Source organism: Prosopis cineraria, unplaced genomic scaffold (assembly GCF_029017545.1).
Source record: "Prosopis cineraria cultivar Desert tree isolate PC_DT_omini unplaced genomic scaffold, ASM2901754v1 PC6, whole genome shotgun sequence".
NCBI lineage: Eukaryota > Viridiplantae > Streptophyta > Magnoliopsida > Fabales > Fabaceae > Prosopis > Prosopis cineraria.
The window spans coordinates 12,945,119-13,017,207 of record NW_026555337.1 but is presented as its reverse complement, the minus strand read 5'-3'; the positions used below and the strand labels follow the sequence as shown (position 1 = coordinate 13,017,207).

The 72,089-nt window shown below is 31.4% G+C and overlaps 5 protein-coding genes across 8 annotated transcripts; 3 read left to right on the top strand and 2 right to left on the bottom strand.

The window, feature by feature from the left end:
* Window positions 1-29,028: 29,028 nt before the first annotated feature.
* Window positions 29,029-34,109, bottom strand: LOC129312363 (TOM1-like protein 1). Its single transcript, XM_054954932.1, has 4 exons — window positions 33,972-34,109; window positions 33,207-33,795; window positions 32,521-32,766; window positions 29,029-29,745 (listed from the first exon to the last, which is right to left on the bottom strand). Exons 2-4 carry the CDS (start codon window positions 33,723-33,725, stop codon window positions 29,314-29,316), a joined length of 1,197 nt encoding a protein of 398 aa, XP_054810907.1. The 5' UTR covers window positions 33,726-33,795; window positions 33,972-34,109; the 3' UTR covers window positions 29,029-29,313.
* A 7,320-nt stretch (window positions 34,110-41,429) lies between these two features.
* Window positions 41,430-44,886, top strand: LOC129312578 (uncharacterized). Its single transcript, XM_054955238.1, has 7 exons — window positions 41,430-41,945; window positions 42,038-42,096; window positions 42,208-42,267; window positions 42,346-42,415; window positions 43,319-43,388; window positions 44,362-44,388; window positions 44,501-44,886. The coding sequence occupies exons 1-7, from the start codon at window positions 41,736-41,738 to the stop codon at window positions 44,548-44,550; spliced, it is 546 nt and encodes a 181-aa protein (XP_054811213.1). The 5' UTR covers window positions 41,430-41,735; the 3' UTR covers window positions 44,551-44,886.
* A 1,282-nt stretch (window positions 44,887-46,168) lies between these two features.
* Window positions 46,169-47,663, top strand: LOC129313170 (FHA domain-containing protein At4g14490-like). Its single transcript, XM_054956122.1, has one exon. The coding sequence runs from the start codon at window positions 46,208-46,210 to the stop codon at window positions 47,474-47,476; it is 1,269 nt and encodes a 422-aa protein (XP_054812097.1). The 5' UTR covers window positions 46,169-46,207; the 3' UTR covers window positions 47,477-47,663.
* Window positions 47,664-47,880: 217 nt separating this feature from the next.
* LOC129313169 (putative pentatricopeptide repeat-containing protein At5g59900) lies at window positions 47,881-54,994 on the bottom strand. 3 transcript variants are annotated; one of them, XM_054956120.1, is made up of 3 exons: window positions 51,224-54,994; window positions 50,261-50,479; window positions 47,881-48,175 (listed from the first exon to the last, which is right to left on the bottom strand). In XM_054956120.1, exon 1 carries the CDS (start codon window positions 54,053-54,055, stop codon window positions 51,380-51,382), a length of 2,676 nt encoding a protein of 891 aa, XP_054812095.1. In that variant the 5' UTR covers window positions 54,056-54,994; the 3' UTR covers window positions 47,881-48,175; window positions 50,261-50,479; window positions 51,224-51,379. The 3 variants fall into 3 exon arrangements, with proteins under 3 accessions (XP_054812095.1, XP_054812096.1, XP_054812094.1); XM_054956121.1 differs by having other exon boundaries at window positions 47,881-48,136; XM_054956119.1 differs by having other exon boundaries at window positions 47,881-50,479.
* A 5,185-nt stretch (window positions 54,995-60,179) lies between these two features.
* On the top strand, window positions 60,180-64,129 carry LOC129313703 (protein MOS2). Of its 2 annotated transcripts, XM_054957019.1 has the most exons (4): window positions 60,180-60,324; window positions 60,403-62,002; window positions 62,313-62,375; window positions 63,700-64,129. In XM_054957019.1, exon 2 carries the CDS (start codon window positions 60,411-60,413, stop codon window positions 61,872-61,874), a length of 1,464 nt encoding a protein of 487 aa, XP_054812994.1. In that variant the 5' UTR covers window positions 60,180-60,324; window positions 60,403-60,410; the 3' UTR covers window positions 61,875-62,002; window positions 62,313-62,375; window positions 63,700-64,129. The 2 variants fall into 2 exon arrangements, with proteins under 2 accessions (XP_054812994.1, XP_054812991.1); XM_054957016.1 differs by lacking the exon at window positions 62,313-62,375.
* The last annotated feature ends 7,960 nt before the right edge of the window (window positions 64,130-72,089 follow it).

The following is a 72,089-nucleotide window of genomic DNA, read 5'->3' as shown; positions in this document are numbered from 1 at the left end:
TTAAAAAATAAGGAGGGAGGAAATCCAAAAAAAAAATGTTTAAAAAAGAAAACCCTAACCTAAATAAAAAAGAAAATTGATATTTTATCACTAAAGAGTCAATTCAAAGTGAAGCACAATTAAATATTCTTGATATTAAAGATAATAATGATAGTGATAATCATGATAATGCTGCTAATGTTATGGTAAGATATTTAGAGAAGCATTGTTTAGTTTGTTTAGTTTTGTTTGGTTTGGTTATATTTTTTTTTAATTGTTCATAAGTATCTTCTTATTGAATGCAATTTTATTCGAGAAATGATCAAGCATTAAATATAGGCATATCTCCAACAAGAATTTAAATCTTGGTTTGCCACACTGTGAGAGATTAGCCCCTTTCATTGAACCTAATTGGAAGTAAAAATGGGCCAAACCCCTATTAGGGGCTTACGGCCTGGTCTGCTGAATCTATTTTTACAAGACTTAGGTTATAAGTCTAACAGGTCGGTTTATTTACATATATATTATTATATAATATATATATATATATATATATCAGTTTCACCATTTAATTTTCAATCAATATATTCTTTTTTATTTCTAGTTATGTTTTCACTCAAATTAAACTCATATATTAATTTAATGTTATTACTTTATTATTATATTATACAATTAGTAAGTCATCTTAATAATTATAGATTAGAATTGATAAATTATGTTATATAAATATAGACTTTAATAGTTTTAAAACAAATCTAAGATGTTTAAAATTAATATGTAAGTCTATTTAAAAAGCTTACTTTTACGTAGGCTATTAACACTACTACAAAATGCTCCTTTACTTGATGGTTATTTTAAAAATTATTTGACAGTTTTTAACCGTCAAGTAATGAGGCGCCATATATTTATTTGATGGTTAAAAACCGTCAAATATTTTAGAGATTACTTGACGGTTATTTCAAAATAACCATCAAATAATCACTTAACATTTGCATATACTGCAGCAATATACTTGACGGTTATTTTAAATAACCGCCAAGTATTTAGTAATATTTGACGGTTATTTTGTAACAAGCGTCAAATATACTTTCGCAAATTCTGTGTGCCAAATACTTGATGGTTATTTCATAATAATCGTCAAGTATTCGTACATACTTGACGGTTATTTTGAAGTAACCGTCAAGTAAACTTATACTTGACATTTCTTTCTAAATAACCGTCAAGTATTTATGATGTGTTTTTTAAAAGCTGGGGGCTGCTTAAACAAATACAAAGCAATCAAATATGTATACCAGCCAGCCAACAATAAAAAATAATTGAATCATTATTTATATTGAAATTACAATCTAAATATCTTTAATTTATCTTATATCTACCTATACTCTAAACCCGATGCCATAAAAAAATCTATAACTTTACCTACTTTACAAGTTTAAATTTCAAAATTAATTGGCCTCAGACATAAAATTGACCAAAAAAATAAATGTGTACACCAAAACTAATTAGGCCTAACTACTGCTGCTATCCACATGTTAAACACAGCCTGAGCTACTTCTTCAAGGGTTTCCTCTATATGTGCAGCTGCATACTGAATACAGTAGGCATCCTCGAAGTACTGTATGCAAAGAGTTACAACAAATTCAAGTTAATAGCTATCTAACAAAAGTTGTTAAAATTTATAATTTAAGTATCATTATATTTAATATATATCTTGTTAGGTAATGTGGTAGGGGCATGAGTGATAATGTCCTTCAAGAATCTCATCAAGCAATAGCCACAGTCATTGCTCTGATCTGGCTGGAGTGGACACTGTGCAAAAAAAATTACATATCAATAAAATAATAGTTAAAAGGCCACGGTTTGTTAATTAAAAACTCAGTCCATTAGGTTTACTTTAACTATGACCCATGTCTCATAAGAGTCCAATACCCTTAAGCTAGGGGACAAGGTCTTGTTGGTCGCAGTTCGATACAAGACCACAGCTCTAAGAAGGAAATAAAGAATAAATGTTAAAAATTCAATATATATGGATATTAAAATAACAATTAATAAAAATTCAACTTACTTATTAAAAAGTTCTACCATATCTGGCCTATTGCTTGGTTCTCCATTAAGAGGATCAAGATACCAAATTTTTGAAGCAACAGGGTTAACCATAATAAGCATCCAGTGCCCCCTAATAAGAAATAACAAGTGTTATCAAATAAGTAAATATAAAAAATATTTACTTGTACCAAAAGTAGCTAGAAAGTGGCTTACCCTTGACAGTAAGGAGCAAGAAATAAAGTATCATTGCTTGCTCCCCTATCCTTAAATTGATTTGAAAGCTGCTTTGCTTGATCTTCAAGAGCTTCCTTTGTAATTCCATTATAGGCAGAGACATTGTGGGGATTAATCAGCTTAAATCTCGACTCAAGGCCGCCAGGAATCACAAATGAGGTATAAAGGTGGCTTAAGTAAAAAAATAACCAGGTTAATACACACACGTGCACACACACATACATATAATTTAAGTAATTAACTGAGCATTATCGAAGAAATACCTCATGTAGAAGCTTATCAGACTAGTACTGGCCATTTCGTGCTTGAGAATTTCATTCAAAATTTCATCCCGAACAACTTCAAACAAGCCCGGTCTTCCATATAGCCCATCATCAAAACTAATGATATCCCCAATCGCAACTTGACGAGCCATCCTCGTAGCCATCACATATGTCTCAAGAGAGGCACGGTATTTGTATTTTACAGTTGGCACCGGTGCTGCTGGATATTGCAAAACTGTGGCTGACTCTTTGGTATGGCCTGACTTACCTTTTAGCTTGCTTTTCCCTTTCAGCTGCACAACAAAAAAGTTAGATATTTATAATTATATTATAAAATTATAAATAACTATTTAAACCGTACCTTTTTCTTTAGAGGCAATGGGTCCTTTGCCAGCTTTGGTGTTACCACTATTACAAGGTGGCTAGGCCATGCAACGAAGCTCCCTATTGCTTCCCCTACCGTCTGTGCCTCATCAGTAGGAACAGGCAATGGATAGTTGGGGTCGATGGTAACAAGTAGAGAAACTCTAACACAGTTGGGCGAGGGGGGATGATTATGGATTATGTCCCCGAGAATGTTGTACACACGCCCTGTTGCAACCACTTTACGGTCAGGAGTGTCTGCTAAACAATTGCAATCGTTCTCGCCTTAATTAAACAAACAATGACAATCAGTTTCTAAAATAAAAATAATTAGACAAATTCATAAGGTAAAACATATTACCTCAGGTAGTTTTTCTGAGGGGACTGTGCAGCCATCTTTCTGACTAGGGCTAATCTCATCCAAAGTCCTCCCAAGGACTTGCCCTTTCAACAACATGTCAATTAATGCTGCCTGAGCTAGTAGTTGCTGCTTCATAACGGCTTGCTCTTCTCTCAGCTCTTGGACCTCAAACGAAGAAGCTGATGTTCGCTTTTTTATCTTGCCAAAATATTGCTTCTTTGTGACTCCGAAAGCCAACACCCCTGACACGACCAGGGTGGTCAGCAGTTCCCAACGCCCTAGCCAAGATATGCTCATCCTCAGGAAGGTTGCCCTGTGAGACTTCCTGAGAGATGGAATCCTGTGTAGAGTAAATATGTTTAGTTTGGATATTCATAATTAATTATTAAGTAGTAGATAAATATAATACTTACAATCTTTTCAGTAACCTCCTTCACGTGGGGGTTGTCAATAATTCTTTCTTTATTAGTGCGTGCCAATGCCAAGAGCTTATGGCGGGATATGGTAACCTCTGATCCCTCCTCCTCTAATTGTTTCTGCTCAATGCCTGCATACCCCAACCTCCTTGCTCTATAAGGATATTCGTTCTTCGCTACTCTCTCCTTATTTTTTGTACTTAATTCCTTGACGAGTTAATAACAAAAATTTTTGTTAGTACATACACATATAATCAATAAATAACACTAAACTTGAAATTTAAGAAACATTAATACCTTGAATTCCTTCTCACGCCGTGAGGCAACAAAAGCATCCCAATCCTCTTATTTTACCAAAGGCTGTAATAAGGGAGGAACTTGAGCTACAAATTCAACATCAGGATCTTTCAAATATTTCTGTGTGATAAAATATCTGAAAGACCGTAGTGCCCTCCCAGCTTTTTGTAGGACAAAATCTTGCCTACTCTCATCAATGTCAAATCCTGACTACAAAATAAAATAAACAACATATCAGATACATTAATTTTAAAAATAGTTTATACCAAAATATACTTAGTAAAATGTAACTTACTGCTACAGTATCCCAAATAAGAGCCTTCGTGGCCTCATCTACTTTGTGCCATGATTTTATTGTGATAGGCACAGTAGTCTTTACCACCACCTCAATATAACTTATGAATTTTGAGGATTTAATTGCTTGCCCTTTCTTGTTCCATTGCACATCAATTTTTTTTCCTGCAGCTCTTGTTTTTGTCACCTCTTCCATTATCGTTAGGCCTTGTTGAATGTTATTGTACTCCTGCTCTAGCTTTTTCTGTGTACTCGGAACCTCAGTCGAATTTGTAGCTAGAATTGATGGAGGGGTATCAACAGATTCGCTATCAGAAGCCATTTATCTGTAAAGGAAGACAATTAAATCAAACATTAAATAACTTAAACAAAATTCACATAATTAATTCAAACATTAATCAACTTAAATAAAAAGAACACAATTAATCAACTTAAACAAAATGCACACAATTAATTCAAACATTAATTAACTTAAATAAAAAGAACACAATTAATCAACTTAAACAAAAAGTTTTATCATTCAAGTTCTCATATAACTTAATTATACTCAATCAAGTTACCCAACAATAATTGATATAAAAATTTTATCCCAACAATCTATTTTGTCCTATAAATTCAATATAACTCAATCATATCTAATCAAGTTATCCAACAACAAAATTAATCACCATCATCACAACAAGGGAAGCAAATTTTCAACAAATTCATAAATTAACCAACAGTAAATTAATTTTCATATAATCTTAAATTTAATTTCAGAACTAACAAAGAACTGAAAATAAAAGCCTATATACATTCAATCACAAATCGTAGTTCTAATGAACAAAAAATTTATATTCCAATTGCTAATTCCAATCAACTCTCTAATTACAATCAATTGACAACAATATCACAAGGAAGAAGGATAGGCCAACTTACTTAAGAGAAGTAGAGCACGAGGACGAAGAAGAAGAGCAGGGGAAGGAGGAAAGAAGACAACTCGCATTTTGCACTGTTGAGAAGCAAGTAGGGGAATTTGAAGTTAGATTTATCCTAAACACTAAACCTAAAAATGAATTAAACAGATGAAGAAGAAATTAAATTCACATATGGAAGATGGAGAATGAACCCAAAACGCTTGAAATGAAGACTTGGATGAACGAACAACCTACAAACCCCAAAAAATGGAACCCACGAGCAAAACCCAAGAAGAATCGAGTCTAAATTTGTGTTTTTGGGCAGTTTTAGTGACGGAAAATGATTTTCGAGCACTCTGGGTGTATTTTCAAAAACGTTCGAGTTGCAGAAATGTGAAAATGAAAAGTTCTGGAGCGTAAATTTAAAAGGCAATACTTGACGGTTATTTCATAATAACCGTCAAGTATTCATTATTTGACGCTTGTTATTAAATAACCGTCAAATAAAACTCAGACATACTTGACGGTTATCAATAAACAAGCGTCAAATAATTAATTTTTTTTATTTTTCCTTTTAAACCATATATTTGACACTTTTTTATAAATAACCGTCAAAAAGACAATACTTGACGATTATTTCATAATAACCGTCAAGTATATATTACTTGACGCTTGTTATTAAACAACCGTCAAATAAAATGCAGACATACTTGACGGTTATTAGTAAACAAGCGTCAAGTAATTAACTTTTTTTATTTTTCCTTTTGAACCATATATTTGACGCTTTTTTACAAATAACCATCAAGTCCTCCGAAATATACTTGACGGTTATTGTAAAACAAGCGTCAAATATATTTATAAAAAAAATCAAATTTAGAATGCATATATATTTGACGGTTATGCTAATATAACCGTCAAATATATACTAAATACTTGATGGTTGTTTTGAAACAACCGTCAAGTATTTAGTGCCTTTTTTATTTGTCATTTTTCACTTATAACCGTCAAATATAAGCCGTCATATTTAACTTATTCTGTTGTAGTGTAAATAGATTTTCAAGTTCGGCCACATTTTAAATAGGCTTATACTTGAGTTATGAAAAAATGTTTTATATGAGTTTTAGGCTAGGCTTAAGCCTAGTTGACTAAAACTTAACTCAGTCTAACTTGTTTCTGCCCTTAGACTTAACTCTCATTGGTGTTTGTTAGATTTTAAAACTTTAAACAATGATTAGGTATTTTAATGGATTAACATTTAATTATTTATGAGTTAATTTGCTTTCTTTTTATATATTTATCTTAAAGAATTTTTTTGAAAACAATTAAAAGGGCTTGAAGCCCTGAGAGCTGGTTTTGAGCTTGCAAATGATATAGTTTTCGGGTGAGTGAGTATTTTAGGATCAAGTCGGATCGTTTTCTCACCTCTGACAAGAACAAAGAAGGACACTTAATGAAGGCATTAATTGATATCTTTCAATTAATAATTTATTAGAATAATTGGTACTGAACATAATATAATTGCGTGAGCAATCAATGATCCTTATAGTTAACTCTATCCGGTTGGATAAAGTTTTTTTCCTCCGGTTACAGAGAATAATAAGATTTTTGTTGTTGTTAACTACAAGCTCATACATTTAGACCAGATAGAATATAATTTTTTTTCATAATTTTTATTTTTTAAATGTAGCAATCTTTTTATTTAATACTCTATTTGTAAAAGTATATGAACAAGAGAATTTAATAAAAAGAATAATATTAAAAATATCGATAATAAAATTTTATTTTGGGATACCGATTCTTCTCAGGAGTGTTATAAATTGGGATTAAAAGAATATAATATGAGATGCTCTTTTCAAGTGGCCAAAATGCCCTCAAACATTCATCCAATTTCCAGATCATGCCCAATCAGATCTTCTCTTGTCCATCCTCGCCCAGATGATCCGCTGAAAAGCTAGAAGGCCACCGTGCTTCTTCTTCATTGCCGGCGCCGGAGTTGGCATGTCACTTGAATCTCTTTGACCAGCAGAAGAGAACATGAGCATTCATGGGAGCCAAACCCAGTCAAAGACATTGTTGCATCTAGTGAACGCTTCATCTCCATCGGATTCAATACTAAACCCGCATGGCCTTTCTTGCATTCTTATTTAGATGTTCCCAAGGCTTAGACGGAGTTTGGCGCAGCCGCAGATAATGGCGGCGGCGGCGGCCCTATTAGCAACAGAATCAACGGCAAGTATAAGATGCTCTTTTTTTTTTTTAAATTCTATTTCTTATTTCCCTTTCATGAAATATTCGTTTATTTTGTGATAAAGATGAAAAATAAAGACTCAAAATCTTGAAAATGCCCCTGTTATGAAAGTATGCAAATTAAAGATATAATTAAAGCACTATTTTTTCCCCTTAAATAAGAACAAAAATTTCAAATTAAACCACTCAAATTCAATTCCAATCTATCTTTTTATTAAAAAGACCAATGAACTCCACTTGCGAATGCAAGGAATAATCAACTAATCTAAGTGTGTGTGTATATATATACTCCTTCCGTTTAAAAATATAAAATATTTTTAACTGAATCTCACCCTCTAATAAAGTAGTTACTTACTTTCTAACTAATCATATCTTTTTATATTTATTCTTATTAAATATCCTACAATAAATCTAAAGTCATTATCAATAGAAGCATTTTTGAAAAAAAAAGTAATAATTATACTTCAAAAGATTAAAAATGTCTTATATTTTTTAATATTCAACTCCTTAAAAAATATCTTATATTTTTGAGCGGAGGGAATAACAACTAACCATATCATCATCATAATGTTTAGAATGTGAGTAAACTAGAGAAAATTAACGTAAGGAGTTGAAGACACATCCAACAAATAGGATTATTTTTGGACCTTTCATCAACCTGCATAAAAAAGATATAAATTAGGCATGATTAAAACAATCTGCAACACTCTTATCAAACAAAACCACAATCTGCAACACATTTGTGAAAATGGAAACTAACAAGCTCAATAGGAAAAGTAAATTAATTAGGTGGGAAAGCCTTGCCTTATGAAATCTAGCATACAAAACAAGGTCTTAAAAGCTTCTAATGCTCTTGACATCCAAAGAAGAAGATTGGTTGATATGAATGAGAATGAGTTTCTTGTAAATGTTGCAAGAGAGGTTGCTTTTTTATAGTTGTGTTGCAAGAGAGCTTCACATGATTATACTTACCCTAGATAAGAGTATCACGTGATTGATCACACACCTTCCTCGGATACCAATATCACGAGACAATACCTTCTTCGAACAAAAATATCACAAGAAAACGCCTACCTTGAATAATTCACTATTATCAGTTACAGTATAACATAGCCAAACCGATTGTGTCGGGAAAAGTAGCTCGATTGGGTGGAAAATTTGGAGTTATGTATTTTTGGTTTTTCCTAAGACATTTTTTAGAAAAATTGAATAACGTTTTACCTTATGAATTTAAGATATAATTAATAATTAGTTCATATTTTAAATTTTGCTATGATAATGTAGGATAACTCACCAAAAGAGTTTGGTGATTTGTTATTTCAAGATTACATATTGGGCGCTCTATTTCTCTTTTAAAAGTTATGTACTAAAAAAGATAATATATAATAAGCTATTATAAAATATAAAATTTATAGTTGTGTTGGAATATAGCGTCACATGATTCCTCCAATCTCATATGAGAGCGTCACATGATTAATCACACTTTCTTTTGGATACAAATATCACGAGATAAGCCTTCATTCAACATGAATACTACAAGATAACGCCTACCTAAAATGATTCATTGTTGTCAGTCATATTAAGTTTGCTAGAAAATAATGAATCTTCTCAGAAGACGACGTTCTTAAAGCTTATTAATAGAATGTATGTTAACATATATGAAACCCTAATATTTATAATTTTTATATAACTATAATATAGCTTTAAATATTTTTCTTATAAATTGTGGTGCTATTTTTTTTCTTGACAATAAATTTATCAGTTAAAAATCAAACATACCAAAATATATTATTGAACTTTAAGGACAGCACTAAGCACAGTTTGTGTAAGACAATGTCATAATGTTTAGAATGTGAGTAAAAAGAGCATTGAAGTGAACAATTCAACATACATTCTGATGTTTTGGACCTTTAGCACAACAATGTCAACTAGCTAGGAAGCTGATAATTATATAGCTTTTGGAAAATATCAAGCAAGGAAGAAAGTTTCAAACCCATGATCTGTTAAGCTATGTTATTCTCATGTGAGAAAAATAAAAAAGAAACTATTAACAAAAGTTAGATAAGGATTTAGCTTATATTCACAAGGTTATAAGTTTAAATCTGTGATAATCTTATTGATAAATGATTTGTAAGTATCTATGTAAATATTTTTTGAGTTTGAAGGCATTTCTTTACTCTGGTATTTGCTAATTAAAGAGGCTTTGAACACTGTTGGTGAAATTTTGTATTTTGTGTTTTCGCCTAGATCTCTTTTTTAGCTCAGGGTATGAGGGGTGCTATCAACTCCATTGTGTTAGTTTTTTGTGTTTCTGGATTTATTTAATGAAAAAATAAAGGGGAAAAAAAAAAAGAAACTCTGATACAAGTGAATATAATTCTCTTGAAGTTATTACTTTATTGTGGTCTGACAACAGACAAGGGTGCCGAATGATGACACCTGTCTTAAATAAGAATATCGTGTGCTTACACTTGTCTTAGAGGAGAGCATTATTGAGATAACACACGTCAACCATTCCGAGTTTAAAAAATATGGCCAAAACTAATTGCCCATTGAAAAGTATTAGGTTAGGAAAAAAATTTTGGGGTTGCCTATGAGGCTGTTTCTCCTAGGATTAATCCACCTGACTATATGATATACTTCTTCCAGTTCTGACAGAATTTGAAAGTTTTTTTATTCTTAATATAAAATAAAATTGCAGTAATTAATATTTTTTGATTTTGTCCCTTGTTTATTGCGGTTTGAATTCTATAGATAACAAAAGGTAAAATAGAAAAATTAATATATATATATATATATATATGTATTATAATTTTAAGTTTATAATTAATATTTCTTAATAGTTCGAGACAAGGATATGAGCCCAACCTAATGGTTTAAATGGGCTAACATGTTATTTAACCCGAAAAAATTGTCCCCTAATCACTGAGGCAATACAATTTCAAACTAAATTTCTTTTTTAGTGAGGGTCAATTACAATAACTATAAAAAGAAAAAAACGCATGCTCTCTTTATACTCACTTTGGTATTCGAACATGCATCCTTCTTGTTATAAGAGGAGCATAGGTGCAATTGTGACACGTGGCCACTAGTAAAACTAAATTTCTTGAATGATATTTTGATGTGATTGTAATTGTATTTTTGAATTAATTTGTGATTGTAAAATGTGGTTGATTGTATGCTCCTAATTTCTTAAATGTTGTGTGGATGAAGAATTAAGCTGATTTTACACATGTCTTTGAAAATAAATTATATATATGATATTGGTTATCTAATGTGTGCGTCTAAAGTTGCTATATGCATTAGCGTTATATAAAAGTCCAGTTGTCCTACCCACACCCAACACAATACAACTCGAACAAGTTTGGTTTGGACCAGTTAAAAAAAATAGTTCAAGAAATTAAAAAAATCAGACTAACTTCTCAAACTGGATTGGACAAGAGACCAAGCTCTCAGACTACTTGGTCTGGTCTGATCCTATAAAATTATTTTAATATAATTTTAATTATTTTTAATATATTTAAATAGTTTGAATGCGACATTTTCTTTATTTACATTTCACCATTCTATTTAATGTAATTTTAATTTAGTTTGCTGCCAAATTTTTGTTATAATATATAATAGATATGTTGCTGAAGTTTGTTAAATGTTGTTATTATTAAAGTTATAAATTTAAATTATTTAAATTGTAATTGAAATATTTTTTTTCTATTATTGTTAGAGATTGTTATAAATTTTTTATAATTATAAGTGTTTTAATTATTTTAATTGAGTTTATCAATATGAACTGAATTATTACCTCTCATACATGAAAAAAAAAAGCCACTGGACTATTGGAACTAGTCTCAAAGTCTTATAAATTAAGTCCGGTTATATTAATTTTTGAGTTACAGCTAAACCAGACTGGACTACAGGTTAGCTAACTTAATTATTTTCATGAAAGAGACTAGACTTTATGTTAGGTGAGAGTTTAGTCTTGTCCAATCTTAACATGCATATTGACTAGATTTATGTTTTAAATATTATTATTTAAAAAAAAACGAAGAAGTGAATGGATTGGCTCATGTAATTCACCCACCCATATTAACTAGGCTTTTCAACCAAACTTTTTTTTATTGTCAAAACAAAAAAAAACGAACCCATTTTGAGGGTAGTTGCGTCTTGCTTGCTTTTGAAATCCAGATTTTTTTCCCTACTTGAATTGGAAAAACAACCCATTTTGAGTAAATATTTGTCCTACAATTGATTTGGATGGTGTAGAATTTTTTTCTTAACAATTATTATTATGATTAACAAATTTGAGCCATCTAAAATGAACCCAAAAGGGAATTTTTTTTTAACTCAAATTGACCGTCACCAATGACCCTGATCATCAGTCCGCAAATTAAATTCAAGCAGTTGGTTTGATAAGTATAATTATAAATAATCTTGCTTGCCACTGGCAATTTTTGTTGGTGCAAGACTAATATGCAAGATTGAAATCTTGACTTATATATGAATTCAAGCTATGAGTTTTTAGATTACAGGAAGCATTCTGAGTTATTCTTTATTTGTTAGAATGAATGTAGTGACGAAAACTCAGCATTAATCTTCTGCATTTTTTTTGGCAAAAAAAAAAATCTTCAAAATTGTTGAAACGACAATCACCACCACCAATAGGCCCTTGGCTCTATCTTTAATTTAAGCTTGCAAATAACATTTAGTTAACCTGATCTTGCTTGATTGTTATGGACCTCCGAATCATTAGTGGGCCCTCAAGTATTAGTAGGCCCCTTGTTGGTCAAGAAGGACAGATGGCACAAGTTGATGATTCCGCTGCGGGGACAATCGAGGCTGTGAGAAGGACCAAGCGCGTACGTCAGAGGCCAGTGAGGTACCGAGTGTAGTGGGTATGTGTTGCTGCATTTTCAGAAAGGAGGTTATGGAAATTTTGATGTCTTCTCCCCGTGAAGTTTCTCTTCTCACTAAAGTTCTTCTTTCTCCTCCTCTCTGATTGATCCTTCCTATTCTATCTAATTATATATGTATTCGGCTAGCAATCACTTCAGTGTAATTCTGGAATTTTCCTTAGAATTCCTACTGTAGCTATTTATTTGCATTGATTTCAGTTCTGTATTTATTTAAGGAACAGTTATCTTGGAGATTTTCATTACAGCGATATATATATTTTTCTGTTATTTTGGTGTGTGCGTTCATTGTATAGGAAGACCATTCTATTTATCGGCCTCTCAATAAAAGCACAAATGTAATGAGCACAAACTCAAAAGAAAAGCCTATTTCAAAAAACTAACTTATTAAAAAAGAGAGTTCCTTCAATTTATAAACCCCACATCACTTGTGAGACTTCCCGATGTGTGATTTGCGACAATGCCACCTGTCGGCCTCTCAACAAAAGCGTCAATGTGATGAGTACAAGTCTAACAGAAAAACTCATATCAAAAGATTAGCTTATTAGAAGGGAGAATTCATTAAACTTATAAATCCTACACCATTTATGAGATTTCCTGATATAAAATTCATGACATTTATCCAAACGGTACCACTGAGCCCTAGGATGGACTTTTCCTGCGACGTCGGAGGTTCAAATCCTAGAACAAATAATTTTGGGGAGAGGTCTATCAGTTAGAACACCGATGACTAGTCGTAATAGCTAAAAAAAAAAAAATCTTGTTGGCCGTTGATATCTTATCCTAATTAAGGAAATGGATCGAAAACTCATACATACTATTTAACTTCTCATCATCAATGTTCTTTGAATTTAGAAACATGCCTTTACTCTAGCAACCGCGCGAGACTAAAAAAACCTAAACTTTCGTTTGCCAAAGAAGCTTCAAAACACTGTTTGTGGTATTTTGTGATATGATTTTGCGCCTGGATTTCTTTATGTTGTAAGGGTGCTATAACTTTGCTCCATAGTTTTTTTTTTATTTTTCTGAATCTATTTTTTTTATACGAGTGAAAATAGTTTTTTTGAAGTAGTTGCTCTTTACTATTGAGATCTCACAACAGACAAGGGTGTCGAATAATGAGACGTCTTAAATGATAATATCATGTTATTACACCCGTTGGAAAATGACCAAAACTAATCGTTTTTGGTGGGGGTGGGGGAAGCCAATGTGGTCGTTTCTTCTCAAGATGTTCCTTGCAAATTGACGTGAGACTATACAGTATACATGGAAAAACTAATTATCAATGTGACAGTTATGAATTGAATACTAGTCTTCAACTACGTAATTAACCAAATTAATGAGCTAAATGAGGAGGATTAGATATTTACACTCAACAATGAAAACTACAGTTTGCTGTGAGCCTGTGACATATATATGTCTAATACTATAAAATCTTGAGTACATGGTATTGCAGCTATTGAAATTTATCTATCCAGCTTTGATGGGAATGAGGTTATTATGTCGGAACATTAAGTGGAGATTTGACATATTTCAAATTAATTACGGTTTATCTAAAATCAGGAATTAATTCTTGATTGGTTCCAAAATAGGAAATAATCATTCCCCACATTATGAGGCAAATTATGATGACAGGGTTTTCTTTCTTTCTTTTTGTGTTTATTTTATTTTATTTTATTTTATTTTTTTGCTGTGGCCTAACCAAATCATAAATAGACGTGGGTGGCTAAAGTAAGAACTTATCTCAGACCAATCGCCTCTTTTTCACTGTTCGTTTTTCCCTTTCATCTTTCTCTCTTTGATACATTTGTTGTGCTCTTTAAATAGGACTCTAGTAGTCCAATCTCATGTGGATAGTTGAGTAGATTATACTACACCTGAATTTGATAGGACTCGGAAGAAATTCCATTTTTCAGTTTTATTTATTTATAATATTCCTTCCGTAGTCATTTTCAGACTGAGACTGACTTATAATTCTTTTTCCATTTCTCCCATTTTCCCAGAAAATGTGAAGAGGCTGGAAAAACAAGTATAAACACAATGCAGCACTGGTCTCACCAACCCACAGCCATTTTCATGGCCATGCTTCTCCTGCATCAACTTTTGACTGCTTCTTCCCAATTTTCTGATATGCATGAAGAAAGAAAGCATCACCGTGAGAGGAAGAGAGTATCATAATGTTTAGAATGTGAGTAAATGGGACAACGTTGGGATCAAAAATTGAATCTAGCAATGTCATCTAGGAGGCTATAGTAGCTATGAATTCTGGATTCCAAGGACAGGAAAATATATGAAGGAAGAAAGAATGTCTAAGCAGATCATGAAGTTGAAATTGCTTCAGATTCTTCTGTGATTATCGGAAAAAAAAGAAGAAAATTTTGAATGAGAATGATGAATAATGTTGCAATTAATTTATTGTGTTATTGTAATAGTAGATAAAAGTGCCACATGATCAGGTCTCTTTAAGATGACAATGTCATGTGATTACTTAGACAAAAGTTTCACGAGAAAGACACGTGTCTTGGAAGAGGCATTGTTGTCAATCATGCCCGGGTTTGGAAAATATGACAAATTATAAAATCTTACGTGTTGAAAAGTACTAAATAAATGAAGTAATTATATATTGTTTTAGGAATTGATCACACGTGACCTGGAAGAGGCATTGTTGTCTGCCATGCCAGGTTTGATGAATATGGCCAAAACTCGTGTGTTGAAATTTGAAAAGTACTAAACAAATGATGTAATTAAATAATGTTTTAGGATTTATCCTAAAAACCTTGAATTAATGTTTAAGGATTTTTTTCAAGGTCAAAAAATGTTTAAGGATTTAAATTTTAAATACAAAAAATTAAATAATTATATGTTTATTTATTTTATTTAACACACATATGTATAAGCTAGTTTTTTTCTGCTAAAATATGACAAGTATTAGTTAAAAGGAAATGATAGAGTTTTGGTACACTCATTAGAAAACTTTGAAAATAAAGGATTTGAAATGATGGCATTTATTCAAACTTCAAGGCTGCGATCCGCAAGTCATGATGACCGGACTCTTGTTGCATTTGGCTTGAAACGAAAGGCCTTGAATCATTGGGAGAATCTCATCTAGGGGTTGCATAGAAATTTGCATTTAACGCCTAATATAATATAAAAAATTTTTGCAAGCTGAAAGAGCTTAAGTAAAAATATGTTTTAAATAAAGAATTTTCTTCTCACTCTTTATGAATGCATAACACAATATTTATAAATTTTTAACACAATGTATTGTCATATACAATTAGTCTAATAAAAATTGTTTGACTTGAAATGTACAAGTTACGCAGCATGAAAAATAATAGATGTCTGTGAATGTATAATATAATATTGATAAAATCTTAATACAATATTTAGTAATATACAATTGGTCTAGTTGAAATAGTTTAACTTGAAATGTATAAATTACACTGAAAAAAAAAACAAAATGTCCATAAATTTTTATTATAATGTCCTATAATTGACAATAAAATGTTTAGGGAAATGCATTTTTTTCATTAAAACATATTTACATTTGAGATCATTGGACCTGCAGAGAGTTTTCAAATTGTATTGGGTCTTAAATGAAAAATTTTGTGCAATGAAGTTCCTAAGTGAGATTTTTCTCCCTTGATTATTTGACCGAACAGTCAAATTAAGACCTTCCTTCGATCACTTGGGCTACTAAATCAGCTTGTATCATCCATTTTAGGTAAAGATTAGAGCTGATAATTTGAATGAACCAAATTCAATTCGAATTAGGCTTATTCAAATTGAATTTAAAATATGTGAACATATAAAAAAAATACATATAACCAAGCTTGATCTTAATACTTCAGGCTTACTTGAGTTGGACCGAATATTCAAAATGTCAAATATTATTTTATTTTATTTTCCTTTTATAGCCAATTTCAATTTTTATCTTAGAAAAAATTAATATTTTATCTTATTTGTAATTTTATTTTATTATTAATAAAAAATTTGGGTACTCAAGCTAATCTCATTCATATTCGATTGTGGCCTAAATTTCTTTGTGTTTATTTGAGTGGCCCAAATAAATCAAAGTAAAGAATATTTTTTAAACTTTCAAGCTCAACTCTAACCTACCGTTTGGATGTGAAGAAATGTTGAGAGAAAAGAAAATAGAGAGAAGAAAAAGCTAAGAAAAAATATTATCCTTCCTTATATTTGGTGAGCAGGAGAAAATAAGAAGAAAGAAAATGAGCAAATAATATAATAACTATGATACCCTTATATTAAAATACATCATGTTTTATATAATTATTTTTATAAAACAAATTAAAAGGAAAAATTATATTAAAAGTAACTTCATAAAAAAATTAAAATCAATTTGTTTATTAAAAATATATTATCATATTATTATATTTTAAAATCAAATAATATAATAAAAAATATTTTTTATTTAAAATATTAAAACGAGATAATGTATTAAAATTAAATATAAATTATCTATATAGTACAATGGGATATTGTAGCATATGGTTAAGAAGAAAAAGAATAGTAAGAGAGGGGGGGCTTTGTAATAGAGGGAAAGATCAACAAAAGTGTAAGGACAAAAAAAAAAAGTAGATGAGAGAAGGGCATACATGGAATAAAATTTTTTTTTTCAAAATCTCTCCATCTATGGAGAGAAAATTTGGAGAGAAAATATGGCGAGTTCCACCTTCTATTTTCTTCCTCACTTTTCCTTCCTCTCATTTTTCCCTGTTCATTTAAACAAGAAAAAATTTGTTTTCTTCCCAGTTTTTCCTTATATTTTTTTTCCTCTCACATTTTCTCTCCAAACAAACAAAGTATAATTTTTTCAAAGTATTTTTGAACTTGACTCGAATTATTAGCTCTCATAAGGATACAAGCCAAACTCAATGGTTTAAACGGGCTAACCTATGTAATCCAAAAAATTGTCACCTTTGCTTTAAGTTTCAACCCAAGTCACTAATCGCTAAGGCAATGCAAACAATTTAAACTATTTTTTTTATAAGGAAAATTACAACAGCTATACTTATGCATCTATATTTACACTATTTCTTTTTTTTTAAAAAAAAAAAAGGCACTCTCCACACCCACTCTAGGATTCAAACATGCATCTTTCTTGTTACTAGAGAAGCAAAGGTGCAATTGTGACACATGCCCATTAACAAAACTAAATTTCTTGAATGAGATTGGTGTGATTGTAATTGTATTTTTAAATGTGTGGGTTTAAAGTGGTTTGTGTATTTTAGTTTTATATATTATTAAAATTTATTTTTTTAAAGAAAAAGATAGTAAAATTGGTGAGTTGGCCCATTTAACATTGTAATCTAGGCTTTTCAACCCACATAAAAATGTGATAACTCAACCCAATCCCCTTTTTTTAAGGAAAAAAAAGTCCAAAACATTTTAAGGGAAGTTGCTTCTTACTTGATTTTCAATCCCAGATTTTCTTCACCGTTTGAATTGGAAAATCAACCCATTTTGAATAAATATATATATATTTGTCCTACAATTGATTAATTTGGATGGTGTAGAATTTTTTCCTTAATGATTATTATTATAATTAACAAATTTGAAACGATCTAAAATCAAACCAAAAAGGGAAAAAAAATTACTCGAATTGACCGTCACCAATAGCCACCATGATCAGTCCGCAATTAGATTCACACTTGCTTTAATTTGGTAAGTATAATTATACGTAATCTTGCTTGCCACTGGCAAATTTTGTTGGCGCAACACTAACATACAAGAATCGAAATATTGACTTATCTATGAAGTCAAGCTAGCTTCAGATTACAGAAAGGATTCTGAATAATCCTTTTTTTTTTTTTAGGATGAATGTAGTGACAAAAACTCAGCATTAATCTTCTGACTGTTTTTCTGGCAAAAAAAAAATCTGAATTCTTTAAATAACAATCATCACCATCACATAGGCATGGCTCTATATATTTAATTTAAGCTTTATAAGGCAGCTAGAATATTAGTTAACCTAATAATCCAGATTATGAATTAGAGAAAGAGAATATTATAATATTTAGAATGCACTCAATAAAATAAACATTGAGGTGAGAAATTTGAATATATATTAATTCCTGACCTATGAATAATATCATTGGACCTTTCACAGTGATCAACTATAGGAAGCTACGAATTCTGGTTTTTAGGGGGGAAAAATTCAGAAACAATGTTTCAACTGACGATAGGATCCTCAACTAGGGGACAATATCAAAGAAATTAATAATTCTAAAAATAATTTAATAATTTTAAAAACTAATTATATATATTTACTATATTATATTGGGCTTTGAGTTAAGAGAATGACAAATTTGGGCATAGGTTTAGAAAAAGAATAAAATGATTTCAATATTTTAAAATATATTAAAAGAAGGATTGCAAAATATGAAGCGGAGGGGGTGAAAGATTTAAAATTCTATATTCATAATATGTAATTTTCTCACTTATATGTGACTCTCTATCGCTAGTTTGGATCTTAACACGCTGTTTGAAAAGAAGAGACTTCACTATGAATAATATTGAGATTTTTTTTACGGGTAAATACTAAATAATGAATAAATTAACTTTTAAACTTTAGGTTCAGCAGTATTATAGACCTTAAGGTTATTTATTATACAAATTATTTTTTTAATTTTTAAAAACAGTGTAATCTAGCCATTGTTGTTAGCAAAAATTAACTTTGACTATTAATTGAACAGAAAATAATAGAAAAGAACCTCAAAATTACAAAAAAAAAGACCACAAAATTACAATAAAGACCCATAGATTATAGACAAGGACAAAAAAATTATAGAAAAGGACTAATTTTTTTAACCTTTTCTACAACTTTTGCGGTACTTTTATGTCATTTTTTAATTAATTAATGATCAAAGTTAACTTTTATTAATAAAAGGAGTCAAATTACACAATTTTTAAAAGTTGAGAATAATTAGTATAATAAACGAGTTAAAGATTTATGATATTACTGGATCTAAAATTTAGAAAGTAATTTACTCATTAAACATTAAAAGTAAGTATTTTGGAGTTATGGTCCGTTTCTTTTTCTTTTCCTTGTTATCTTTTCCTGTGAGGAATCAATATCAATATAAACATCAAACGTTGAGGCTAATTTTTATGTTAAATTGTTTTTCCTTTTTTGGGGTTTAAATAAAACGTAAAAGAAAAGATATGTTAATATTGTAATCAAATTTCATTTTAATTTTTTAATTGAACTTCCCATTTTTTTTATATAACTATTTGACTTGATCAAATTTGAATATTATCAAGTCTAGTTAGAGGTGATTCTCTCAATAGTATTTTTAATATTCACAGATATTCAAACCTAAAATCTCTTATTTAAACAATCATATCTCCTTCTACTAATACCAATGTTAGACAGTGCTGAACTTTTCATTACTTGATTAACTATCCTCCCTCAATTTTTATAGCCAACAAATTAAAAATTACATATACTTCATTCATGAACAACAGAAGATCACACGGTACTGGAAGCAACAAACAGACTTACACTTAAATATAACCCAAAACAAAGCAAGAAAAACACCCCAATTACAACACAAATCCAACATATAAATACTACAATAAACATAAACAAAGAAAACTACAAAGACACGTTATATATATGTATATGTAATCTATCTGGTAACTCTATCTCTATCCATCAATAGAACTATCAAACTAGACAAGTCTCTTACGATCACCCATTTGCAACAAAGCAACAAGCTATATCGTGTTACATAGGTTCAACTTGAGCATCATCATCATTAGCAGCAGCAGCACAGATCTGTGAGACTCTCTTAAATAGCAGATTAAATCCCAAACAGCAGAAATTTTCCATTGCCATGCCTGTCACAAGTTATCTGCATCTTGCTCCAATATTTTGACGAAGAACAGAGTGATAAAGTAGACAAGGACAAGACAAACAATGCAACCAAGTATCCCACCAGCAACCTTTGAAACTGTTGGTCCTATCATCCCCAACTTTCCAACACAGATCGATGTCTTGAGCCAAAGTGTGTGCAATATATTATATATATATATATATATATATATCTTACTTCCAACTAATAACCTAGGACCCTTAACAGCAGAAAGAAAGTCACAATCAGGTATATATATATATATATATATATATATGTTAGTTCCAATTAGGTAGAAAGTCTTACCTTGAAAATCTCACATAAATAGCACGTTCATCTGATATATATGAAGCTAAGCTAGAGATTTGTATTGTTTGGACAAAACTTGAATGAAGAAGAATAGTTTTAAATTGGGCTATTTGAGATATGAAGAAATGTTGATATGGGTGAGAGAGTGAATCACTTGAATATGTTATCATTTTATATCGGTAATTTGCAATAGATGAGAGGATGAGAGTGCTAGATGATTACGCCTGCCTCAATAAGAATATCATGAGAAGATAACACCTGTATTAAATAAGAATACCATGAGATAACACGTACTACATTAAAGAATTTGTTGTCAAACATGCCGAGTTTGTGATAGTACGGCCAAAATATTTGTGTTTTAAAGCAGTGACTCGATTAGGTAGAACGATTGGAGCTATGTGTGTGACATTAAGTGCCTCAAACGAGAATAGCATGAGATAGCAGCTATCTTAGAAAAGAAGAAACACCTATTTTTGACGTACAATTCATTGTTGCCGTTCTTGCTGCATTTGTGTAAACGTAGACAAAACATATGTGCTAGAAAGAAGTAACCCAATTACGTGTAAAGAATGGATCTATGTGTATGACTAACTGCGTTACCACGTGATCACTACTTGCCTCAGACAAGAATAGCATGATATATCAACTATCTTAGAAAAGAAGAAACACCTATTTTTGATGTACAATTCATTGTTGCCGTTCTTGCCGCATTTGTGTGAACATAGCCAAAACATATTAGAAAGCATTAAAGCAATAACTCAATAAGGTATAAAGATTGGATCTATGTGTATGACCAGCCGCATAATTCCCATGTGATCACTTGTCTTAGATGACTCATTGTTGTCATTCGTCAATCATGCTCAGTTTGTTTGAATTGGCCAAGATATATTTGTGTTAGGAACTTAATTAGATATAAAGATTGAAACTATATCATATAAGAATAATGTAAATATACCTCAAACAAGAATAGCATGAGATAACACTTGTTTAAGAAAAAAAAAAACCATGAGATAACACTTACCTTAGATAAATCATTGCTCTCAATCATGCCGAGTTTGTGTGAATATGGCTAAAACATTTGTGCTAGAAAGCAATATAACTCAATTAATTTAAAATATTGGAACTATATGCGTGTCCTATATATTTAAAAAGTTTTATTTTTTATTTAGTTTGACATTTTAAGTTAATTCATATTATAAGACTTGTTTCATACTCTATAAAATAAAATTTGATAGCATAAAATATAATAAAATTTTAATTGCATATTATAAGACCTGCTGATAAAACTTTGATACTATAAAACATTATTTACTGTAATATGTATAAGGTAATTCTTATAAGATAGTATACATCTTTTAAGAAGTAACATTAGTGTAAAATTATGTCTTACCCATGAAACACAGACACACAGACACACAGATAAGCAACTATAATGGTCAAGTTTAATCAGACTAAACTGGCCAAAATAGGGGCTCATTGCCTGAAAAAGCCCTTTTTGTTTAAACTATAGAAGTTTTGATCCATTGAAGATCTGATTAATAGCCAATAAAGAAATATATTATTGACTTTATCTGCCCATGTACTTCCTCATAGCTGAATTTATTTAAGGGGTTTTTGCAAATATAACTCATGTTATAGGAACAAACCAAATAAACAACTCATACATATATTTTATTTTGCATTACGACCAATTTATTATACTCCTTCTGTCTCAAATTATAAGACATTTTTAGACAAAATCTCATACATCAATAAAACTCATTAAATAATCTTTATAACTTTGCTTTTTAAGAAAAAATATAAATTTTTAAAAATGCCCTTCATTCAATTGATGAAAGAATATTGAAGAAAGTGAATACATAAGAAGGATAATATTGAAAAAGTATAATTAATAAAATTTTATTTTTATCAAAGTATTTTATATTTTAAAATGTTAAATCTTTCTTAAAAGTATTTTATAATTTAGAACGAAGAGAGTATTTGTCAACAATTTATCATTGTATATCAATGATAAGCCTTTTGTAAATTTTCAAATTCTCAATGATAAATTCTTGTATATCAATAGTAAATCTCTTATATGTCAATGTGAACCTACTATACTCTCAAATTTTTAAAATTTGGTCTATATTTTATAAGTGCAAGATTTTTTTGGCCAATGGGCCAATTTATCCTTTATTTAATATAGAAATTACTGACCTGCCGTTTTTTTCTTCATTGAAATATATTATCTATTGAGATTTATTTTCTTAATATCTTGTTCTTCTTTCATTTTCTATCATGTTCCCAGAAAGCATAAAGAGAAAATAAAACAATAATGTAGAAACAGAAAAGGTTGCTCAACTTTGACAACTTCTTCCCAATGTTCTGAATAATTTTTGACCAGTCAGGAAAAGTTCAGACGGATTGAAGAACCTTGGCATATTACATTTCTGATTCATATCTGGTTTTTGAGTTACTCCTTGGGATCGTACCATGAAATGGAGGATCTAAAGAAATCTCAGGGTGTGTATATATATGTGTGTGTGTGTGTAAATTAGAGAAATAGAGAATATTATAATGTTAATTTGGAATGTGAGTAATAAATCAGAGAGCATTAAGGTGATCGAGAAATTGAATACATATTCCTCACTATGAATCATATTTTTGAACCTTTCACAATGATGCATTTTATATAGCAGTGTTGCTATAATAATAATAATAAGACACCTATTTTAGATGGAAGTATCGCGATATAACACATGCCTTAGATAAGATATTGTTGCCATTTATATTGCCGAATTGAAGAATATGGCCAAAACTTGTGTGTTAAAAGCACTAAGTGAACGACGTAATTAAAACTAGTCCCCATCCCCCCCCCCCCGGGGGAGGGGGGTTGCGGGGGGAACATAAAATAGCTTTGCTCTTTCAAGTTTACATAAACATTAAAAGAAAATCTGTTAATATTGTAACCTAAATATATACTTGGTTAACTAATAACCTTTCTCAATTTTTGCTTGGCCAATAGAGTTATATATACTTCATTCATATGAAACAGCCAAAAAGCACCCAAAGTCCTGAAGCATAACAAACTTGTACTTACAACACAGACAAAGCAAGAAAAACATTAAGGTCATGTTTGCTTATTAGAATAGCATGGATTGAAAAAATGAAAGTAAAAATAAAATGATAAAAAGAGATAAATAAACACATTCATAAGTGGAGGGGTAATTTAATTTATGAGGTTGGAAATCATGATTCATGAAATTTTTAAAAAATGTGATAATTCTCACATTTGTTGTACATATTAATGACTTTTATCATGCTTATTAAGAGGGAAAAGGTGATTGAGTTCATTTTTGTCTTGATTTTTTCAATCCATTCTATTTAATTATATTCTAGTAAGCAAATATGACCAAAGAAGATACAAACCCTACACACACACAGATACTACCGTAAACATATACATAAGAAACTACGAGGATACTATCTTTGTAACTCTATCGGATAACAACATCTCTCTCCATCAACGGTGCAAGAGGTAGGATCTACCAAACCAGACAAGTATCACCCGTTTGCAGCGAAGCAACAAGGTTTCCATAGATTTAGCTTCAGCAGCGCAGATCAGACAAGGAACAAGTAGTGTCTGAAACATCCTTTCTTTTATAAAGTGAAACAGTCCTGTTGTTGCACTACTTCCTGATAAACACATGGCTAGAGGAAGTGTTTTAAGCTTATAAGGTTGAACTTTCAGCCACCAGATCTTCTTCCATAAGCAAAAAGCTGTGCCTTCAGATGAATTAGAAGTTGGGTCCTGAACAACATCAATTTCTTGATTAGTATATACTCATACCTTAATAGAATAGGTCCAAAATAGGAAAAATAAAAGTATATTACTGCATGTTTGCTATACGGAAAAAAGAAATGAGAAATATATCTAGAAAGAAGATGGGATAGGTACACTTCTCATTTCTTTTATAAAAAACCATTTTCTACCTACTAAACATTGCATTATCGTCAGTCACAAATCAGTTTCTCTACCCTCATGACGCGAATTTCACGAGCCACAAAGCCATCACTAAGAGAAAGAAGATGCAAAGAATGGCAGCAATTATCTGAACAATCTTTGATATTTTCATCGTCACCAAAACTTCCCAACAGAGTGTGGAGCCAAAGTGTACATGCCTTCCAACTAATAAACTAGACCAACCCCATGAACCTCTTTATAGGAGGCCCTTACTCTAAAAAGAAAGTCACAATTAGGGAAACAAATATATACATATATATATAAGTAAATTAGGTAGAGAGCCTTCCCTTGAAAATCTTACATGCATAATATGTTCAACTAAAGCAAAAACATTTAATATTTTGGAAAAATTTAAATGAAGAAAGATATTTTAACTGATGTTGTTGAAAACTTCAAGTGTGTTCTTGAGATATGAAGAAACGTTAGTGTAGATGAGAATAAATCGCTTGAATATGTTGCCATTTTATATTGGTGTTGCAACAGATCATGAGAGTGTAACATGATTAACACCTGGCTTAGATGAGAGAGCGCCACAAGATTACACCTGCCTCAACAAGTATGTCATATGATGATAGCACCTGTCTTAAATAAAAGTAGATACCATGAGATAACACGTATCTTACTAAACTATTGTTGTCAAACATGCCGAGATTGTGAAAATACGAACAAAATGTTTGTATTTTAAAGCAACTCAATTAAGTATGAAGTTTGGAGTTTTATGTCACACCAGACACTAAGAAGAGAGTATCATGCAATTAAAATTTGAAGTGCCTTAAATAAGAATAGCGTGAGATGACTTCTATCTTAAACAAAAGTACTACAGAATTTAACACCTATCTCACACGTACAGATCATTATTGTCAACCATGCCGCGTTTGTGTGAACATGGCCAAAACATTTGTGTTGGAAGGCAATAATTCAGTTAGAAATATTGGCTAGTTATGTCCAATATGCGTAAATAAACTCATTTATTTAGTTTGATTTTTTGAACTAATTTTTTTTTTATAATACTTGTTTCATACCCTTTATGAGATAAAATTTAATACTCCCTCTGTTAAAAAATATAAGGCATTTTTTAAAGAATTGGATGTTAAAAAATGTAAGACATTTTTAATCTTTTAAGGTATAATTATTATCTTTTTTTTAAAAGTTTCTCTATTAATAATGACTTTATATTTAATAGGGATAAATATAAAAAAATAAGGTTAGTTTGAAAGTAGGTGTAAACATTTCAATTTAAATTTTAATAGTTAATTTAAATTAATAAAAATTTTAGAAAATATTTAAAAGTAAGCAAATTAGTAGGAAATAATTATTAAATCTAACTTAAGATATAATTTTAAATTAAAATTTTTAAAAATTATTATTATTATTATTATTATTGGAAAAGAATAAAAAGAAATGTAAAAGAGACAGGAAGAGAGAGGTAGAGGGGGAGATTAATAAATTAAATAAAAAAAAGAAAAAGAAGGATGAGGGACGGATGGTTATCCGTGCGTAGGTGAGTGTAAAGTGCATATACATATACATATACATATTTTAAAAAGAAAAAGAAAAAAAAAATATGGGACCCACATGCTTTTTAAATCTTCACATGCTAAATTTCCTTCTCATTTCTCCTTTCCTTTTCGTTTTTCTCTTCGTGCGAATAGAGATGGTGACGGTGCCTGCCTGTGCTGAAAAGCTAAGTTTTAAAGTTGAGGCTTCTTAATAAAATATTTAAGGTAAAATTTTAAGTTTTTTAAAATTATATAAGCGTTTTAAAAAATTTTTTTATTTATCTAGCCTCTTTGATTTCTGATTTTATAGTGGTAAAAAAAATTTAGGGTTTAGATGAGGGATGAATTTATATTAAATAAATGTGGTTGTTGAGGTTGTCAGTAGTATAATAAATGTTTTAGAGTATAAATTTGTTGATGGACATTGAATTTAAGGCTTATGGATTAAACACTAAACTAAATTTTTATTGAATCTAAAAATATATATTAATTTATTGAGATTTAAATAATTATTTGGAATGAGAAATGAATTATTATAACTATAGAATGATGATTTTAAGCTTAAGACTCAATTTGTAATTTTTGAATAATTTTATGTGTGAATTTATGACATGAAAAAGAAAATTTTGATGATAAAAATTGATTTAGAAGTTGATTTTAACTTATTAGTGTTTATTTATTACTAAAAGAGGAGTTAAAAATTTTATTTGATGGTACTAACTCTAGATTTATATTAAGAATGATATTAAAAATCATGTTATATTCTCTAATTCTATCATTAGAGTCATCTTATTAGTTTCAATAATTAAAACTAATATTTATAAATAATATATTATTTGTAGATTGTGTTGTTGGTGAAATTGTGGTGGAAGGAAAATAGTAAGGAATAATTTATTGAAAAAGTTACAAGATAACCATGCTTTTAATTTGTGATTAGTGTTACTTCATATTAATACATTGAGTTATTATTGAGAAAATTATGAATTATTTTTGAAAAATTATTTTATTATGTTTATGAAAAAATTGTGAAATTGTGAATATACATTTTAAAGTATTTTTGCCAAGTAGGATGTCATGTAATATTGTTGAAAATGAAAAAATTGTTAAGATTGTAATATTATATAATTTTACAATGTTGATATGAATTTTGTTTAACTATTGTGGGAGGTGTTGGAAGACTTACTGTTATTGTTGTATTTATGTGCCACGTGGTATGCTTCTATTGGAGACTCAATGGGTGGCTTGTAAGGGTTCGAGCTAATCTATCTTTGGCTGGATAATTTAACACTGAATGAGGGCTACGACTCAAGGATAATGGAGGGAGATAAGGATAGTTGTTTATTGTACATTGTAATATTTCTTGTATTTTTGTTGAAATCACATGACTATTGTTTCCCTAATTAGCAAGCACACATTTAGCTATTTATATAACTATCATAAATTGACATTGGTTACTGAAACTTTTGAGTCTCATTATGTAGTTAATAATTTTTTAGAAGAATAGCCACAAGTGGCGCGTTGAGAAGTCTTTGAGGCTTAGTAGCATAGATTCATTGTCTCTTTTGTGTATTTTAATTTTTGATTTTTAATGCGTATATTACCAATATTAGAGCTTTTTGTTTATTGATAATTATATGAATGTAATGAAATAATCATGCCCTTCAAATTATTTTCACTTTTGGCACACTTTGGATGATTGTAACTTTAATATCTGATTTATTTTAAATGGTTTGAAATAGCATGATTATGAGACCAAATATTTGGCTTATTTTGAAAATTGATTAAGTTGTTTATTTTAGTTGTTGGTTAATGATTTGCAGTTATTGGTCAATGGTTTGCACTTGTTGGAAGCATAAGGATGGAAAAAATGTGATTTTAGCCTAACAGCATGTGAAAGGTAAAAATTTATCTAAGACGTTGTATTGTACAAGTTTAAATCAATTGTTAAATATTTTTATATTGAATTTATTGATATAAAACGTATTGGGTGACTATAACCCAACTATGGTTGCAAATGTGTATTAATTGTATGAAATTGATTTGTATTATTTGAAAAGGAATCTTTTGAGCCTTTCACATTTATTTTATTTTTAATTAATTGGGATCTCAAATTTTAGAAATGACAATTTAAGGAATTAAATTCTACTTATCATAATAGTTCTTATTTCTCTAATTTAATCTTTTCTACCATGATAGTTATTTTAAAATGTGAAATATTTTATAAGACTATGTTTATCATTTCCTATCATGGTAGTATTTTAAATTATAGAATTGTTTCAAAAAAATAAGATAAATTGACTTTTGTTTACCATAATAAACACTTTTCTATCATAATTGAATTAAATTATTTTAAAAAAAAATTATGGTGTTACAATAAGTAACTAATTTATTGAGAGGTGAAATTTAATTAAAAATATCTAATATTTTTGAATGGAGGGAGTAGGATAAAATCTTATTAGATAAAACCTGATAAATGATTAAGTTTTGATACTAAAACATTAATTGGTGTGATATTTAATAGGCAATTCTTATAAGATAATATTTTTTAATAAGTAATATTAGTTTAACCCTATATTAGTGACTTTATTCTCTACCATGCACTTCCTCATGGCTCAAGTTAGAAAAATGCATAGTCATTGACATGGAGGCTAAATAAATACAACATGTAGTTAAGATTTTGAAATACGTATTCTCTTTGTTCTTAAAATAAGATTAATTTAAAAAAAATTTAAGAATAAAAGAGATACACTCAACAAATAATGATCTGTTCCTTCTTGATTCTAGAACGAAGTCTTAGTTTAGAGAAATTGAAATGCATGGTTGTGTGTTACCTATTCAGATAACCATGCTCAAAATCAATCTTTTATAATTTGAGTTTGAACTAATATATCTCCTAATCAAAATCAAATTTGAGAGACAATAAAGCCAGTCATCGTTCAATTTATCAGTATTTTGAACAATTAAATCATTTCATTTTTGGGTTCAAGCAAGACTATGAGGATGATAATGGAAGGCTTAGTTCAAGGAGAAAAGGTTAATAAAAGCACCATGAATGAGAAATTTAGCCATCAAAGTAGCAGTCAAACAGATCATAAAGCAAACATATGAAGAACAACTCACTAAAATTGGTCTCCCATCTATACCTTGTCTAGAACTTATATACTGAAATAAAATCATAAATTGCACGCACACATGCGCAAAAAATAAAGGAACAAGCAATCTGATGGAGATTCACAACCAACACAGAAACATAATTTGCAGCCAGCCATGAAATGAAAGTTAAATGTATACTATAATTAGGGTTTATAGTCAGGGCAGATTAGAATGAAATGAGATCATCATCTTTTGATGACTGCTGCTTCTTTGGATCTTGCCCTCCATTTGATGATGCATCCCCACCCTTCTTGCCAAATATCATCTCATCAAGATCATCCATCATATCATCATTGTTGCCTCCATGACCAACTTTCGAGCTAGCTGGTTTTCTAACCAATGCATCTTCTTGAGTATTAAGAGGTGACTCGTCTGGCTCAATGGCGACCGGTATCATAGCAGGTTCCTGCCTAAGAGGAGGAGCAGCAGCAGCAGGCTTATTCAACTCTTCATACTTGGTGAGAACCTTCTGGATGTCATCATTAACATTCAAGGCCTCAAAAAGAAGTGCCTCGTCATCTCCAGCAGTCTCCACAATTCTCTGTACGATATATTGAGACTGACGACACTGTTGTACAAGAGTTGCTGTCAAATCATCCTGCAGATAAAAGATCAGATTTATAACTCCCGCCATCATCAGTGTTAGGGTGTGCTTATTTTCTTTTAAGGAACCTTGCAAGTCTAAAACTGATGCACATCTAAAGGGTATTCAAATCGAGAGGAAAACAAAAGCAATGAAAAGCTCAGACATAAAATAAATTTCCTCGGTCTTTTGTTTCGTTCCTTTCTTTTCTGTTTCGGGAGGTTATACAAGCTTAAGTAATAGTATGGCAACATTGGTTATGCACAACCAACTGGATGAAGAATGGCTTACAGGCATCTTATGATAAAGTGATGTTTGGGCGTTGTCCAGGTGAAAAAAATGGAGAATAAATAGCAAATTTGTAACAACACTGACAATGGCTATCAACGTACAGTAATAAATGCAAATAATCAACAAATTAATTAAAACTAGTGGCTGGGTGGTTGTTATAGATCAAAAAGGTTGATAAAAAAATATTCCAACCAAGTATTGATAGTTCAATTTTCTTTTGAAGAGGCAGTGTCAATAATATCTTGATTGGTTAAATAAAACATTGGTGAATTTATTCTCCAGAAGTCAGCTTTGTCCTCAACAAGACAGCAGTCATCAACTCATTTCAATCAAGCAAATGGTTCAAAAGGATGCAATTCTGTATAGCAAACCAGCAACGAACTATAGCTAATCCCCAATAACTAAAACACATGATAGATCTTTAACGGTCATGCAACAGTATTTGGCAGCGCGTAGATGGCCCAGGGAACAAACGAGACATATCTGATATGATCAAGGAATTCAGCCCATCGAGAATTGCCACATGGACTTATGAAAGGACCTCACTGATATGCAAGCTTTTTATATATGACCAATAAATAAATAGATAAATATAAGTAATTTTCTTCTTCCTGAAGCTGTAGATTCTTACATCCACCATTTTTCTATCATATAGAAATGAAGGGCCCTTTCTCGACATTGTTTGTTCTATTCCAGTCCAATTTCATTTTTTGGGGAGGAAAGAGGGTTTGATGATGGAATTCCTTCTTCACCCTGCGCCCCCCGCCCCCAAAAAATAAATAAATAAATAAAGAAGAAGAAGAAGTTCGTGACAGGACAAAGCTGCAGAAAATGGTAACAAAAGCCCCCCACCCCGTACTCCCAAAAATAAAAGAGGAAAAGAAAAAAGAAAATAAAAAATGATGATCTGATTGAGGAACCGCTCCAATAGACCAAGATGGAGATTGGGCAATTGAACAAGTATAATGTCAAAGCACAAGCCTCCACAAACAAGAGCCAAAAACATTAAGTAGAAGAATCAAGCAGTATGAGAAGAGCCACACATGAAAAGGTAGAAGGAATAAGGAATGATTGCAAAAAGAATAAAGAAAAGAACACTGAAAAGCAGGATACTTTATATAGCAAACTCCAATTTGATCTTGACCCAAATATTAGGCGTTAGGTTTTATTACCTGTCTTTTTTTTTGGTGGTGAACTAGTCTAATAAATAAAATTAAAACAAAGATGCTAATAGTTGAGAAACCGCATTGAATTAGGACTACTAGAGGATTAGGAGTTCATTATTATTTAAGAGTCGTGCAGTTTACTATTTTTTAGGAGTCTTAGTAATATTTATCATCATCGTTAGCAGTCCATCTTTTATTTAATTAAATTTCCACAAGAAGTCAAGAACTATGAGAGTTGCATGCAAGTGCAAGTCTTCCCGCTCACCACATTGCTGGTTTTTATCCTGGATTTTACACTAATATTCCTTTTCATATAGCAAGTTCAATGTGGAACAAATGGCATAACAAAACATATCTGTAGCATTACATAATAAAATGCAATTATTAACCACAAACATGTTTTTTCACCTTCCATCTGAATAGTCCTCTCAATATTTAGTAAATGTTTGCTTTTGATCTAAACATGGTGGTAGAAAAAAGTCAACTGGAAAAAAAAAGCAAACTAAACAATATTAGAAAGAACCATTGCACAAAACTGTAACCCCCTCATATTCACATCGAGTTCCTCAGGATGCTAAAGCAAAGATATGAGATGTTAACAACTTCAGAACAAAAGTAATGAACTATAATTCAACGTGAGGATGCTGCTGCTAATGGTCCATAGTTATTTATAGAGCAGCCAAGAGCTAACAAATCATAAATTGCAGGATTGCAAGCTACATGAAAACATAGCTCCAGAAGTTTGAGCCTAAGCAATATTTAAATCAAATTCCTCTTCAAATGCACTATCATCATAGCAATCACATAAGATAATCCCTCAACTTTCTATTCATATTTTGGAGAAGGCAGTGGATGTAGTATTGCAGTAGGTCTCGTCAATGCAGTGGATTCAGGCACCGCTTTGCTAAAGCACATCCTTCAGCCTCTCAAAATGATTTAACTTAGGGACGTGGCTCTATTTAGCTATAGGGTATAAAGGGCATAGCACAGTTAAAAGAAAATAGTGCGCATATGGTGGCTACATGAAATTGACAAGGTTATACATGTCTCAGAACTATAGCCCATAGCATGGAGCTTCAAGCTAATTATGTCTGAACTCCTATGACCCTAAAATGATAGTATACATCATACAATTTATCCACATAAGTTACAAAACATGCATGTACGCAAATGAAAATTACTAAAAGTGTACTTAGTTACAGAGGACAAATAATCTTCCAAGCAAGATCCCATGACAATCTATCTTTGGCACCAGATTTTGAGTTCAAACATTTATCATGGTAACTATTAATTTGTGGATCTACAAAAGCAGTACAGTGTGACAAGGAAATACCTGTAGAACATCCTGTTGAGGTGATGAAGACAAAACAGTAGAAAGAAGTTCAATGCTATTTCTTGCAACATTGAAAACCTCCTTTGTTTGCTCAGGTGTAAAACTCTGCCTAGGAATATCATGCTGAACATGTACTGGATGATCGACATGAACTTCTGAAGCAGTTACTGAACGAGGAGGAGTAAAAATAGGGGCCAAACTCTCATCATCACGACCTGGGAATCGAATACCTCTTGACTTCAAACTCTGGACCAGAAAAGTGGTAGTCAAGGAAAGTTTAACAAGAAGTTCTAAGATAATTAATTCTTCAGATAAAAATAAACTAAGGAATTTATCTATGAACTTTAAACTAAAACTCCAGAGAGTTGAGTTCCGATGCAAAAAAAATTCCAAAATAATCATTAGCATTTTGGCAAAAAGTTTTCCAAAATTTTCTTATTCAGTGAATTGGGATTGGCACCAATAATTAATAGCTCAACTCTCAAGATTTTTTCTTTAAATGGAAGCGTGAATTATTACCATTAGGTGTATTTTGCAGTCTCTTACCAAACAAAAGAAAGCAGTAAGATTTCAAATTAAATTGTCTCTGGCCTTCCAGCTTTTTCGTTTTATTTCCTTTAAAATTCTTCCTATAGCTATAACAATGAAAATAATTAGATTGGACAACATCAAAACTGTTAATATACCTTGTACGTCTCTTCATATACCGGCAAATAACGAAGCTCACTGGTTGACTCTCCCCATGCCTCAATGAGTGTTAGGGCCTTGTTCCGGTTATTCACAACAGTCTGAGGATCATCAATCAGCCTGACCATCTCATCAAGGACTCTCTCCGCTGCCACTTCTGAGAAGGCCCTCTCACAATTTTTAACGCATGTTTCAAGCAAAACCAATGCCAGGTACTGAACCTTAGGACTTTTAATTGCGATCCGTCTCTTGATTGAACGAATCAATTCCACACTGTTGACCTGCTCATGATTGATCGAATCGCAAAGCTCAAGATTCATAGCCCAATCGGGCTCATCAAGGGCCTCAGAGGTGGCATCCTCAACAAGCTTATCAGTCTCGCTTGGACCCTGAAAAAATTCCCTCATCTTGAAGCTCACAGAACTCATGCCTTCGCTCATCCTTCGACCCACCTCAGACCCACCAATTTTCAGGCGCTCCCCCAAGGCGCTGACTTTATCCATCAAATTGTCACTCATCTCTCCCCTGTTTCTCACACCCTTTTAAAATGTCACCCCCAACAACCCCACAAACAACCGTCCTCAAAACCTAGAAAATTCAACGGAGAGAAAATTGCAGCGATATATCATACTATGAATTAGTTACAACGAAACTATTTGGATCAAAACATACATGTAGAAAAGAGAAAAGAAAGTTCCATAATCGAAAAGGTAGATTCCAATCCAATTTGTATTGAACGTAGAAGAGTGAGAATTGAAACGCACCTTTAGAGATTGAGGTGAGTTTGGTTGAGTAGACTACGCGCAACAACTGCGCGAAAGCGTTGTCGGGTTCCTTGAATCCTCAGTCTGTTGCCATCGCAACTTTGAAAAATTATGTGTCACGACTGAGTACGGCAAGATTTTAAAGTTCATCGTTAATTATTATTGATAATGATAATTAATAGTTAATTATTTGAATGCGTTTGGTGGAAGAATATTCAATTATCTATATATTTAATTAAAGTTATATAATTATTGATTATTGGTATTGAGTATTGATGAAACGTTATTTTTGTGGATAAAAAAGAAATTATAAATAGAAAAAAATCATGAACTGTTGGAATTTTTTAAATTTTTTTTGGACAAGAAATCCAATATAAATGTAACAACTTCAATGCCAATCAATAATTAATAATCAATAATAAGTAATAAATCAACACAAGAATCACTCTAGTTGGCCAAAAAATACAATCATTACTCTAAAATGTACTCGCTCCATTCAAAAATTATAAGATATTTTTTTAAAAGTTGAATATTAAAAAATATAAAATATTTTTATTTTTTTGAGTGTAATTACTATTTTTTTGTAAGTATATTCATTAATGAATGACTTTATATTTATTGTAAAGTGTGTAATAAAGTAAATATAAAAGGATAAGATTAATTTAAAAATAAGTAATTGTTTATTGAGAGTAAGATTTGATTAAAAATACCTAATATTTTTTAATGAAAGGAATATAAAATTTATATCATTGACAAGAGTCCTCCTCACCTTGAACATTATAATATTGGTATAATTTATTAAATGAATTATATCTTTAATATACTCCCTTTATTTCTATTTGTAATAGAAACTATCACTTTTTATTTATTTTTTTATATAAGCAATATTAAATATTTTAATAAATGTTTATTACACATTTCTTAAATCACCCCTCATGATTTATATCAATGAGAAATAAATAATTAATACATGCTTATGTTGTTTAACATAAAGTATTTTAGTTTAATTTTTTTATTCTCAAACATAATTATTATGATTAACTAACTTTTTTAAATTATGTAATATAATTTTTTCTCTCTTATATATAAAAATGAAGGGAGTATTTTATGTTTAAATATTATATACTAAATATTTTTAATTCAAAAAATCAAATAACAAGGACATAAAATAGGTATGTGTTTACCAACCAGTGTTGGGTTTAGTAGAGAAAACTAATCTCTCTTAATATGATAAAAAAAATATTTAAATTCTACTAAAAAAAGTGCCTACATTTATTATCTCAAGCAGGATTGCCTCCAATAAAAATATATATGTGCTAAAAAAAAAGACATGTGCTTGACTATTTCTTTTTAGTTTTGAATTTATATATACTAATAATACAATTTTCCTCCCTGGAGAATGGTAAGGAACTTAGTTGAAACGTCGATTATTTTATTTTACTTCTCTTTTTTTTCTCTCTCTCTTCTTTAAATTTAAATTTAAACTAATTAGATCAAATTTTAATTTAATTTCTTGAATTAATATATTATTATTTCAACATTTTCATAATATATTATCCAATGAGGCTGTATGCTATGTTTTACAGTATTTCGAGATGGCTGGGAATTTAAGAAAAGAAGCTGTGTGTTAGAAATAGATTCAATCATTATCTTAAATTTAAATCAATATATATTAACAAATCTTTTAGAATAGCTTTGATTGGTTAACATTGATTTAGTTAACTTTAATATATTTTAAATTTGTTTTTTTATGTCATTGTTAATTTATCGTTACGGGAGCATCAAACTTTTCCTAGAAGCGAGTCTTTTCCTCTCCCTAGCAATGAGTCCGAAGAAGTCAAGATGCAAAAAGAAAAACGATCTTGTCATCGTTGACTAGGTCTGATTGTATTGATAAAAATGTCAGCCATCACTCAATTAGAGAAGAGAAGGGCCACAATCTTGAATTAATTTGGGAATCTCAGTGTCGTCGTCGTCGTCTTGCTAGTGATGATCAAGTCGACGGCGCCATCAACCTCGACAATGGACAGATAAAGGGAACTCCTCTTTCCACACTCCTTAACCCCCATTTTTTACCATCACAATACTATGCCTTGCAATTTTTTCTACTGCTTCTTAACCAACTTTCAATTCCCAATCATGATTTGTAGATCTGCTTAGGCAAGAGAATCTATGGAAGGAGTTCAATAAGATCAATAAAGAAGTCTCTAATCTTAAGCGTGTAAGCATTTTAGTTTCTATTTTCACTTCTATTTTTTGAAGTTCTGCTACGGGACTCTTCAAATTTAGTACCTAGGTTTTGCAGTCAGGAAACGACAAGCAATCAAAAGTTCCCATTTTGAAGTTCACATTGATTTTGTATGCCCTCATTTTTTTTGTTGAGTGTTAGATTTTCCTTAGTATCCAAAAAAAAAAAAAATAAAGTTCACACTGATTTGTTTTCCCTTACAGTTTCCGTTCGGTGTCACCTAAATTCATAAACCCATCTTCAGTCCTTCTTAATTTCCAAAACCCTCATCATGACCAAACCAATTTTATCTTTCGATCTGACTTTCGGTGATTTATCATCCGAGTTCACCCCAAACTGCCCAGACTCAGAAAATGTCTCTCTATGAGTAGTTCAAAGAGCAAATAATCAGCGAATACTGAGATTGGAAAAGCTAGACGATGCAAATCTCTCCCTCGAGTTCAAGTTCCAAACAACGACAAGGTATACCAGCCTTCCATTCATTTCTTACAGCACTGATTCATCATTTGTTTCAGCAATTTAAATCTTGAGTTGTTTATGAACTAATTTCCATGATGCTAAGTGAATACTGATGGTTATCCCTCAGATAGAGCTGAACACAGGGCTATGATAGAATAAACTTGGGCTTCATAGTAATTAATTATGAACTGAAGTTATTTTCCTCTTATTCCAAACCCCTAATAAATTACAATATGCTTCTTATTGCTTGCATCCATTTATAAAAGACCCTAAATGCAAAGAATACTTTGCATTCTTTCCTTCCAAACATAGTTATTCTTCTTTTTAATTCTTTCTCATTTGATTATGTACTTGAATTATCTGAGGCAAAGGTGGAATTTGATGAGTATGACTTTGTTTAAAACATCAATGACTTCATGGAGACATAGTGTATTGTCGTCAGAGTCTTGAGAAAATGGCATATAAACCAGAAAAATCCCCCTACCATGTTTGGAACATTTCATTCTTGCTCATTGATGAGAAGGTATGCATTTAAACAATTCTTCTGATTATGTTTTATTTCACTGTAAGAAAAAAAAAAGTAAATCCATGATGGATGACATGTTATTTTAATGTTCACAAGGTTCTTAAATTCAAGCTTTCATTTAAAGCAAAAATCTACTCCAACAATTTGAAGAACAACCAACCGAGGGAAGGGTTTACTTTATTAAGAACTTTGAAGTTCTCCCCAATACTGACAACACCAAGCATGCTGTCATCCTTGGAAAATCAATTTTCATGTAGATACATTTGTCAAGGAACATCAGGCAAATGTACCTTCAAATGTATTCAACTTTGTGTTAATCAAGGAGGTTATAAGTAGAGCAGATTTTGAAAAATAGGTCACAAATTTTAATCATTTGATTGGTATGCCATGATTTCATTTATTTTCTTTGAAAATGATACTTTTTCTTATCATAGTGTAATATGATAATTTCATCTGGGTAAACTAATTGTTGTGGTAATTCTAGATGTCATTGGATTTCTAAAATGTTTTGGAAGCATTCAGGAACACAAGTCCTTGAGTGTAAGATCCTCCTTACTAATTAATTCCAAAATTGAGGTAATTACAAGACTAACCTAGGTAAATTATCAAATTTATAAACTTTACATAAATGGGATTTCAAATTTTCAAAACTTAAAATATTATAAAATTATTTCATAAATTAAAATCAGAGCAAGACCTATATATTGAAGAATGATTATCATACAAGGTAAGATAATATTGGATCGGGGTTAAAAGATTAAAAAAGGATTCTGGCAAAATACACTGTGGCATAAAATTATTTATGTTGCAGCATAAAATGCCGAACTCATGCTGTCGTGACATATTTTTTTGGCAAGATTTATGATGTGCCTATTTCTTCATGTGACGTTCAATTGAGGTGATATAAAATTGGTTTTTACACATGGTCAATTGTATGTTACTTTATGTAGAGTTACATCGAAGAATGGCCTTAAGCTTCTTATTTATCATTATGAATTTACGCCATTGACATCTACAACAAATGTAGTTTACAAGAAAATTTTTCAAAATGTTGTATGAGGGAAAAAATAAGAGGTTCATATTAAAGTTGAATAAATGTATCCATATTATGTATTCTTTATAGAAATAATGCATTCATCAAAAATTAGACATTTTTCACCTTTACCTATAACTTACTATAAAATTAAGAAATAAAGATAAGATGTTAACAAATCAAATATCCAAGGAAAATGGTGTATAAAATAACACTTAAAAATATAACAAACTCACATCCATCCTTATTAATAATATCAATTATATTTTTTTTTTAAATTCCTCAATTCTAACCTGTGCAATGCACAGGAAACAGTCTAGTTTGGTGTTAAAGGGGGAAGGGTCGTACACTTTCTAATATGATTAAGTGGTTAGCCATATTGACGCTACTTTAAGAAAGAAGTTGCTTTGTGATTGTGAAGATTACCTGTATACATCTTAAAGGCAACAAACTTGATTAATTAGTTACTTAATCATCACTACATGATATGACAGTGGAGAATTAGGGATGAGGTTACTAAGCAATCCACTTAGTAGAAGTAGAAGTTAGTAGTATTTTTTTATTATAGTATTTTATTCTTGTTGTTTCTTGTTGATAATATAATTGGTATGCTATGATGCATAGATATTGATAGGAGTATCAGATATGATATGTATTCAATACATTGATAATTTAATTTTTAAAAAATATATAATATGATACATTTTTTATATGTATATATATTTACAAAAAATATTGAAAATACGATTTCAATTTTAAAAATATCCAAATTAGTATGCATATTCCTTTAAAATAATACCAAGTAAAATATAATTACTAATTATACTTTCATTCTATATATACATAATTGTCTACCACTTAGTCCCTACTAATAAGTATAGTATCAATATCTCCTCCTTCTCGACTATCATAAAATTACAATCCCACAAGTTTATAATTAAGAAAAATGTAATCTTTATTCTTTTATTACATCTAAAATTTATTTTTTAAGAAAAATTTAATCTTTGAGTTTAAAGACAAATCAAAAAATATATTAGTAATAGAAAGTCTAATATCACAATTTTTAATAAATTTAATTTTTTTAAAAAATTTCTGTTTTGAAGTATTGACTCATAATTTAGAAATATCATATATCTAGTAAAAATTAAATTTTTTTAAATTAAAAAGTTATTTTGATATTTTACCAATATTTATCAAAGAAGTATTGATGAATATAGGTATAAGATACGATACAGACATGGATACATGCAGTAATTTGAAACAGTGCTTCATAGTTGGTTTTTTTTTTTTTTTTGACTTTGTTAATCGTGAGGTTGCTTTAGAAAATTTTTTTCAATTAAAACTAAAACATGTATTAACTCACGGAGAGAATACAAACAACCAAGTTCAAAGCTTGCAGCCTTCTTTCATCATTCACATCCTTCTGAAAAAAAGTGGGGACAATCAAAAATACAAAAATTATCAACTAAATTATGGGAATGCTTAGCCAAGTTATCGGCAAAAAAATTATGATCACAGTACAAAGAATGTAAAGTAAGAAAGCAATTTTTTATATAAATTCTTCTAAAATTTAATTTAAATCAAGTAAAAAGTTATTTCAACCTTGGCTCTTATCCTGGCCAAAAAAAAAAAAAAACCTTGGTTCTTTTCGGAGGGTTGACTCTTCTCATCCATCATCATTGTGAAGAATTCTATCAGGCCTAGCTATAAAATATATATTTAATTAATAAAATAATAAATTTATAATCAACTTATCTTAGGAAAAATTTCATTAAACACCCAATCAAACTTATTTACAATCAAGCCTTAAAATTTTGAAACACCATTTCAGTCATTTGAGCGAAATTAAAATTCAGTTTTTAAGGAAAATAACACAAATAACTCCAATCCCTTACTTCAATTATTTATTTTTCTTATATCACTTGTTCATTTTTTTTATACTAGTTATTCAAGCACCTAGTTTCATTCTTTTATATTCATCGTGGTGTTATATTGTTAAACAGAGTTATAAATTTCATCTATATTTATTGTTCATTTTTTATATATCAATTGTTTATTCTCTTTACATGAATTTTTCATGCACTTAACTAGTAGTAATGTTATTTTTTTATATTATTTATTCATTTTTTATATATCAATTGTTTATTTTTCTTACGTCAGTTGTTTTTTATTTGAGGGTATTGTGATTATTTGTGTCTTTTTTTTTCCAAAAACTTAATTTTAATTTAGTCCAAATGGGGTCTATAGGGGTTGAATTAATGTTTCAAAATTTTAAGAGTTGACTGTAACTAAGTTTAGTCAAGGAGTTTAATAAAATATTTTCCTTATCTTACGTGTGAGTGATAGGAGTTTTTGTTCCTTAAGATATTAGTGAGATGTCAAATTACCATTTAAAAACAAAAAACTTGCTATTTGTTATCTCTCTCTTATTACCACTTGAATTAAAGTCAGTTAGTTACTTGCATAATGAAATCATGGCCTCCTTTGCATGCTTTCACCACTAGCTGCTAAGTTTTTTAAACATGAAACCTCAATGATCAAACTCCTAGCAAGTCGCCATCCTATGTGGCTTATTATCTTATATGTCAATAATTTAATATCTTTTCAATTGCCACACCTACTCTGGTTTGTTAATGGCTTTCCAAACACACTATCATCTCTTGGATTTAGGGAAACTAAGGAAAAAAGAACACCCTTTCCGTAATTTAACACACTATAAGATGCAATCCAATCTTTATTGAAATTACCTAGTTATACTTAAAAATAGAGAATTTTAAGAATGTAAATTGATCTAAGTTCCATACATCAAAGATATGTTGAGGCAAAATATTCATGTCTATTAATTTTAAATTTTTTTAGATGTTTTGGAACTAGATAAAATTATATGGAGAATATTCCACACATAGTTAATGGACTATTTCTTTCAATTTTTTTGTCAAGTCTAACAAAAAATAAAGAAAATAATGTCTAAGTCTCACATAATAAATTTATTATTAAAAAATTTCATAAAATTTATAAAATATTACTTTTAAATTTTAAATGTTATACATTTATAATTTAATTATGAGTATTGATAATTGAACAACTGCCATTTACCACTTCTTTAATCTCCAAGGATTTTGAGATTTGGGGACCTTGATTTAAAAATCTTTGAATTGGATGGACCCATTTCTAAATCCAGTAAAACAAAGGACTAGACGCTTATTTTTCTAACAAGAGAGAGGCGGGACTTGGGAGGAATGGTTCCATTTCTTAGTTTCGCGAAGGAATTCAGTTCTGATGGCCTTTTGACATTCAGATCGCTGTAACGAAGGAAGCGTTTTTTCTTTCCCTATTTTTTTTTAAAATTTTTTTAATTATTTTTTCTCCTTGGAGGTGCCTGAGAGCTTTCCATGATAAACCCTAACATTAACCACGTTAAACTCTTCCATCTTTGATCCTCCGATCCTTCTCTAGTTCTTAGGGGCGTGAGAAGAAGAAGAAGAAGGTGTTATTCAAATGGATTTCACATGGCTGAATGCACTTCTAGTTGGGGCAGGTTGTCTTGCTTTTGGGTACTTCATTGGCTCTGAGTATCCTCTTCGCCTCCTTATCTCAGCAGCGATAGCTAAAAGGAGTTCTATTGTGGAAGGGAAGAAGAAGAAGAAGAACCCCAAAGAACCGCTTGAGATTGAACATCTGGCTGACTTGCTTGATGATTTTAAAATGGTAATTAGTTTTTTTTTTTCTTCTTTCTCTTACAAATCCAGTATACTGATTTTCAGTGGGGAGCTTCGAAATGTGCCATTATTTTTCTGCAGGTACTGGTCGTGAGAAATGATCTTAAAATGGGTAAAGGGAAAATTGCTGCTCAGTGCAGGTATAATTTTAATTGTATACATTAATTATATATCTCTTAATATTTGACTTGTTATACAGCAATTGCCTTCTGGGTATCCTTAATTATATGTCTGATTCTTTTTATTTGTAGTCATGCAACGTTGGGTCTCTACAAAAAGCTTCTTCATCGAGCTCCAAAAGCTTTGAATAGGTACAGCCACAGGTCTTGATTTCACTCGTAGGTCATCCTTGATTGTGTCTCTTCATTATGAAGTTTTTCAACATGCAGGTGGGAGATGTGTGCCCAGCCCAAGGTGGTTGTCAAAATTGAAAGCGAGGAAGATATGCTGGTTTTGCAAGTGAGCATTGTTTAGAATTATTTGGTGCTATTTTGGCTAATTTCTTGTTTGATCTACTTAGTAGCAGGGTATTGGCATGTCTGCTCGCCTTGTTATACATTACTGAGTAGTTGATTATGATTATGACACACATAAGTAGCCTTACTTGGACATTTAATCTACTTTTAGATATAAAACTGAAAGAAGTTTTCTTTTCTAATTAATCATGTAAAATAGGTTGGGAGTTTAGCTCCTAGTTCACAAATGTACAAATGGGTAGATCAGCAAATAGGGAATAAAATAAGAGGACACAAATCATTAGACTCAGTAACCAGAAATGAATAAAGTTGATTTGGATGATTTGTGACTCTTTGAGAGGATTATGTGGTTTAAGGGCATAGAATTGGTAACGCAAATGCAGAGGTGAACGTTTAGATCAAGCAGATGACCTGAATCCACTGGATGGAGGTTGTAGAATTTACCTTGGAAACAAAGTGGCAAAGTAATACATGAAGTGTAAATATTGGTTTAAGAGACTTGACTGTGAAAACTAACAGAAACATGAGTTTAAGGAAATGTGTTTCTCTTCTTACTGCTGGCTTCAATTCTGCTCATGCATATGGTTAATAATTATTTGAAGGGCATGTCTTGATAAATGGTTATTAGAATCATATGGGGAGGATAAAATATGGTTGTTTGGGATTTTGAAAGTGACAGAAGGGGCCATTTAGCTAAAAAAAATGGCATATTGTGTTTGCAAAGAGAAAAAAGTGGGGGAGCTTATATCAGCAAATTTTCATTTCCTCAAACACCACGTATGACTGAACTTGACCTGGATTACGTTTTAGTATGCTATATTAATGTGAAATTTAATTGCTTTATCAGTATTGTTTTTCTTTCTTTCTTTCTTTTTTTTTTTGACAGGAAAGGGCAAAATCATTGAACGTGCCTACACATATCACAATTGATGCAGGGAGAACACAGATTGCACCAAGTGAGTTACAAGCACTTTGCATATGCTGATACTTAGTGTCCAGAATAATTGTCTGATTCTCATGCTTATAACGTGTATGCTTAAGCCACGTAAAGCTGGAATTTAAAGTGGAGATGCAGCTCAGCTAATTGTGGTCTTATAATTTCACTGCCACCCTAAAATTAAAGGATCAATCTATAGTTCTTGGTTTCTTAATGAGCAAGTTGTGAAATAAGCTTGAAGGATCTAATGCTGTAGAGATGACTGACAACTATATATTAACCATGAACTTGGGTCTCATTGCCCTTCCTCATTTTGATGAATGAGGTTGTAGGCATAGTAATATCATGGGAGAGAACTTTTTAGAAATCCTATTGGATAAAGTAAGCATCTTGAAGAGAAGTTATAACTGAATCATAGGGCTTATGTAGTTATTCTAAACTTCACATGACAACCTCTGGATCATGATGACCAGGAGAAGAGATACTTTTTCTACCTGTAGTAGTTACCAGTGGAATTGTTTGGGGAGCCTTAGCTGATTCTAGTATTAATGAAATCTTGTGCCTTTAACTGCTTTGTGAATGCATGTATCTTTTGGAGCAATAACTTTTTAAAATGCTAAAAGCTCAAGAGCTAAACCGCCTGAGATTAGCTTAAGTGACAAGAGTGGGGTAAGATATAAGTAGAGGTCAAGATGTAGACCCAAAAAAAGAAAACATAAGGAAAAACTTAAGGGTTAAAGCCATTTTTATTACATTTGGGAATTGGATTCACTTGATTTTGGTGGATAATTGAATGAATACTTCCACTATTTAGTGGGAGTGGAAAGGTGATGTTATTTTCGACACTGATAATTTGTTGGAGAAACTGCTCTGGTAGTTTCCACATCTTGTTTAATTGAATCTGTACGTGCTAGTATATGCTCTCTGCTATTGTTTACATCTATCTAATGCTTATCTTGTTTAACGTACCAATTGTTTTTCCTTTCTTCTAGATTCCAGAACAGTGATGGCAATTATGGGTAATTTATCTCTTTTCTAATGCACTTATTTTTGTCATAGAATATCGCCTTTTCCATTTTCACTTGGCCTTTTCCTTTTCCTTTTCAAATTCAATCTAAATTTATTGTGCAGGACCCGTGGAAGTGGTTGATGATGTGACTGGTGGACTGAAACTTCTCTAGTCCTCATTTCCTTTAAGATGGTCTCTTGTCTATGAAAACCAAAGTGTTCTTGGAGGAGAACAGAATTGATGCTTGTGGCTATATAGCCTCAGTCTCTCAACAAGCATTGCTGGTTTTCTCATAAAGATTTGCTGTGTTCTGCTAAAGATTCATGTTTAATCTTTAATTAACGGCCACCACGATAAAGACGATGACGAAAATTAGGTCGTCACTGAGGAAGGTACGGTAGTTTGGGGGTTATTGCTTTCTGGATTCTTGTCTATTTAATGTACAAGATGGTTAATGAAATTGTACTGTGTGCTCAATGTATGAACGAATCTAAGTTCATTTTTTTAATTTTTAATTGTGATTTTATAAATGAATCTTAATTACAATTAATGTTATTTTGAATTTTTTTCAAATAAATAGGTCTATTGTTTTTTTCTGTAAAGCCGTTCAAGAAACGAGTTAAGTACAATGGGCATTGGACTCATTATGCATATCAATCCATGAGAAGGAAATTTCAGTCCTTATCATGTGCATGGTAGGCAACTCAATTTGCACTAACTATTGGTTTATTTTGTTTTAATTAATAGTTTGATTAAAGTAGTCATTTCTTAACCTACAACCGTAGCGCAATTGGTAAAAAAATAAAAAAACCTTACAATAGTAGCTCATTGTGGTGCTATTAAAGCTTGACCGGATAGTCTAATTCAATCGGTTAAATTGAAAATCAATTCTAAATATGGTTTGGTCACCATAAAAAATTAAGAAATTTAAGAACCGGTTAAGAATTAGTTAAATCAGCCACGAAAAATTGATTGAACCAAATTTATTAATTTTTTATTTATATTTTTAAATTATAATTGATGCATTAAGAATACTTGAATCTGGCTATCATTTTCTCAATTAGTTTGAGATTTCATTTAGTTAAGGTAAGGGTTGAAGTTTACAATTAGCTTCATAATTAATTAGTCATTTGTTAATCACATTTAGTTTTAAGAGTTAATTTAACATCTTAGTTAATATATAAAACATAAAAGTGTTAATTTTTGGTGGTTACTAAAATGTTCTTAAAACCAATTGAAAGTAAGAGAAAATTAATTAGATAAAACAATAAAAAGAGAGGGAGTTCATGACTTCATGTGCCTAAGAAGAGCATCTTTTTGTATTTTTATCACACATTTCATTCTACTTTCATATTTGTCCAGTTTTTCAAAATCACGAAAAAAAGAAGTTTCCTTTGAATCTTGTTTGTTTTAATTCCAATCAATTCATCATTGTTCTTAGGTAGATTTACTCAATTAAGATTTTAATTTTTAATTAATTTTGTGAGAGATTCAACCTAAATTGCTTCCTATATATATTAAAATGTTTCTTAATTTAATTTGTCACATACGCCATTAATATACATCAAATTTTGGCAATTTTTTGCAACAAATATATTTTCTATTTCATTTTAACTAATAATCTAATCAAAATATCATTTTTCAATGCATAGTAGTCATGGATACTAAATTTTTCATTTTTTGTCAAAAATCAAAATATAAAAAAGGTCCTTAAAGAGTTTTTTTTTTTTTGGTTATTCTGCCAACAAATAAAGAAACCGTTAAATAGATTACCAAAAAACAAAAATCCGCTAAATTTGTACTATTTCAAAAATTTGAAAATCGATCGAATGAGCGAGTGCGTTGCGGCCGCAAACACTCAAACGCCCACACTCGAATTTTCAAATCCTCTCAACAGTCTATCGGAGAGAAAAATGGAACCTCGACACCTCAAGCTCATCATTCTTCAAGGCCCTCGAGAAGGCGAAACCCTAGGGTTCGAACCTGGCAAGGCAGTGCGGATCGGTCGCATTGTTCGCAACAACACTTTTTCCATCAAAGACGCCGGCATTTCCTCCAATCACCTCTCCATTTTGGTCGAATCCGCGAAATGGGTCCTCCGAGATCTCGATTCCTCCAATGGAACCTTCCTGAACGGCTCCAAAATCCCTCCCAACAGTCCGTTCGATCTTTGTCATGGAGATACCATCAAGATAGGAGAATTGACCTCTATCCAGGTAGATCTACAGGCTCGGGAAGGTAGCTGCTTGCGGCGAAACCCTAGGCGTCAGGCCGCCGCCAAGGCAAGTGGTACAGGACGTGAGAAATTGGAGCAGGAGGATGAGAAATCGGAGGGGAAGAGTTCGGAAACAGTGGTGGTTGAGCCGGTGGAGAAAAAAAGAGGTAGGCCGAGGAGAGGCCGGGGCTTGAAGGGTGAAATTGAGGAAGATTTTAGTAAGGTTCAGCTTCAGAGCATTGATGAAAATGTCGAGGTTGGTGACGAATTGAAGAATGTGGTTCCTCTACAAGAAAAAGTGGAAGCGCCCGTGAATAAGCGAGTAACCCGAACTTCGAAGAAGCAGCAGCAGCAACAGAATGTTATCGGAACTTCTAACTCTAGCGTAGTGACAAATACCCTAGACAATTCTGGTTTGGAGTGCACAGAAGAGAAGATTGTGGAAAAGAAAACAAGAAGAGTTGGTACTAGGAGGAGGAAGTTACAGGAAGAGCCATCTCTTTGTGATCAAGTTGACATCTCGGAAGATATGGTTCAAGAAGCGAGGGACACGGAGGCAAACCTGAATCCTGGTGGTAAAGAGGGTTTTGAAGAACATGAGAGCAAAAACTATTGTTGTAGTATCAAGGAGGCTTGTAGCAGCAAGAGGGAAGGCGAAGAAGCTTGTTCTTCTCAAGGGAAGAATTCTAATGAAAATGGGGATTGGCCTGATTTGGAGAAGTTAACTCTTGGTGAGTGGTTCCATTTCTTGGAGGTTCACTTGCCAAAACAGATAATTGACGCGACCGAAGAGATGATTGACTCCATGAAAGAAAAAGCTGAGAGAGTCCGTGATTACATGGTTAAGCAGAGGAATGACAAGGCTACATTACCTGTGGGATAAAAACATTTCGTGCTTTTGTGGTAGCTAAGCATTAGCTTAAGTAAGAAGCTTCTTCTGTGTTGAAGTTACATGTTTCTTTGTATATAATGCCTTAAATTGTCTCTTGTCTAATTTGACACTCATTGCAAACATTCAATTATCTGTTTATCTGTACTTGGCTAAATAGCTAGTGATCTCTTAGTTGAAATGGTTAGGTGTCTCGAAGGTTTCTGCCACTCTTAGATATGAATAATCTAAATGCTGTATTATGCTGATGATCTTATTAGGTAAAATTTAAGTAGCTCCTCTTCACCCTTTTCTCCACAGCTTTGAAAGGCAGTTTTTGGCAGTAGTGAGAAATCTTTATATGTATTATGCATCATCCAGCTGTCAAGAATATCATGTGGGCATTGGCAAAACTGTGAAGCTCTTAATGCAGATATACTCAAGCAAGTCAAGCTCCCGTTTAAATACCAGGACCTTGAAACTACATAAGCGTAAAAAGGGGGAAAAAGGTGAACTTTTTTAACCGATATGGTTGTCCGCGAACAGATAATCACATAAAAATTCCTTTTTCTTCTATTTTGGATTATGGGGATGCAAGTTGTGAATTGACACCATATCAAACTGCCTTAGTTCATTGGCTATGTTCCTCTGCCTTGAAATGTATTCGTTCAGTTGCTGCACATTGCATGGTGATTGGTGAACGAGTTGAGCAACCTGAAATAACATGATACATACTAGGCCTTGGGTTTCATATAACTGTCAACCGCTCAATTTAAACTGTAGATGCTCTTGGCTTTTTACCACATACAAGAATATGTTAGTTTTTGTAAAATGTTAATTTATGAGGAAATAAAAACATGCCTCCTTTGATCCCATTTACAAATTACTTTTAGTATATTTCATCAAAATTAAGAAAAAATTTAAATTTCACTAATTTTGTTTTGATGTTTAATAAATTTTCACTTCTAAGTTCTAATATATAATAAAGATAAAAAAGAAATAATTTTAATAATTTTTTAACATTTAATAAGAATAAAAAGATAAAAACAGATATAAAAAATAATAAAATATTTCATAAATAAGATTAAAATTAATCTTCTCTCTGTCATATAAATAAAACTTAGTAGTGAAATGATGCTATTGCATTTTTCCATCCATTTTTTCAAACCCTTTTGCCTTATTTAGTAAAGGCAAAGGAACGAAATTCTCACCCTTGAAATCTTTTGTTATGGTCATTACGTTTCGGTTATTATTACTCAATAATATTCTTTTTGTCGCATTTTAAAATAACTTTACAAAAATTGTTTATATATTCTCATCTACTTCTTTCATTCTATCCTGTATTTCATTGTGTACCGTCCGGTATGCTAAACAGATCCTATCAATCTATCAATTCCGATCACCATCTTTGATTAAAGTAGAAGTGTAGCATATCTTGCATAAAGAACACTCTTGTGCATCTACCTCTTTTTCCCCCCCGCCAGAGTGCACTTCCTGTCTTTATAGTTTTTATAAATAAAGGAGTGTATTTTAATTTTAAATATCAAAAGAAGACTTAGTTTAATCCATAGATAATTTATTTAAAAGAAAAAATACTGCAGGCATAGGATTAAATTTCACTGTGTGCTCACAAAATGGTCTGGGATGTACTGCTAATTGTATTACAACAAAGGGTTAAGATGCAAATCTACTTATAAAGAATTCTGCAAGGAGTTACTGGTATTTTAATTCAAGTATGATACAATTTTATTCACGAAGCCTTAAAAGTAGTGCAAAAATTCCCAATTTATAAGGGACCAAACGTTTGTTAAGAATTGTAGGTTTTACTTACTATGCTAAGTGCAAATTGCAAGTAGATTAGGAGCAAAGCTATCTATAATGTATTATATTATGCTGCGATTTTACCCAAAAAAAAATGGTGTAAAACTCTTGACACAAAACAAAGGCATATGTTGACATTGTCTGTGAATATCAAAATAATTGAAATTTTATTTTACCTGAAATGTAAAAAGAAAATATGTGCTCAAATTTATCCTAATTAGCACAAGCCTTAAGTATGATATTTTATTTCGTCGCATTTTACAACCAAGAGAGAGGGAAGACGGTTTGAATTAACTCGGGAAGAGAAGAGAGATGCAGGAGTATGGGTTTTGAATCAAGGGTGTTATGTAACTATGATGTTTGACAAAATAACATGTGCCTACGGCTAATTTCTACCGGTTAGAAAAATATTTGAACACATATTTTCATATTTACACTTTGAATCCAACAAAATATCAATATTTCTACAGTCAACATTTGATAACATGTACCTTTCTTTACTTGTGTATCGCTTTTAGAATTGATGGGCAAAATTAGTAAATTACACCATGATGTCTTACTTCCTGAATATTTTTGCCCATAACCCACTTACACTCGACATTGTAGGCAAGACTCACAACCCTTACCCAACAGATTTTTGGCTTTCATTACATATGAGGTATTATTGCAACTTTTTTTGTAGGATTCATGAGTAAAATTGAATCATACTGAAGTGTTTGATGCAAATACCTCATTGCAAAATTCATTAGGGATAAATTCGCATCTTAACTGTAAAACAAAATATAAGAACCTCTCAGCATCATGCATAAATTAAATTTTTTAATCCAGGTGATCTAAACTCTTCTATGTCATAGCTTATATAAAGTTTGAATTGATAAAAGTTTCTTAATCTACCCTAAACAGCACATTATAGACTAAAAGAAGGAAGAACAGAACAGACTAAAACACAGAACACAGGAGAAATAGAAGAATTGATACTTGAGAGGCCAAGATGAGGAAGGAGAGAACTCTGTCAAGTGCCAAGAAGCCTTTGAGCAAAGAGATCTGTAGTGAGGTCAACATCAGAAGTTACTGCAGAACAGCATACGGAATATGGGTAAAAAATCCCTCAATGAAAGTCCCTTTCCGCATGACAATGTCAATGTGGCACATGCCGCCGCTTACTATTTGAAATCAGAAATGCCACAGCTTGAGGAGCTGCACAATCAACAATGTCACTGTACTGTATGCCATGGCAGCACTAAAAAACATAATTCACATCATGAAATTTAAGGAACTCAGGTCATGCGCACTGCCAGATACATACAGAAAATTTTCACATCAAGAGATCATGATTGTGGCTCAAGCATTACAAATTTCCCTTGAACAAATCTTCATTATAAGATGCAACAAATAAGAATTCCAACTTATAGGACTCGTTATAATAGACAGCCCAACAATTTCCCATATGTGAAGCTTGTAAGCTGCCATTATGTCCATAAAACGGATAGCTGCAAGCCGCAGAAAGGGGTGGAAAAAATGAAGGAAATACAAAACGCAGGGAAAGCAGCTCCAGCCAATTCCACTTGAGAAAACAACATTTTGGCAAATAGATCAGCAAAATGCACACAAACAAGGCAGCAATTAGATTGCAGCAGCAAAATAATACAATGAGAACACGGATTCTTTCCTTCTTTATTTCGTGCACTTGTACATAAGTAGCTTAAATGGTATAGTTTAAATCCTTTTTTGTGGAATTTTTGAAAAAACAAATATCTCAAGCCCTTAAGGTGCTTTATATGGGTAAATCATGCCCTACGCTAAGTGTTCATAATGTACATGCCCTTTGTCCGTGATTCACAACCAACAGGAGATGAAAAATATCTGAAATTGATAAAGATTAGAAAAATTGTGGTTTGCTCATAAAAAGAAAACATAATCTCCACTGTTGCAAATGACTACCTTTTTCAAGGCTCATCGAAAAGGGATTACCGAAAACTGCAGCCACAATTCCAGGCTCGCCCCTTTTTTGCCTGAATTCCAGGCTAACTTCAAGTGTCAACCACCATTTCAGAAGGGCTTTCTAACTTTCAACCACATCTCTACAATAAAGAGATTCTATATGACCCAGCTTGGCTTCATTCCTCTCATTATCATGTCATCACGCAACTCAAGTGCCTTGTTGAGATGTCCATTAACACAACAACCATATATCAGAAAGTTATATGCCATCCTATCAGGCTTTAGACCTTTATTTAGCATGGCATCCCATAACTTAACTGCTTCTCCTATATCACCCCTTCTGCAATACTCATAAATAAATGTTGAATAGGTAACACAGTCTGGGAAAACACCATTTTTAGACATTTCAGAAAGAATCTTGGTGGCTTCTGAAAATTTACCCAATTTACAGAAGCCACGGATAAGAATATTATATGTCACAGTGTTTGCCAAAAGGCCCTTAAGCATTGCATTGTGAAGCCCTACTGCTTCCTTCATGTATCCCTCCTTTGTGAGATGATCAAGAAAACAACCGTATGTAACTGAATTTGGAAGCACATTGGCACCCAACATTTTTTTAAAAATAAGTGCCGCTCTGTCCATTTCCCCTGCCTTGCATAAGCCATTAATCAAAGCAGTATAAGTCACAGCATTTGGAAAGCATTCCTCAGCAATCATCAATTTCCAACATTCAAAAGCCTTCTCAAAAGATCCTGCTTTGCTGTAAGTGTCAATTATACTTGTATACATTATGCCATCAGGCTTCAATCCTTGATCATGCATTTTCTTTAAGAGATCAAATAATGTTTTCATGTCTTGCTGCTTCAGAGAAGTATCAACAAGTACACCATAGCAAACCATATCCATGTTGATTCCTCTCTTGATCATTTCCTGTGACGCACTCAATGCCTCCATCAACCTTCCTTCTTGGCAATAACCCTGTAGAAGAGCACCATAGCACATTTCATTTAACTTCAGGCCCTTCTTGTGGAGACTATCAATGAAATCTTTGGCTTCAGAAACCCTATGAGCAGAACAAAGGCCATGAACAAGAGGCCTGTAAGTATATGTGTCTGGTACAAGGCCCCTTTGAAGCATCTCTTCTAGCAATTCAAAGGCCCTATCAATGTTACCTCCTCTACAGTACCCTTCAATCATTACATTGTATGTCACCTCATTCGGAAGCACCTTCCGTTCTATCATTTCAACAAAAAGTTGGCTTGCTTCAAACATTTTATCAGCACTACAGAGCCCAGAAATAAGTGCAGTGAAAGTGTAAACATTAGGAGCAATTCCTTTCTTAATCATCTCATTATATATTTTAAATGCCTTTTGTAGTTGTTGATCCTTGCAATATCCACTAATCAATGGTGTAAAGGTTGTGACAGTTGGCTCCAACCCTTTATTGATCATCTCAGCGAACAGAGACTCAGCAACACTCAAATTCCCATAATTGCATTGGCCATTTATCAAAGAATTGTAGGGATATACTGTTACTTTTATACCAGATTCTATCATTTTATCAAAATAAGACATAGCAACATCCAATCTTCCCCTTCTGCAAAATGAATCAATAAGAATAGAGTATGTGATATCATTGGGATGCAAGTTCATCAAGAACATCCTATGATACAGTGATTCTGCCTTATCTAAATCTCCATCTTTACACAAAGAATTGATAAGTGAATTATAAACAAACAAATTTGGTAGCGAACCAAGTCTTCCTACCTTTATTACAACATTATAAGCAGCATGAATCTTTCCTTGCTTTCTTAGACCCTCCACTATTCCTGATATAGCTGCCTCAGTAGGAACAAAACCAGATTCAATCATTTCATCCATAAAAATCACTCCAGCCTCAAATTCTTTCACTCTACGCAGACCAAGTATTAGTGTACAGTACGTAACCACATCTGCTTTGAGACCCTTTTCGCTCAATGATCTTTTGACATCAACAGCATCCCAAACACGTTCACTCTTGCATAGGCCATGAATTAATACATTATAAAGTACAATACTTGGACTTAACCAATTTGATTCCATCCGCATAATATTTTCCTTGGCTCTAGCAAAATCTCTCAATTCACACAGACTCCGGATAACAGCAGTGCAAGTATAAATATCAGGTTCAAAACCAGCATTCACAGATTCGTTAAATAGCTCCCAAACCAGTATAAATTTTCTAATCTTCAAAAGTTCGTTTAAAAGGGCACTGAATGTTCTACCTTCAGGCAACAAGCCGCTCACTATCATGAGATTTACAATCTTCACCGCATCAACAGCTTTCCTACTTTGTAGATAATTTTGAACCAATAAATCAAAACCCGAAATGGACGAAAAATTGCCATTCTTGTAAGAATCCAAAAAATTAGCAAAAACCTCTTTTGGTTCTAACTGTCGTTGGGAGAGGGTCTGCAACAGCGAATTAGCAGGCCAGAAAAGCCTCGCCTGCACAAGAGCATGAACCAAAATAGAAAACGAGGCCGGGGAATGTTTGAAATTTTTGTGCAAACCCAAAAAATTGAAGAACCTCAAAGCTAACTTGGGGTCATCAATGGTCTGTATCAAGACTTCTTCAACATGATGAGGTCTCAATTTGCTTGAAATCAAGAAATCACTGAAAGCCACTTTCCAACTCTGTTTCCCTCGAACGATCTCCGAAAGCTTAGAGACAAAATGAGAGTCATCATTCTCATCATCATTGCGGGTCTTGGACAAGGATGATTTACAGAAGCTCTGATTTCTCAGAAGAAAAGGATTAGATAGGGTTCTACGAGTAAGCATAAGCTTCATTAAGATTATAGCGCTAGAATGTCTGGGCTTTCAAGCCATCTGAGATTATATACCAAATCCCTAAATCATGGACATAAGAGGACTCTTCGTTCAACGATAGGAGGCGCCGCAAAGCAACAAAACACACCAACAGAGAAAAGCGAGGAACGGCAAGCCTCTGACGCTGACCGTGGAGGCAAGATCAGCTAAAAACTTCAACTTCAATTCAGAAGGAGGCGACAATGGCTGAAATATGAGCGTTTGGCATCAGAAGCAAAGCCTTCAAATAATCAAATCCACTTAAGCTCGAGGTTTTTCCGGCCCCAGATGATGAATCTGAAACCCTTGTTCGATGGCAAGAGGGTGCGTTTGGAAACTGAACATTTCACATCCCAAGAGTGCTTTTTAACTTTTGGAACGTTAAGATGAAATGCGCTTTGTAAGAGAACTTTCAAAATGGCATGAAAATAATGAGAAGCTCTTTTTGTAACTTTTTAAATATAAATGTGATATGTGAGCATTAAATAACTGGTGCCTAATATTACAATTGAGCATGATATTCTCATTATTTTTTCTTTCTTCTCGTGCAATTGTGGCTCTGGCTCTCTCATTTTGTTGCTCCTCATCTTACCTGTCCATCGCTCTCTTGTCGCTTCGCTATCTCTCCTCCGCCATCTAATTACAGATCCCGAGTCCCTCTATTTCTTCCTTCCCCAAACTCTTCATCTCTTCTTTCGTCGCCGGTTGTTGCCATTCCAATGCCTCATTTCTTCATGTCCACCTTGAATCTTTCACGGATCGAGCTCATTTTCAAATTTGGATGACATTGCGAAGCTGAAGGAACTCAAGAGACCTGAGTTTGCAACCTATCTAGTGCAAAACTAAACTTTCAAACCAGCTTATTGAACTTCGACCTCCTTCTCTGATCTGCTCTTCGATCTACAAAGTATAATAGCCTCTAACCGTTTTTTGTTAGATTTGGAAATGGTAGTCCTCTGTTTTGCATTAATAGATAAAAATGAAGCATAATGTTAAGGAGTTTTATGTGTATTTGTGAAGCTTAAGTAGTGGTGACAATCTTCTTCGCAGACCCAGTATTTTTTTTTTTTTTGCCTTCTTTTGATTGTCATTGTTCTTTCGATTTTAAAGGCCTTCTACATAGACTCAGTAAATTTTTTTGCCTTCTTTTTATTGTCATTAGGCTTGAATAGATATGTTATTTTTCGAATATAATAGAAATCTTTATTCTGTGAGATATTTGATTGTTGCTTATTATAATAATGGTGGGTTTAATTTTGATTCTTCTCCTCTATTTAGTTTTCATTTTGAGCTGTGTAGTATTTGATATAACCAGATATTGCTATTCTTCTTATATCTTAAGGTCTTGTGTTTTAGACATTACAAGTAGTTTGCCCATTTTTCAATTTTGATTTGTCCCTTTATTACCTTGTAAACATCTCTGTATGCGGAATTGACTATGAAACAAGAAGTAAAGTGAACGAATATTTATTAGCCATTCTTTCTTTTCATTTTGTGGTAAACCTGTTTAGCCATCCTAATGTAGCTTTTGTTTTGCCAAGCTTGTTACATTTGGTTGATACAACAATATAGTTGGCCCAGACTAATTTCATCCCAAGCCTCTCATTTTGTTATTTGCCCTTTCATTTGATAACATTTCAACAACAGTTGAGTGGTAAATCTTTAGTCATGCTTCCCTAATGTCTATTCAAGTTTTGTTTTTCAACATTTTTCTTTGCCAATTTTTTCCCCTTGCATTTTAATCACAACTTTGAACTATTAGCATGGTTCTTTTTGAATTTAGGGTACTACACTTGATTTGCTTCTATCAAAGTCAAATAACATCTTGCATGGGAGGCTTGCTTCTCAATCCACAAATTTTGGCTTATGATAGATATAATCCTATGATTGTATAACAAAGAAATTATAACATGTTCTATTCTTAAAGTTGAATCAAATTTAATACTACCTTTAGACTTATTTTAACAAAATAGAATCTGATTTTTTCACCTCACTTATGTAGAAGTACAACAAAAGGACGGGGGAAATCCATTAATTAAATTTTGACCATGCCTTCCCTACTCTTTCAATTTGATTTATTATAGTGTGAATGGATTGTCATCTCTTTTTGACAATATACAAGGAAATGTCTTCCATGAAAAAAAATGGGACACAGTGTAATATTTTAACTCTTTCAACTTGATTATTGAGAATATGATATTTTGATAGTAAAAATGAGTAAAAAGAAGGCACAATGGACTATCAAAGAGACTAAATTGTTCATCAAATTAGCTCTCCAGCAAGTTAGAAAAAATGAGCATAAAGGCTTTACCTTATCAAATGAGGGTTGGAAGGCGCTAATGTAACAATTCAATGCATTAAGCTCAAGAAGCTATGATAAGAAGCAATTGAAAAAACAAATGGGACAATTTAAGGAAAGACTAGAATATATGGGACCAATTGTTGAACAAAGAGATCGATTTGGGATGGAATAGCGAAAAGAATACTATATTAGCACCAGAGGAGTGGTGGAATCAAAAGATTAAGGTATACAATTATATATGGTATGCTATATATTTGATGTTTTATTTTATAAATATACTGGACTTAATTCTTGTAAATGTGTAGGAGAATCCTAAGTACAAAAAATTCAAACATAAACCACTTTCATGTGTACAAGAATTGACACAGTTGTTTTAACCAGTTATAGCATAGGGCACTTACATGTGGACATTTGTAATTGATGATCTGCAAGATGTGTATAGGCATAAATTAGATTTGATCAGAGGATTAAGAGATAGTGATGACGTAAGAAACATTAGTAGATGAGTTCTCCCAGAAATTGGGCAGGTTAACTTAAATAATACATACAGCAGTGGTACTAATTCAGGGAGCAAGCAAAAGAGAGGTGAAAATAGTCAAAACAAGAAGGGAAAACATCTTGCATCTGTGATGGCTAATTCAGCGAGTCGCTTATTTTCCATAAGGTTACAAGAGGATAAGGTTACAACACTGAAGTCAATTCTTAATTCAATGAAGGGTGGAACAAAACTAGTTGATCAAAATGCGGTGGATGTTACAAAAAAACTTTATGGAATCAAGGAGATTGCTTATGATGAGGCGCTTCTTAGAAAATGTGATATGGCCTTGCTAGATAAGACCGCAAGGGACATGTATATTGGGCTTAGGGATAATAGAAGAACATTAGTGGCCTATTTAAAGTGTTTAGAAAAGAAAGTAAATTAGATCAATTCTAGCTTGCCTTCTCAATGTTTTAAATCTAGTTAGTGCCGTTTAAGTTAACTTTGTTTTTAAATTGATTGTGTTATTTAACTCTTGTTTTATGTGTCTTTTATTTTAAGTTATGAACAATGGTGTAATGGTTGTTAAATTATGTTTTTGCAGTTTTTATGGATGAAAGTATGCAGTCTCAGTTATTACAATTACTTGTACATATGAAAGACGATAAGGTTGAGGCTATTACTATAATAGTATCTAATTACTCAACAACTTTATTGAAAAAGCCTTGTAGAACCAGTTCATAATCAGCTCATGCATGGGTGCAAGAAATTTTACAAGGGTATCCTCAGTATTGTTATGACATATTTCGCATGAAAAAAGATGTTTGTCTTCAAATTTATGATGAATTAGTGCAACATGGTCTATGTCCAACCAGAAGAATAGGGATTTATGAAATCATCGATATGTTCCTAAATATTGTTGGACATAGGGTGGGGGACTAGGATGGCATATGAACGATTTCAACATTCAGCAGAGATTATTTACAAGCATTTTAGAAATGTATTGCATACTTGTTAGAAGCTAGCAAAAGAATATATACAATCAAAAGATCACACTTTTCAAGTTATACATAAAAAAATTTTAGGTGATCCGCAATATTGGCCAATTTTTAAAGATGTCATAGAAGCAATTAATGGAACACATATCCTGTGTGTGGTCAATGTTGAAGAGTAAGGAAAATATATTGAAAGGAAAGGTATTTCAATACAAAATATAATGGCCATATGTGATTGAAATATGTGATTCACTTATGTCATGGTTGGATGGGAAGGGACTACCCATAATGCTCGTTTGTTTGACTATGCACTCATAAGGCTGGACATGAAATTTCCACATCCACCCAAGGTATATTTCATATTTATCTAATTTAAAATAATTTTTTAATATTTTTTAGGATCTTTAATTTTTATTTTTTATTAGTAGGTAAATATTATTTATTAGATGTCAATTATCTAACATCACGTGGATATTTAGGTTCTTATGGATCTCATAGGTATTACCACCTAGATTTCAGGCGTTCATCTAAATTTGTAAATAATAATGAGGTTTTCAATTATTATCATTTAAGTTTAAGGATTACGATTGAAAGGACTTTTGAGGTTTGGAAAAATAAATTTGCAATCTTACGACACATGCCTAGTTATCCATTTGTAATGCAAGTTCATATGATTAATGCAACAATGGCCATACATAATTTTATTAGAAGAAAATCTATAATTGATTCTGACTTTTGGTGTTTTAAGGATGAAAATATGGTTAACACTAATGATGATAATGACTAGCATGTATTTTCATTAATAATTTCAAGTGCAATTTCAAGCGTAGCTTCTAATATAAAGATGAACAAAATTTAGGATTCTATTAAAGATTATGTTGTATATTATAGATTGAACCATTAATCATGTAACTATTCAATATTAATAGATGTTTAACTATTTATTATATAATTTTTTTAATATTAAATTATATATTTTTTTACTCTTAGTATTTAACATTTTAAATTTTATGTAATTTTAAATTTGTTTCACATTTTTTAAATATTTCTAATATACTATATTTGTATAATAAAAATTATAAATTATCATAAATCAATGTTCCTTTTAGTCATTATATATTAAAAAGTACATTTCAAAAATATAAATTTCTATTAATTCAAACAACTTTCAATTTGTCAAATTAACTTTTAAAAAATATATCTAAATATAAATTTTATTATAATAACTGACTTTTACTGAATAAATTTTTAATAAATTAATTTTTAATAAATTAAAAACTAAACACACACTTCGTTTATTGCCGTATTGCATCCCTGTAGGGTGTAGTTTTGTAAAGTGGAAGATTCAATTGGTAGATATCAAAAATAAAAATATTAAATTAATCAAAATAAGTTGGGAAAATACAATAATATCCTTTTATAGTTTTAAGGGTTTTGTTTTATTTATTTTTTTAGTACTTTCAATTTTTATAATTTAACTAATGTTTATTATTCAGGTTTTTATAGTCACAATAAATGATTGAAAACACTTTAAAAATTATAAAAATTAAAAACAAAATTTAATAAAATCATAATTCATTGACTGTGTTTTTTCAAAATAAGTTCACTAAAATTCTCTACCTTGTTCCTCAAATTCATGTCTAGAATTGTTTTCATTTTAATTAATTAATTTTTAATAAAAAGGAACATTTTAATGGCTTTAGTTATGATTAATTTAACTTAATGAAAAAAGATTAATTTAACTTAATTTATGTATTTTTAATAAGCTTAATTTATCTATTTTAAATATGTATAATCTATGCATTTAACGCTAGGTTTTTTTTAAAAAAAATTTATGAATTATCAAAATTAGACTTAATGAAAGAAGTTAATCAATTATAACTTGATAAATCAATATTTATATTCTCACCAGAATAAGTGCTCATATTTAATAATTAATTGTATTTTAGAGATTTGAATTTAATAATATAAAGATTGAGTGTTTGTATAATTTAAATCATTAAAATTTAAATTAATAATTTGAATTCATTATTTAATTGAGATTAATAAATAATTAAATTTATTTAAATAATTGATATGAATTTTAATGACTTAAATGATAAATGATGTGAGTGTATTGAATCCAAATTTTATTTTTAATAAGAAATACCTATAAATAATAAAAAATAGATTTACGAACTTCAAAATTAAATCAAGAGTTTGGATACCTTCATAGCTATTATGGTTTCAAAAGTTATATTTTTAAAAAATCGACTCAAATACCTCATCTTTTTAAGAAATTAAATTATTTGAAGCTTTATTTTTATCCGGGTAGATGACAATTATCAATAACTTCCTATAAGAAAATGCACGCTCCCCCGGCTCGCTTGAACGTTTATCGGTGTTCTCTTCTCATCTCCGCCGAGTTTCCTCGTGTCAAGCCCTAGTCATCGCTTCCGGAAGAGAACAGCTTCTTAATCCTTCTTCTAATTATCAGGTACCCAATTCCTCGCCTTCTAGCGTTCTAATTTTTCATCGCTATCTGTTAAAACCCGTGTATTGGAACCCATTTCAGTTCCCACCATGAAGCTCTCTTTCTCTGTGCAATCAAAATCCAACTCCAAGTCAAACCCCATCAAGCCCTCCAACAAATTCGACGCGGCCGCCGCCGATATTCAAGATGGGAACTCCAAGGCCAGAGAGTATGTTACAGAGTTCGATGCATCGAAAGCCCCTTCTGATCCTAACAAATCTACCAACATGGTTATTCCCCCTATAGAGAACGAATGGAATATAGAGAGGTCCCACAAGAGAATGAAGAATCTAGACTTACCCATCACTGAATCTAATGGAACCGAGTTGGGGTTTGAGCTGGATACGTCGGCAGTTGTGGAACCCGGTGCGGACATGTCTTATGGTTTGAATCTTAGGCTGACGAAGAATGATGGAGACGGGGGAAAACCTGCCGATGGCAGTGGCGGTGACGGTGATCATGACGGAAGGTCGCGACCCGTTTCTCTGGACTCTGTGGTGCTGCAGAAATTTAAGGACGATATGAAGAGGTTACCGGACCATAGAGGCTTCGAGGAGTTCAAAGATGTCCCTGTTGAGGGTTTTGGTGCAGCTTTGCTTGCGGGGTATGGATGGCGTGAAGGAATGGGAATCGGAAAGAATGCGAAGGAGGATGTGAAAGTTGTACAGTATGAGAGGAGGACTGCCAAAGAAGGGTTGGGTTTTGTTGCTGATCATGCTCGTAAGTGGAGTTCGAAAGATGAAGTGAAGATGCCTAAGGAGCATGGTGGACATGAAATGAAGGTGCCTAAGGAGCATGGTAGACATAGTTCCTTCTTGGGAAAGGTTGTTAGAATAGTTGAGGGCAGAAATGCAGGTCTGAAGGGTAAAATTGTACGAGAGGTTGAAGATAAATGGGTTATTTTAAAACTTTCCAAGAGTGAAGAGGAAGTAAAAGTGAGCCTCGGCGATTTTGTAGAGTTGGGTTCTATTGAAGAAGAGAGGTTTTTGAAGAAATTGAAGGAGTTAAAGATTCAAGATGCTGATAAAGATAGAGATCGAGATTCAAGGAATAAACGCGGTAGAGATGAAGGAAGGAGAGGCCGTGATGAGGTTGCAGTTGATGTTAAAAGAGATAGTAGGAAGGAAGGGCAGGGGAAGAAACAAGTTTCGTGGCTTACAAGTCATATTCGTGTCAGGGTTATTAGCAAAGATTTCAAAGGAGGGCGATTATATTTGAAGAAGGGGCAGGTATTGGACGTTGTTGGGCCTGCTACTTGTGATATATCTATGGATGATGGCAAGGAAATCATCCAGGGGATTTCCCAAGACGTTCTTGAGACTGCTATCCCTCGCCGAGGGGGGCCAGTTCTTGTATTATATGGTAAACATAAAGGCGTTTATGGGAGTCTGGTTGAGAAAGATTCGGACAAAGAAATTGCTGTTGTTAGAGATGCCGATACCCATGCACTGATCAATGTGCGGCTTGAACAAATTGCAGAGTTTACAGGGGATCCAAGTATCCTGGGATACTGATTCTGTTGCATCAATTCCAGTGCTGGACCTATTTTTATGACCCTTTTGATTGATTTTCCAAAGTAACATTCATAGTTCAGAATTTGATATGCGGTTTTTTACAAACCAGGGGAGAAAAAATTATGAAGGTATGTTTGTAGTGTATTCCTAATGCCATATTTTTTAGTCAATTCAAGGGTGAAATATCAACTTGTTTGGTAACTTTGTAGTTTATGGATGATGAAAATAATGATCTCTTGCTGATTATATCTTGAAATTTGAATAGTGTTTAGTGATATCATAAATATAACACTTGGTTTTGCAGCAAGAATTTAATATTGTGTTTCAGAGCTCGACGTTCAGAAAACCATATATGCTTTTAAATATTTTATGTTTATTGTTGAGAGATAATAGTATAATTTTAACTTATTTGCGTGTTCCATTTGTGTTGGGTGCAAGGTTGCTAGGAGCAGAATACATTCATAAAATGTAATGTTGTTTTAGTTAACCCTGCACATCAATGTAAGTTCTAAATTCAGCATCAGACATGAATGATTTAGGCTGTGGATCATGTTTCATTTCCTTACAAATTTTGTATCTTCTAATGTTGTTTATGCATATTGTGGGGGTGGTATTTTTGCTATTGCCCCTTGGTATTGAACTATTGATCGTTTTGAATGATTCAAATTTCCAATCCTTGATTTTGTGATAGTTAGTACAATTAAAACTTACTGAATTTGAATGCATATTAATAGTTAGTATGGTTGAGAGTTTAACCCCATTATAGAGGAACCATCAAGTTGTAGCTTTGGTTTTAAAGCTTATAAATTTTGAGATATTATTCTATACGATTACAAATGTTTCTCCACTTAAATATTTGAGTTGGTTGATTTATACAAGGGGCATGTTCTTGTACTTATGGGCACAAATACCTTTTGACAAGCTAACTATGTTTTAGTTGGTAATTAAGATAGGAGAATGTGATGTTACACCTTACTAAAGGCTGGAAAATTCTGTTTTCTTATGAAAAAGATTATATACTATTTGAGAGATAGTTTTGTGCTGCAAAGTCTTCAAAAGCCTAGGAGAGAAGAGTATCATAATCAAGCTACTCCAAAGTCAGGAACTAAGGATCAGCTACTTTGTAAAATTTGGATGAAACTCGGTTCTCTAACTGCATTTTTAACTTCTGTAATAATGGTGGAAATTTCCAAAGAGCATGTTTGGATGAGAGATAATGGAACAAAAATGAAAGGACAGTTTCATTATTTTGAGGATGTTGGAGGAGAGAGTTTCCTCATGATTTCTGGTGATATTGGAGAAGTTTTGCAAATCAGTGTAAATGGAAAGTGTCACCTAACTGATTCTTGCCATTCCTTCCTTCTCATCAGATTCGAGACCTTCGTTCTCTCCCAACTCCGATAAAGAAAAATTTGGTGATTGGACATATTCTTCAATTTTGAAATATGAATCATGTTTGTAGTGTTCTCGCTTATCTATTTTACTTTTTGTTTTATAACATAACTAATGTAGGTGTTGTGCAGTTTAGAAAGCTTGGTAAATCAGTCATTTATTATTCAAAACTTCCCAATACTGTCAGTTTTTATATCATATAATTTTTTTTTCAATCAAATTCAATCCCCTGCTTATTTCTTCTGGGGAGAACCAGCACTTCAGAGTTATTTTACCTGGATCACTTTAGTAGTTATACATTGTTAGGTGTTTACGAAGACATCCTCTGCTGACTGTGGTGTAATTGTTTGGATTTGGTTTTTAGATGTAACTCCAGCATCATCATGTTGGTCTGGTTATTCAACCCTTTATTGTTGGCGATGTGATCCTGTAGGTGGGCAATGCAGCCATCCAAAATTGTGCAAGAGTAGATGGAGGAATAGCATGAAGCTTAGTAGTTGAAAATTGTAAATATTATACGCCCAAGTGGAGTCTCCAGGCAGTCAATTGAAGAAGTGACTTCTCTGGGTGGATGATGATGATGGAAGCAATACTAAACTATTTGATTGGTGGAAAGATGATTTGCTCGTCCAGGGTGAAATTTGTAGTTTTGTGGGGATAGATTTTACACAAGTCTCTTCTCATGCATGAACTATTATTGGCTCAACATTAGAGTGCTTAGTCCTCTAGGTCAAAAATCTTCCACGGGGTGGATTTTGTTCAGCCTAGGGCCGGTTATTCTGGTTGGCCAAACTTAGTCGGATTAGTTTAAAATACTTGAACATATAAAAAAGTTCATATAGTCAATATTAGTCTTATCTTGAGCTCTCGAGTTTATTTGGGCTATTTCAGTACTTGAATTGTTAAATATTATTTTATTTTTATTTTTATTTTTATTGAATTTCAATTCTTATTTTTTAAAAATTAATGTTTTCAATTTTTATCTTAATTTAAAGTTACTTTATTAATAATAAAAAAGGAAATTTAGGGATCCGGGATTCCACGCAGAGTCCATTTGAGTTTGGACTTGATTGAATTTTTTTAGGTTTATTTGTGTGGCTTGTATAAGTTGCAGTAAAGAAAATTTTTAATATTTTCAAGTTTGATTTTAAGATTTTTTACGTTGGTTCGTCAGGTTTAGTTTAAATTATTGTTTCTAGTTCAACCTCAAGCTTAATTTAGTATGCAAGCAGTTTTGTTTTCCCTTTTCACTCTAGTATCTTTGGTCTTTGACTTAGAATAATTAATCTAATGGGCAATGTGTGGGCTCTTCTTTGAAGAGCATACTTCATATTGACAATTTAATCATATATTTAAGACTTGAGTTAGAGACTTAGGTAGGTTGGACTAACTTACTAGCTAATTGATCCAGTAGTTGAGGTATATAAATAGTGTTTGAAGCACATGCATATCCCTCGTGGGACTGACTTGTGATGAAAGCTCATGAAGTAAAGCCCACTACATCATTCCTTATATAATTAGAGGTTGATTAAAAGAATGATGAATGAATGTAAAATACTATAGGTACCAGCTGCTCAAACAAGATAGACTTATGGATGTTATAAGAGTTAATCAAAGCTAAAAGTGTGGAATTAGATAATAACTAATGCCATTTATTTATAATTGATATCATATCTACTTACGAGGAAATTTTGAATTCATACTATTAATCTTATCAAATTATCAGATATGGGAATTTTAATTGGCCAGGTTTAAGATGCCTTTTTATTATTTATTAATTACCTTATGTCGACAATTCAAAATAGCTTAATATATTGATTGATATTATTAACTTATCTTACTCAAATTATAATACTTAAAAATTTTTAAATAATTTTGACAAAACTTTTTTTTTTTCAGAGATGCATGGTTTTTTCTTTTAACCTTTTTTTTTTTCATAGTTGACTTACCTCAGTTCAATATTTGAATTTCAAATCCTAATATTTACTAATTAAATTAAATTATCAATTAACAAAATTATCATTAGATTAATGAATATGTGAATATGTTGTCTAGTTAGCTAAAATAAAGAACATTATTTAAACATATAATATAAATAATTTTATTTAATAGATACATAGTATGATTTATGGTTGCACTTGCACCTCCTCCTTTCATGTTGATTTAGTGACAAACTATAAGAAGTATAAGTACAATCACAAAACTCGCTATAGGATCATGAGTGTAATGGCCTGGTTTAGTTATTGTAGGACGATAGATGAAGTTTACCTATTTTTTCTTCAATCTTTCTCTTACCACTGCATAATATTGTATTTTATTTAGTTCTACAGTCAAAATTTTTAAATGATTTTTCTTTTGTATTTTTAACCTTCAAATAAATTCCATGTCTGGTCTCATGCATTCATTAAAAAAAATAATAAAAATAACTCTTATAGGTGGGAAAAAGTAATGATTTCCTCACAAATTAACTTTACTTACGGATGACACTTGATGTTATAAAGTTAGTTAGATACATTATTGTTGTCCTGAATTTTTATATTTTAAATTGTCATAAGTCATTTTCTTTTACATACACCTTTATATGTAAAATAGAAACTTTTAAAAACTACTTTAATTCTTAACTTTTATATGAATTGGTGTAACTAGTTTTAATATTGTAGATTTAAAAATATTTCCTTTTAACATATTTTGAAAATGTAATGCATGGGATTTGATTTAATACGAGAAGGATATTTAATTTTAAATAATTTATTTATTTTGATGCAATCATCCATTATTCATGGGCTAGGTAGGACCACATTGGTAGCAAAGTTCTTCCAATGATATTTAACATAGTTGCATATTCAGGATTCAAACTCAAGATAACTGATTAAACTAGTACAATCTCTTACCCATTGAGCTATGTAACATCCTAGACAATTTAATCCCTGCTTAACTGGGTAAATGAAGTTAAATAATTAAATTAATGTGGTGTGTGATTACAGAAAGTTAACGGATGTTATGGATCGTAATTTCAACCCTAGGGTTGAGTTTGGAGTAAGGTTAGGCCAACTAGATATCAAAAAAGTGAGAAAAACAAAGGAAAATGGGCTCTGTGCCACATGTTGTGGTGCATTTGCCACATGTTGTGGTGCATGCACGGGATGCTGCAATGCACAGGGCACCAGGAGGTAAAAGCGTCCTCTCTGTACCACAGGTCGCTATGCACAGTGACAAATCTACAAAAATAAGATGCGAAAACAAACATAAAACATAAGAAAAACAAAAGAGGAAGCAATGAGCTCATGGAAACCTTTGCTAGGGTTTGGGGTTTGAAATCATTAAGAGTATTTTGAAGCTTATAACCATTAGAGGTAAGTTTTTTAAACTTAAATCTCCCTTCTCTCTTGCATTTTCTTGGTGATGAGAGTTAGGGTTTATTTGAGGAAGATGATTTTTGGTCTATAAAGGTTATGAGTCTGAACTTATTGACTTAAATAGGGTTAGTGGGAGTTATTTAGATTATTTAGACTAAGTATTTATGGCTCTATGCTTTTTGATAGTTGGGAGCCAAAAATACACGAAAATCTTCCACAAATGAGGTAGATGGAATAATGTGGCTTTATTAATGGCTATATGGGAGTTTAATGAAATTAATGGGAGTTAGAACAAGCTAATAAATCCTATGAGTACCTTTGTATATGAGGAAAATGAATTGTGGGACTGTTAAAGTGTAGAGATAGATATTAAAAATTAACTAAAAAGGGATATTGATGACTTATGTTGTGATTAAATGTAGAGTGATTACCTTTAGCACCATTCAAGCTTCGTAAAAGTTTTAAAAGTATATAATTGAAAGGTAAACTTTTAGCCTATCAAAAGTTTGAAGTAATTGGGAGAATTCTTTCTTGTATTTTTGTGTTTTGATTGATTTATTGATTTAAATATTATAATTGAGTTATGTGAAATTATTGAAATGTAAGTGTGGCATTAAATATTTGAAAATCAATGATTATGTGAATAAGGAGTTCAGTGATTATGTGGTATATGGAGTTCAATGATCTTTGTGTGAATGTGGTTCAATAATTGTGTATTATGAGAAGTTCAATAATTATGTAATGTGTGGAGTTCAACGATTACGTGTGAATGGAGTTCAATGATTGTGTGTTATGAAGAGTTTAACGATTATGTGACATGTGGAGTTCAACGATTAAGTATAAATGGAGTTCAATGATTGTGTGTTATGGAAAGTTTAATGATTATGTGTGATGTGAAGTTTTATGATTAATTGTGAATTGTGGAATGTAGAGTACAATGAAGTGATTGGCATGTTAATGTGTGGAATATTTGCATGTTATGAGAAACTATATTTTGATGCACTGCATGATCATGAGAGGTGGGAGTTCCCTAGGAAGAGGAGTAGAAAATTAAAATTCACATAGTAAGGCTTTCATTAGAGCTTGATGGTTTGCTTGGATTTATTTATATTTATCATTCTACTTGTTCGACAAGGGACTATCTCAGTTATTCAACAAGGAACTCAAACTTAGCTAATTTACCACTTGTTCCATGAGGAAGCTAGTTTAGGAAAAATAACACCCCACAGGATGAGGTTTAAGGAAAATCATGACCCATAAGTGAGTTAGGAAACCTTGGCCGGATAGCATCTCACATGTGAATGGCTAGAGTAGTCTCATCTCTTAGACAAGCCCAGTGTGTTTTAGCTCACAATTTCATGTTAAAGGCACTAGAATGATATGAGGGAGATATGATCATACATAATGTGATAAAAAGGGCACAAGATTGTTTGTACTGTGTCCCCTAAGATGAAATCTTGTGATTAATCTTGTATTATTATGGACATTGATTTTTATGATACCATCTCATGAATTTATGTCATTGATGATGAAAAAGGTGAATATGAGCTTGAATATGTTGATTTGACTTGAGTATGATAACGTTTGTCACTTGCATTTAAATTGATTGACATGCATTAGTATAAGTTAGATGAACATTGGTTATTGAGTGGTTATGCTCATCCCTTTCTTTTTAATATTACAAGACCTAGCTCATTGGATCAAGATCAAGGAAAACAAGTTGAAGCTTAGGATTATATCCTAAAGAAATTAGCAGGCCTAGTTTATTTTGACTATTATTATGTGTATAATCCAAATAATATTGCCAATTAGGGTTGTTCATGTTTAGGCTTACTTGCACTAGGAGATTGTTAAATTATATTGTGTATTTTGGGCATTATGATGTATATGTAATGATTTGTGAGAGTTATAGCAGCGTAAAAATACTAGTGCGAGTAAGAGATAGGTATAACTTGTGATTGATAATAATTAATTGATGATTATGTAATTGAATCTCCCCCTTTTGTTTCTGAAATTAAGGGGTTGAACATTGAAAATGTATTGCATTTGTTATTTGTGAGATGTAGTATATTGCATATATCCATTTTGGTATTTTGAATGTGATTTAGGGTGTGAATTTGGCTTTTGGCATTTGAAGTGCATGTTTGGATTGAATTCTAACTTAGGTTGGGATGGCTTAAACCTAAATTGAAATGTTAAAAGTTCAATTTATTATATTTGAATGACAAAAAATACTCAACTAAGGTTGAGGTTCAAACCAACGTTTTTCACAAAGCTGGACGGGGTAGCTTTTACAATGAGCGTTGGTAGAGTAATGGATGTTAGGGAGCATTTATGCTTTCACATGAGGGTCCATCTACTTCCTTCTGCACTCCTTTCTAATTCCATGCAACTCTACTCTTGGGACAACTTTTTGACTTGTACAACTATGGCAAGTTAACCTCGATCATGAAACTCAAGCCTTCCTTTAATGCTAGACTCTTTTTTAATAGCACTATGATTTTCTTTTTGGAAATTTTGGTTGGTTTATTGAGATGACTGTTGATTGAATGAGGCAAAAAGAGAATAGGAAGAGGAAGAGGAAGAAAATAAGTTTGGTACTGTTAGAACATAGCTTAACCCATGTATATCAATTCATAATTTTTCTTGTCCATTCATATCAATTCTTTTAGAATTAGTAATTTAGACGGATTGAGCTTATTCAGGCAAACTTAAACTATCCTACCTTTTTTTTTTAAATCCATATAGTCAAGCCTGTTTTTAACTTTTTTGGGACAGTTTGAGCTGGTCTATTAAATTTGGCCTGAATTAATGACTCTAAATTCTTCTCCCACCAACTTATAGATCTTATCTCAATTGAATATTTTGTAATTTATGAATTTATTTTTTCTTTTTATAATTGAATACTTAAGATTTTTTTTCTTATTAATTGTAATTTTAAGTTTAACATTTTCACTTATTAATTAGTCAAAAAATATATACAAAAGAATTCATGTTTATTTTTATCATTAAATATCTCAATTAACTTTTAAATTAAATCATCCAAACAAATTTTAGTTTATCAAATTGACTTGTGAAAAAAATATCCAAACATAAATCATGTTATATTCACTAACTTTTTTTAACCTTAATTTGCTAACTTAGTTGAATCTTAATTTCAGTTATAAATTTTTTAATCCAAACACATGAAATGTGAATTGGGTGCTTAAGTTGTGTAGTAAGATTGAAAAGAATGAGATTTTGAAATGGGTGTCTAAATTTTGATTAGAACATGCTATGATTGTGAAATCAGTGCCTTTAGCTAGAGTTAGGAGAAAACTATTTACAAACACCTAGATAACTTCAATCAGACATCAGAAGGAGAAATGAGGTTTTTAGAAGTTCACCATTATTGTTGTCAAATGACAACAGCAATGCTGTTACATATGTGCAATGTGTCGTGACGTATAGTGCCTAAGTCACAGCACATGGCATAGAAATATATAAGCCATAGTGCATGTATGACAAGCTGAGGCGCTCATTTGTTTTTTGCACTATTTCATTGTTTTTAATTTTTTTGTAAATACTATGATTCTTTTTAGATTCTCTTGCTTCTGCATACAAATTAAAATCTGCTTTTAACTTGCAAAGATATTTTGGAAAATATTAAATTTTGAAAAAAAAAAAACTTGGGATCCTATCATGTAATTTTACAAACTTGATAATTCTATTAGGGATAATTTTATGATTACCTTGATTATAGAGTTGATTAGTAAGTAAAACCTTACAAGCTACATGCTCGTTGGTATTTTAAAAATTTTATTTATAATTGTGTTTTTTATTTTACTTTTTTATTGACTATTTAATTTAGAATAACATATTTATAACATATTTTATTTATTCACTATTAAACTTTTAGGGACACAACTCTCTCCTCAAGGTTCTGCATAAATTCATCATTCCGACAATTTTGATTGGGATAAAATAATAGCTAATATCATTTATTTATAGTAAAGTGCATCATTTTACATTTCATCTACAATTGGATGAGTAATAAAATGATGTTTTATTTAATTTTTTTAAAATATTTACATATAGAAAAAGACATGTGGGGCTCATTATTATAATAAAAAAATGGTGATAAATATGAGATCCATGGAAATATGTTATCCCATCATTGGTTGTTTTAAAATAACAATAAAAATAATGGATATGAGACTCATATTTTGTTACTTGTAGTGTGTGTAAGATAATAAATTATATAATAAAATACAAAAATAGTATCTGATTTATTATTGTACATGTCTCACTTTTTTTAGGTGATGCATGGGCAAAAAGTTCTAAAAGAGGATAAGATAATTATATTTAAATTTGCAAGAAGTAAAAAATTTAAAAAATAATAATAATTTTTAATTTATAATATGCATGAGGTAACATGTTGCAAAATAAAAGTTGATGAATAAATTTTTATTTACATGGGCAATAATTGATGGATCCAGGAATATTTATTGTGGGTAAATTTTTTAATTAATTATAAAGAAAATAACTTAATAAATCAACAGCTTATTTTTATATAGTACAGTTCATCATATAGTAAAGTGATGTTTTAATAAAAAATTTATTTTTATGTAGTAAAGTTCATCAATATAGCCCACACATGCACAATTATTTTCATCATTATACATTGTAAAATACAGCTTTACAGCGGGATGAACAGTAACTTACTTTTTTTAATATATTTTTATATTTCTAAGGATTATTATATGAGATCATAATAGTACAAGTTTTATAGTGAAAAAAATAATAGCAAATGTGGGATCTATAATAAAAATAATATGTATGGGATACTATCATTTGGTACTTATATATTTTATATGTATAAGATAATAATGTAAAAAAGTGTTTGTTCTACCATAAATCCATAGTGGGTTGAGCAGCACTTTTTTAATTTTTTGAATTTTGAAAGATCACGTAGCACTTGTAATAATAAAAATAGGCGTAAGACTCCTAATGTAAAATTAACATGATTATGAGATTTGGTGTTGGACCTATAAAATAATAAATTGTAAAATAAAATACATAGTTAAATAAAAATGATAAGGTTATTTAAAATTTAATTTATGTGGGACAAAAGCATGAAATAAAAATTTCTAAATAAAATAATTTGTTGCATTTTTGTGTGTGGCTAAAGTATACTTTTAGTCCTTTAACTTTACACAATATTTAATTTTAATTCTTTAATTTTATAAAGTATTTTTTTAGTTCTTTAACCCTAAAATAGTTAATTTTATCTTAACAAATTTTTGCATTAAATTTTTAAATGTTAACAAAAATATTCTCAGATGTTGACATATTAAATTTAAATTTTTAAAAATAATAATGATTAACACAAAAATAATCATTTGAAAGTAATGGTGTTAAGGTTAAATGTCTAAAAGGATATTTTACAAAATTAAAGGATTAAATTATAACCTTATATAAAGTTAGA

Excerpts from the sequence above, each read along its gene's own strand:
- LOC129312363 (XM_054954932.1), bottom strand. The coding sequence starts at position 33,725 with ATGAGTGACAATTTGATGGATAAAGTCAGCGCCTTGGGGGAGCGCCTG. Across the intron at positions 32,767-33,206 it reads TATATGAAGAGACGTACAAG|AGTTTGAAGTCAAGAGGTAT; the intron begins GTATATTAACAG and ends TTTCTGGTCCAG. Across the intron at positions 29,746-32,520 it reads CTCAACAGGATGTTCTACAG|GATGATTTGACAGCAACTCT; the intron begins GTATTTCCTTGT and ends TTTTATCTGCAG.
- LOC129312578 (XM_054955238.1), top strand. The coding sequence starts at position 41,736 with ATGGATTTCACATGGCTGAATGCACTTCTAGTTGGGGCAGGTTGTCTT. Across the intron at positions 42,097-42,207 it reads AAAATTGCTGCTCAGTGCAG|TCATGCAACGTTGGGTCTCT; the intron begins GTATAATTTTAA and ends TTTTATTTGTAG. Across the intron at positions 43,389-44,361 it reads GAGAACACAGATTGCACCAA|ATTCCAGAACAGTGATGGCA; the intron begins GTGAGTTACAAG and ends CCTTTCTTCTAG.
- LOC129313170 (XM_054956122.1), top strand. The coding sequence starts at position 46,208 with ATGAGCGAGTGCGTTGCGGCCGCAAACACTCAAACGCCCACACTCGAA.
- LOC129313169 (XM_054956119.1), bottom strand. The coding sequence starts at position 54,055 with ATGAAGCTTATGCTTACTCGTAGAACCCTATCTAATCCTTTTCTTCTG.
- LOC129313703 (XM_054957016.1), top strand. The coding sequence starts at position 60,411 with ATGAAGCTCTCTTTCTCTGTGCAATCAAAATCCAACTCCAAGTCAAAC.